Source organism: Eurytemora carolleeae, unplaced genomic scaffold, assembly GCF_000591075.1.
Source record: "Eurytemora carolleeae unplaced genomic scaffold, Eaff_2.0 scaffold1409, whole genome shotgun sequence".
In the NCBI taxonomy this organism is placed as follows: domain Eukaryota; kingdom Metazoa; phylum Arthropoda; class Copepoda; order Calanoida; family Temoridae; genus Eurytemora; species Eurytemora carolleeae.
In genome coordinates, this window is record NW_019397334.1 from 1 (window position 1) to 54,095 (window position 54,095).

Consider the following 54,095-nt stretch of genomic DNA (forward strand, 5'->3'; position numbering starts at 1 on the left):
AATGAGCAGGATACCATTGCTTGTTGTGGAAATTTGTATTATGAGAGCTAGCAGGGACATCATCATCAGAACTACTCTCATCTATCGCTTGAACCTTGTGGGTAGATCTGCTCTTGTTCTTGCTCTTTGGCGAAGAACCTCCTTTATCCGCTCTTGAAACTTCATTAGTGTTCCTCTCCTGTATACAGATCTGCTTAAAACAAAGGAAAGCATCATATCCGACGGGATTCTTGAAATCCAAATCTCTTTTGGTCATTTCTCGAACCCAAGCATTATGATCCTGATGAAGAAGGAGTCTGGACAGAGAGCTCACAGTACTGTTTGAGTACAGGCATGTATCTAACTCAAGCTCAAGAGCACTAGTGATAGCTGCATAATAATTGTATTTATCCCCTATACTCCCATATTCAGGTTTAGGTTTTGAAGATAAATTAGAAACAATATCATTGACAATTCTGGAAGCCCCCCCATAATGGAGAATAAGCCATTGCTTCATATCTTGATAAGAATCAGACTTATTTATTAGTTTACCCTTAATCTCTTCAGATAAATGTTTATTGTATAATCTGTTCGCCTTCTGTACTGAGTTACCCCATCCTAGATAAGCCAGTTCTGCTAACTCCAAGAACTCGTAAACAGTGACCTTTGAATTATCGGAGAAGATTCCTACCTCAGTAGCATCACCTCTAGATGAATTTATTGAATGTACTTCAGCCTCATTATATAACTCTTCTACCCTTCTACACCAGGTCTCGGCTCTATCCAATAAATCAGTGATGGTGTCGCAGTATATTTCATCCATACCTTGAAAATTGACGTATTTCTGTAGAGATTTCTGAATATGTCCTACTGCAGAATGGATTCCAGGAACATCTACTGTCTTACACTTCTTAATTAAGGCTATATCTATAATTTCAGACGATACATTGACCCGGATAAGTTGTTCTATCTGCTTTTCAAGTCTCTCTATTCCTTTTCTCACAATCTCCCTCTCTCTAGCTGCTCCTATAGAAGATCTATTCTGCGGACCTGGAGTAGGGGCAGGTTCAGGATGTGATACTACAGAAACTCTATCTATTTGCTCAGCCAATCCTACTACTAGGTTACGTAACCCTTCTGTTACATGTTTCTCTGCTCGGATCGTTTTCCTAAGTTCTCTAACCTCTCCTCTCATAGATTCGACAGCCAGACCAGGAGCGCTGTCATTGATTACCTCTTGTAAAGAATCCACTACTTCTCTAGGAACTGGAGCATTGGATTGGAGTCTGAAGTCATCAATCCATAATTGTACAGTAGAGAATTCATCATTTATATCCCTTCTTGCATTGCTTAATCCTATCTCTAGATAAGAGCATCTCTGATCTAAACTTTCCAAGGCAGACTTATTACTAGATACAGCATCCTTCACACCACTAAACTCTACGCTTAATTTGTGAAATTGTATCCTGGCACCCTCTAAAGATTCATTAACTGAAGAGACAGTACGATCTAGTCTACTTAAATGACTTGCATGGATACTATTCTCAGAAGTGATATTATTTACCCAGGAATCCATATAATTGGCTATGATTCGGAATGTGGGATCAATATTCCCATTAGTCCCCGAAAGATTATCAAGAATCCCCAGCAAAGTTTGACCATTTCTCACATAATCATTACTCATCGGATCAATATCGGGATTCAGAACCTCCCTGTGTCTGGGGGAATTGTGATCCAATATAATATTAGATCGCATATCCCTACCCACTACGGTGTTGGAACTACTAGTATTAGAGGGATCGGGTATATTTGACAAATTTACTCTCTGTTTACCCCCCCCCCCTTTATCTATTTCATCATTGGCATTGAAAACATCATCAAGATTAGAGGTCCTAGTGTTGCTGAAGCTGTTGATGGTGCTCGGACCCTGATTAATTGGTGTAGAAGAGGGAACCCTGGAAATGGATTCTCTAGCAGTCTGGATTGCTTCTCTCTTTGCGGCATCTAACTTATCTTTAAGATTACCAAATTCTCCCACTAAAGAAAAATCCCCCCTCCCCAATAGGATTTCAGATATCAAGTGATCTATTTCGGTACAAAACAAACTATGATCATTTTTAATGACATCTATTGATATAACCGAACTAGAAATTTTATGAACCCACTCATACACCCTTCCCTTCATGGTCGTGAACTCATCCCTATGCTGATTGGTTCGAACAGTTTGGTTATCGTTCTCCCTTCTGGTCTGTAGTCTAGTTACAGGACGGGTTTCGAGTCTAGTCCCAAAACTATTTCTATAGGAATCGTCTATAAACCCCGTATTGTTGACATTAGGAGTGGAAATACATTTACTCAGATTCGGCGAATCGTCATTAAAATCAGTAGGATTAGGGGCAGGGTTGGACGAAGCATTAAGATGATCCCCATCGCTCTCAGATGCAGACCTTCTCCTTCCCCCCTCCCTTGAATTACCCCTATTCACAGGCATTATAACCCCTGGTAACAAGGCTTTACTCTTGGCCCCTTTATCAGAAGTTGAGATTGAATGTTTCGCTACGCCTAGGCTTAGCTCATAACAAAGCAATATTCAAAACCTTTCTAATTTTTACCTAAGAATCCTCTTGCTAGGGGGATTGGAATCCCTGTATTTATCTCCCATATTCCTCTCTGGAAGTAAAACAGGTTGAAGGATTCAATCTGAACAAGAGAAACTATCTTACTACCAGAGAAAAAATACTGTATGACTAAAAGGAATATTTACAATTATATCAAACGTTCATATAAATAAAAGGAGCCCAGTTGGTAAAAAATCTTCATGTCGGGCTAAAAAATATTGAATGACTAAAAAAGGAACCGTATTTACAATGGTAACCCCTAGTTTAGTACTAACCTCAACGTGACTGGCAAGATCTCTAGTTAAAAATCAGAAAAAACTATACTCGTCAAAACCTTTTCAATTCTGAAACATTAAAGCCATTTAAGCTTATTCTCGTCGATAAAAATATGCATTTTACAACACTAAAACTACGTATATGCTTATTACTAGAGAACTGATCCAACACTGAGTAGTACTAAACCCGGCAGCTGCCTATACAGTACAAAAAACCAGTTTTCTGCTTCATCCATACTCCTTATACGCACACAACTTCCAGGGCCGTCACAACTCATATACCCACAGGGGCGTCAATCCACTCGCACAAATGCGTGCGAAACAGTAATTGTATATAAAAAGAATTACAGAATTATCAATTAACACTAAATGAACCCAGGCTGTAAACTCTAATAAACAATATATGTATTGAGTACAGTACACTAAATCAATCCTGTACACTATAAAAATATGATTAATATGTACAATACACTAAATGAGCCTTTACACTGTAAGACAACATTATTTACAAAGTACAGTTCATTAATTCAATCTTATACACAACACTGCAATAAAACTATATGTACAGACTACAGATTATAGCACACTAAATTTAGCCTGCAAGTGTACAGTGCTTGTACAACCCGAGTACAAAATACAAACTATTTAAACCTTGTAAACTATAAAAACGATATGAAATGAGAACCGTACACTATTAAACAATGTACTAAGTACTATACAGTTACAAAAGTCTTTACATTGCATGTGATAAAACGATATGTGCTGAGTACAATCCTAAAACTATATATACAAACTATAGAGTACCAGTACACTAAGTTGTTCCTGTGCAGTGCGTGTATTGGAACTGGAGGGCAAAATCAAGGAACATGTGCTCAGAACTTCGGAATCTGCTGCTTCTGTAAGTTTAACCCATAGCAAAACTATCCAGGTTACAGGGTTGACACGTACGGGGCGAATAAGTCGGTTTGAAGAAGCTCGAAAACACAACGTTCATTTAAAAATTCACAATTGGCTTTAAGAAAGAAAATTGGATTTTTGCTCCATAACAAACCAACTGGACCCGCTGGCCGCTGTGAAGAGCAGTGAATGCATAAAACTTAGTAAATCCCATTCAGTCTAGCTGGTCCGTGGTTTAACCAAAGCTGAAACTTTTAGTTTTTGATGTTAAAAATGTTGCAGTAATTTTTCAGAAGAAGAAAGTTTTAAAGAGGATGAACAGATTTAAAGGGACTGTAACATAATTTCAAGTGACATTCCACACAAAGATGGCATACGTCTAATTCACATCGGTACCCTTAAATCGAGGCTGTTTTCATTAATCTTTAAAAACTGCTGAACACTTTATTTGTTTTCAATTTTAGAAATATCAAAATTTACTTTCTACACAGCGTACACCGCGTTTTTACCGAAATTCAAGAGGTTTTCAATAGATTTGATTAAAGACAGAGCCTTCTTTACTCAATGAACAGTTAAAGGTTTTAAGGTTACCGTTGTAAATCATGGAGGGGCACTTGAAATTACGCAGACATTCCCTTTAAGATTTTAAATTTTGTAGTTAATCTTCAGAAGGAGAAATTTTTGTAGAGGATAAAGAGGATTAAATTAACTTTAAACGTAATTATGACCGTCCATGTAAATATGGCAATGTACGCAACGATATTCTAGATTCTGCAGTAGAAATACGCATTTATCTTTTGTAAAGAAACCACAATTTGAAATAATCAGTTTTCAAAATCATAACATTGATATCGAATTCATACTTGATCAAACAAAGCTATTATTAAGGGTACCGATGGGTTGGAATGTTTCGTAACAAAAAACTTTTGCATGAAAATTTTTTCTCCGATAGATTCCATTTCAACCTGTGGAGGTGAAATAACACGAAACCAGACTTATATTCAAAACCCAGGATACCCTTCTGCTTTCTCTGTTAGGTAACTATAACACTTTGCTCGAAATTCTTAACAACTTTTTCAACAGAGTTCACAGTATTAATATTAGAAATTCAATATCTATAGTTCAATCATTTAGATGGAAAAAAGAAAGAAAAAATATGAAATGGTAGAGTAAATGATTAACTTATTTTTAAGCTACTATTGTAACAACATCTAATAAACAAAAAGATTGTTTAAATATGGTTTTCCTATTCCACAGTTTTATGAGGATCAGATTATGGCTGTATAAGTAGTTGTTACGATCAAATCTTGGAATTTTTTCTGTTGCAAAGGTTTGGTGCTCTATGGGTTTTTATTGATTTACCAGGGGTTGTAATCTGGCAGCACATTCATCCATCCACGCTTCATTCATACTGAGAAGAGGGTTGACAAGAATCCAGATGCTCAAGAACTTCTTAGGCCTGAGAATAATAGAGTGCAGGAATTCTTCATACTGGAATGAGGCTCGGGTGCCTTATAGACAGGAAACATTACTCTCAATAATTTGTAAGCCCGGATTGGATACCTCCACATACATGGCAATCGTAGACTCTCCCTGCTTGTCCACCTTTCTTCTTTTCATCATCATTCACTTAGATCAATCCACTTAAAGATTCGTTCTTGTTGAGTAGTAAGCACACACCCTTTCGCTGCCAGAGATGTTGACAGTCGCCCCTCTGCCCTCCTACATCCATCAGGTGGTCATAACTGCTTAACCAGACGTAGGCATCAAATTTTTTCTGAAAGCATAGGGTTATAGGTGGAGTACGGGAATCGAACCTGTGAACACCAGACTGGACACCAATCCAGTTACTGGCAGTGGATAAGAGTGCTTAACTTCAGTGACATAACTAGAACTGGCGTCAAATAGATATTTACTCCACCCCAGAAAGCCAGAAATCACTGATGAGCAATCAGATGTTTTGACATTAAAAAAATGTTAAATATATTTTTTTTAAACTTCATCCATTTGTTATTCTAATTAGAAAACATTTTTTGAGTTTGTAAACTATTCTGTTCTATTTTTAGTTCGGATAGAATTTGCACCTTTAACATTTATAGAATTAACAGTGACGTATGCCAGGTAAAAAAGAAGAAAAAATTACACTTTTTAATAAGCTATTTATAACATTCAAAAAAATTTAGTAAAAAGTTTTACAAAAATTATAATTCACCATAATCAAAAAACCACTTTCTTATACTAGTTGTTTTTAGTTACGGTTTGATTTCCCTGTCTTTGATTTAGGAGGACCCTTCAAGGGCAGTGGTCAGTTGGTTAGTATTTGTATCTTTCTATATAATAAAACGAGACATTAAATTATATACCCCCTATAGCCGGTAAAACGGCTGCACCGAATGGGCTGACATTTTTTGTGGACACTCATAGGGTAGCCTGGGGGTAAAAGACTATAGAAAAATAAATAGATTTTAAAAAAATTTCAAAATTTGTTTTTTCCACGGGCAACGCCGGGCCCTTCTTATATCTATATGAGGAAATTCAAGTTACTATAACCTCGTTGGTTTCAATCCTCTTTAAAATAAAGTTTGAGTGAAATCACTGGAAAGTACTTAAGATTTAGACTCTTACAATTGGAGTTAGTTTTCTTAAAAATTAAACCCTACACGAAAATTCCATGTTAATAAATTAAATTTTTTTTTATTCTCTAGCAGATTTTTATGGAACGATAGATCAATGATTGGATTTATTTTTTTGTTCAGGAATGTAGCGCAGACACAGATTGGGTTACTTTTACCCCCGCAGGTAAAATATTCCCACTTTCTGAGTGACGTAGTTCTGACCTTGCATTGACGTTGTCTGGTAATGTGGGAAAGTGATTATTTTCTATGATGGTTTCCATCGGAATTTAGAAATCGTAGCAAGAAAACTGCGCATTTTACACAAGTTCAGCTTTCTGACCAAAATTACACAAACATTTTGGAATGCAATAATGACATAATTTACAATTTTTTTCAAAATTTAACATCTTTTTTACTGACCTTGTTGATAGACACAAAAGGAGACAATAAACTTACTTTAGAAAACACGTTTTTAATTTCCTAATTTTATAAGAAGAAGAAAAATCATGCAATCCCCTAGAATTTCTTGTTTGTAGGAGCAAAAACAAATGGAATAAACTTGTGTGGATACAATCCTGGCCAGCATGGTAGGTCACAACTATTATTATGTGTTTTACTTTTTAATTTCTCTCTTTCCTCTTTTATGTTTTTACGTCTTTTAAAGTTTTTTGTTTTTTTAATGTTTATTTCTGTCTTTTTACGTCTTTGTAACGTCTTTTCATAACTTTTGTATTTAAAAGTTTTTAGGTGTTTTTAAGTTTTTTTTACGTCTTTTCACTCTTTTTCCGTCTTTTACATTCTTTATAGTTTTTTTTAATGTCAGATACACTTATTTTAACTTTAAACTATTCTTACATAAAAGGGGCAAGACAGCAGGGGCGTACAGGGGGGGGGGCTGGCCCCAGACCCCCCTAAGCGTGGGATCGATAAAAAAATTACTTTAAAATCTCACTTTTGCCCTTAACTAAAAATCTTCATTAAATAGCTTTAATCAATACTGCCTTCAGTGTAAATATACATTTGATATATTTGTTCAGTATATATTGATATGGGAACCAGTTTGTTTAGTATATATTGATATGGGAACCAGTTTGTTCGGTATATATACTGATATGGGAGCTAGTTTTTTTTAGTATATATTGATATGGTTACCAGTTTGTTTAGTATATACTGATATGGGAGCCAGTTTTTTTAGTATATATTAATATGGGAACCAGTTTGTTTAGTGTATATTGATATGGGAACCAGTTTGTTTAGTATATATTGATATGGGAACCAGTTTGTTTAGTTTAAATTGATATGGGAACCAGTTTGTTTAGCATATATTAATATGGGAACCAGTTTGTTTAGTATATATTGATATGGTAACCAGTTTGTTTAGTATATATTGATATGGGAACCAGTTTGTTTAGTATAAATTGATGAGGGAACCAGTTTGTTTAGTATATCTTGATATAGGAACCTGTTTGTTTAGTATATATTGATATGGGAACCAGTTTGTTTAGTATATATTGATATCTGTTTGTTTTGTATATATTGATATGGGAACCTGTTTGTTTAGTATATATTGATATGGTAACCAGTTTGTTTAGTATATATTGATATGGGAACCAGTTTGTTTAGTATAAATTGATGAGGGAACCAGTTTGTTTAGTATATATTGATATAGGAACCTGTTTGTTTAGTATATATTGGTATGGGAACCTGTTTGTTTAGTATATATTGATATGGTAACCTGTTTGTTTTGTATATATTGATATGGGAACCTGTTTGTTTAGTATATATTGATATGGGAACCTGTTTGTTTAGTATATATTGATATGGGAACCAGCGCTGCCAGTCCAAGTTTTGCTAAAATGACAATGAGTTTTGATGCTAATAACCAAGCTAGTAAAGAAAGGTAAACTATCCTTATTTTCCAAATGGTTTAGTATAGATTATAAAAATTGCCAAGCTCTATAACTGTGGATCTCTCCAAACTTCAAGTACACCTCAATATGACATACAGGGTTGCTCATAAAGGATGAGACTTTGGAAACGACTATAAAGAATTTAATCAGTGTTTTTCTTATATTTATGGTTCTCTGCAACTGTAAACTTGTTTTTATATGCAAGACAGAATCTTTTTATTTTTGTAGTTTAAGGTCGTCATTACAGTATCATTCATTGTGGGTAATCCTGTATATAAAACCTTTTAACCCTATCCCTGCTGGGGTACTTTAAAACCAGGATACGCTGGGGGGAGGGGTCAATTTGACCCCCCCTCTAAATCCCATTTTTTATGTCCAAATATGGCAAATGATACGTCATTAGAAAGCTCTTGTGCTCTACTTTTAGAATCTGCAAAAAAAATTGCAAATTTGCGAAAATTGAATTTTTTATCGCAAAATCCAGTTTTATAGTAAAAATGTTTGCAATAAAATTTTTTTCCAAAAAATGAAAAATTATACATTTTTTAAAAGCCCTTGACCATGCCATTTCAAATATGCAAAAATTTTTGCAAAATTTGAAATAACCTGATTTTTAATCAAGAAAAAATAAAAATGTGCAAATTTCCTTTAACAGGTTGTTTGCAAAAAATTTGCAATTTTTTTTTGCAAAACTTGTGCAATCCGTTTTCTTTTGTCATAGGCTTTCCAAAAAGCTAAATTTTATCAAAATCTGACAAGTGAAAGTGGGTCAAAACAAAGATTTAGTTTGTTACAGGCAAAAGCAGTCATTCAGGCAGTGTGCCTGAGGACTCAGGCAGTTAGTATTAAAGCCCGGTTTTAGGCCTAAAGGGAGGGCTTTGGGTATGTAAGAAAAGTCAGAAAATTTCAACAGCCTCAGACCAATACTTTTTGAGTTATGTAAAAAAAACTACAGGGGGGGGGTCAAATTGACCCCCCCCCCCCAAGCAGGAATAGGCTTAATCACATGCCCGTAGCACTTGAGGGGATTTTGAGTGATCAACATTAACAATTCAGGTTTTACAACATTATGGTCAGTCAGATAGAATGCAGTAAAAACTACCATGCTCCAATTGTAAGTTGTTTTGACGTTTAGTTTTCAAATTTTAATTTTTAACAAAATGTATAAAGTATAAAAGATGTTTTCTTCACTACTCTTCTTGTTCTCCAATTTTCTTCCTTGTGAATGTGATGCATTTATCATCATATTCTTTGTTAAATTTTGAATGAAAAGTCTCCAATTGTAAGTAAACAATATTAAGTAAACAATATTGTTCAGTCATTAATGTTGCAATGATTTGTAAAAGTTAATTGAGTTTCTGTAAAAACTTTATTGCGATTTTTAAAGATAAACTGAGATAAACTTAGATATTCAGAAAAAAAGCTGCCTTTTTGTTATCTTTCTTACGGCTTTTTAAAATGTCCATATCTATGATGAGAAGTATTTAGACTTCAAAAGGAAAATTTTAGAGTATATTGATTATTGTGCTCTAATTTATCTTAGTTTTACTTTTTGGTCCTTGATTTTGGTCCTTGATTTTGGCCTTGATTTTGGTCCTTGATTTTGATCATAATTTGATATGTCACACAGAATTTTTCCTTCTTTTTCTCTTGTCCACTTTTATTTAAGAAAAAGTATAAGAGAAATCTGCAAGCTTAAATATCATTGAGCAATAGACCAAAAATCAGTTGAATTTGAATTGGTGAAACATGGGTGAAACCGAACACATTTTTCCCTGGTTCCATTTTTTTTATTTGGATATGGAGTAAATTACAGTTTCACTCTTCTCTGTAAGTGACGGTGCAAAAGAGGTGGCTTACCAAAAGATCCATAAACCATGGGAAAAGTAGAGGATTTCTTCTTGATCCCCTAAATACCTACAATTTCCTAACCTTTAATCTTATCCTGATAAAAGATTTTATGAAATTTGCGATCCTCAGCTGCTGAAGACTCGAGCCTTAAAGAGAGAAAAACCCAAGATGGTTGTTTTTTACTAAAAGGCCATCCAAACCCGGGTCTTGACTTGAGCTTTACTTGGGTCTAAGCAGGCGCAAAAACCGGGTTTTACTCGGGTTTAAGCTTTTAAAATCTCATCTCTGCCTAGCAAACAGATATAGTGGAAATCAGAAATCACTTTACTGTGGTCTAGGGGTGTGACCAGTATTATTTTGGGAACCGAGGAACAGGAGTTATTCAATCCTTCAACTATGATCAACCTACATCAAACCAAGTTTCAAGGCTTGCAGGTAGTTTTGCTCCGGAAGTTTTTAAAAAAATTTGCAAAATGAACCGTAATCTTATTTATAATCCTGATATCTTAATATTTATAATCGTATATTTATACTATTAATTCTGTTAAATCAAATAGTCAGAGTTTAAAATGTCAATAATAAATACTATTAGGTCGCAAAGATAAATAAATTAGAGTTTGAGACATGTGCTCAGTTTTTTTCTTTAAACTAGGAGAAACTACACAAAAATTTTAGCACAGAAAGGAAACAAATTCATTTAGATTCTTGATAGTATGATTGGATACTAAATTAAACTTTAATGACTACTTAAAAACTATATATATATTAACTTTTGCTTGTACAAATAACAAACAAAAAAACTTCTTAATCTTTGAAACCATGAAATTGCACTATTACATTTTTAGTTTAACATTTTTAATGCTAACTTCAAATAAAAATATTGAAAGCTATTTGTCTTTGTCAAGAATAAGTCAAACATCGGAATCTTTCTGGGCTTTAAACATACTCCCCTTAGAAATTTTTCATGTTATAATATCTCTATATCAGTTTTAAGGAGACATTTAAAAAAGATTTCACATTATCAAAAAATATAAAGAACATAAACCTTAGAAACAGAAACGATTTTTATTTTACTAGAGTAAAATCTATTAAAATCGGACTGCTTCCGTACCATAATTTCACAACAATATGATTGGAAAGTGAACAGTACTTTTCTAAACTTTCAACTATCATAAATAGGGATATTTTCTCCTGAAACATTTAATTTTGTATGTTTTTGTTATATTTCATAAATGAATAATTACTTTCTTAATTACTTACCTACTTACTTCAAGGAAGGGAACCCACACCTGTTTTGCAGAGTAGTGACAGACCTTTTATATTCAGATCTGAGAGGATCTGGCGCTACTCTACATAGTACTGCTGAGTAGTGACAGACCTTTTATATTCAGATATGAGATGATCTGGCGCTACTCTGCATAGCACTGCTGAGTAGTGACAGACCTTTTATATTCAGATCAGAGATGATCTGGCGCTACTCTGCATAGCACTGCTGAGTAGTGACGGACCTTTTATATTCAGATCTGAGAGGATCTGGCGCTACTCTGCATAGCGCTGCTGAGTAGTGACAGACCTTTTATATTCAGATCTGAGATGATCTGGCGATACTCTGCATAGCACTGCTGAGTAGTGACAGACCTTTTATATTCAGATATGAGAGGATCTGGCGCTACTCTGCATAGCACTGCTGAGTAGTGACAGACCTTTTATATTCAGATCTGAGATGATCTGGCGATACTCTGCATAGCACTGCTGAGTAGTGACAGACCTTTTATATTCAGATATGAGAGGATCTGGCGCTACTCTGCATAGCACTGCTGAGTAGTGACAGACCTTTTATATTCAGATCTGGATCTGGCGCTACTCTGCATAGCACTGCTGAGTAGTGACAGACCTTTTATATTCAGATCTGAGAGGATCTGGCGCTACTTTGCTTAGCACTGCTGAGAATGCTTAAAGTCTCATCTGAGCGAGCCTATGATGAGTAATTATATTCAAAACAGTGTGATATGTGGAAAACCTTCCTCTCCTCCTTTAACTTTGTACCTACTTCACGACCAAGTACCAGTTTTCATATCTAGATAAATAGTACAAGTACCAGTTTTTATATCTAAAATATAGTACAAGTACAAGTATACGTACCAGTTTCCATATCTAGAAAAATACTACAAGTAAAAGTATAAGTACCAGTTTTCATATCTAGATAAATAGTACAAGTACCAGTTTTCACATCTAGAAAATAGTGCAAGTACAAGTACATGTACCAGTTTTCAAATCTAGAAAAATAGTACAAGTACAAGTATAAGAAAGTACCAGTTTTCATATCTAGATAAATAGTACAAGTACCAGTTTTCACATCTAGAAAATAGTGCAAGTACAAGTACATGTACCAGTTTTCAAATCTAGAAAAATAGTACAAGTACAAGTATAAGAAACAGTTTTCATATCTAGAAAAATAGTACAAGTACAAGTACAAGTACCAGTTTTCATATCTAGATAAATAGTACAAGTACAAGTACAAGTACCAGTTTTCATATCTAGAAAAAAGTACAAGTACCAGTTTTCATATCTAGAAAATAGTACAAGTCCCAGTTTTCATATCTAGAAAATAGTACAAGTACCAGTTTTTATATCTAGAAAATAGTACAAGTACAAATACATGTAACAGTTTTCAAATCTAGAAAAATAGTACAAGTACAAGTATAAGAAACAGTTTTAATATCTAGAAAAAAGTACAAGTATCAGTTTTCATATCTAGAAAAATAGTACAAGTACAAGTACAAGTACCAGTTTTCATATCTAGATAAATAGTACAAGTACAAGTACAAGTACAAGTACCAGCTTTCATATCTAGAAAAATAATGTAAGTACAAGTACCGGTTTTCATAACTAAAAAATTAGTACAAGTACCAGTTTTCATATCTAGAAAATAGTACAAGTACCAGTTTTAAAACCTAGAAAATTAGTACAAGTGCAAGTATAAGTACAAGTTTTCATATCTAGAAAAATAAGACAAATACCAGTTTTCATATCTAGAATATAGTACAAGTACAAGTACAAATACCAGTTTTTATATCTAGAAAAATAGTACAAGCACAAGTACAAGTAAAAGTTTTCATATCTAGAAAAATAGTACAAGTACCAGATTTCATATCAAGACAAATAGTACAAGTACCAGTTTTCATATCTAGAAAAATAGTACAAGTACCAGTTTTCATATCTAGAAAAATAGTACAAGTAGAAGTACAAGTACAAGTTTTATTTATCAGGTTATATTTCGTTGCCAATCCCTTTAATTTAATACAATCAAATTTTCACAGGAAACCTTCGAACCTGTATCCGGCGTGAGAAGGAGATGTGTGTTATTGGATACACCCCCCCAGATGTTGATTCGGAAATAAACGGGTGAACAAAATTATCATGCAATTTTAATATCATATTTCTACAATAAATAGCATACAATTTATCTCAAATATTAATATCATATTTCTACAATAAATATCATACAATTTATCTCAAATATTAATATCATATTTCTACAATAAATATCATACAATTTATCTCAAATATTAAAATCATATTTCTACAATAAATATCATACAATTTATCTCAAAATACAACAAATATTATATTTTAGTTTCGCTGTAAACGTGAATCCAGCCGCTCCAGCAATTAGGTAATCCTTTGTTGGAATTTAAATGATTTTTCATATATTTGGATATTATATTATCTCTTGGCATGTATATGATTTTTATTTTTTGGGGTTTTTTGCAGCAGTAAAATATATTTTCAAGATCTATCCTAGAACCTAAGCAGTCTAGAATAAATATATTATATCATTGTTTTTGTTCCAACTATAAAAAACTTAAAATGGATTTATGAATTTAAAATTTTCTCTGGTTTTAAAATAAAAACAAGTCAAGAATTTTTTTCAATTAACCAGCACCTTGACCTTCCCCTTTTAATTCACAGATATTGAAATATACTTGAAATTTACCCCTTTAAAAATTTTCCAAAAAAAGATATCTTTTTAATTAACCTCATAGATTAAAGAATAAGTGTTAATTTCACATTTTCTTGAAAAAAATTGCGGTCTGTGTTGATCTTCTTTAGTTCATGATACTTGTTCCTGTCAAGAAGTTTCAAAATAAGAAAAAATTAGAAATAAGAAAATCTAGGGGATTATTTTGCAATAAACTAAAGAAACTTTTCAGATGTTACAATTCTCAACTTAAAATTTGTAGATAATTCCGTTAAAGGGACTGTAAGCGTAATTTCAAGTGACCCTCTAGGCAAAGAGAGTACTGGCTAATTTACAGTATTCTTCAACCCTTTGTACTATTCATCAAGTAGAGAGGGCTCTGTCTGTAAATGTGTTAAATAGCCCTTAAATCTTTCTGAAACCCTGTGTACGCTATGTACACTGTACAGTTTAATCACCGTCCAGCTGTTCTGTTATTATCGTACCTTAAACTTTAGTATTTTTTATGTTAAAAGCAGTATTCCAACATTCGAAATTAAATCTTTATATGCTGCCACATTTGAAACTATTTTTCTTTTAAACAAAGTTGTTACCTAATAAAAGTGTTTTAGTAGATTAATAAGGACATGTCTCACATCCTTGACCAGGTTTCACGGGTACTGTTGTGAATGGGGGATGTCTCTTTGAATGAAAGGTCACTTGAAATTACGTTAACAGTCCCTTCAAGTTTATTCCTTTTGATACAGAGGTAGAATGGGTTGTGGATATACAGCTACTGGTCCGAACAGCCCTGTAGCTACAGCAGGTCAAACAGTTTAATGTAATGAAAAGTTGTAATATTTAAAACATGGGTTACTCATACTACAGTCCCTTTCTCTCTTTTGGGGGTTGTCACTTTGGAAAATACCCTTGGGAAGTTGCCACTTTGGAAAATACCCTTGGGAAGTTGCCGCTTGGGAAAGTACCCTTGGGAAGTTGCCTCTTGGGAAAATATCCTTGGGAAGTTGCCGCTTGGGAAAATACCTTTGGGAAGTTGCCCCTTGGGAAAATACCCTTGGGAAGTTGCCGCTTGGGAAAATACCCTTGGGAAGTTGCCGCTTGGGAAAATACCCTTGGGAAGTTGCCACTTGGGAAAATACCCTTGGGAAGTTGCCGCTTGGGAAAATACCCTTGGGAAGTTGCCGCTTGGGAAAAGGCCTTTAGGAAAGTATTACCTAACATCTTCTATCACACGATGTGCGTTTGAATTGATTTATAACTATTAAACTGTTTATTATACATATGATATTTATGTCTGTGGTTGTTATAGATTGAGAGATTACTTGTTGATTGGTTTACTTTCAATTTAAATAATGCGTATTTCTGTCCAGGTTTCTGTACTGACAGCTGGGTCAGAATTCCTCAGGTTTTCATAATCTAAAATTAAAATTTTTTTTTTAAATTATTCTTTTAGGAACTGTGAAGTTTATTTCAAATAGTCCTCCTTCACATATGTTCGATTCACAATCACTATTGTACAATGTACACTGTACACAACCATACACCGTACACAACTGTACGCTGTACACAACTGTACACTCTACACAACTGTATACTGTGCACAACTGTATACTGTACACAACTGTGCACTTTGGACTTGGCAAAAATGATGTCAGGCCTTGTCATTTCTAAATATAGACAATATTACAGTTTCTTTAAAAAATTTACCAACATATGTCAAAATATGTCATAATATGTAATAATATGTTTCTAACCTCTTCAACGGATTTGGTCACTTACAACTTAAAGAATTTAAAAAAATATATCGTAAATCATTTACAATTTGTCTTGTATATTTAGGGAACCAACAATCTGGGGAATGCACCATACGTTTTGACAGCTCCACCTGCCTTCATTGCTTGTGATAGGTCGGATCAAATAGTTTGCGGCATTTTAAAAGTTCTGCGCTGCACAATTTTGAAAGATAATTTCATTCCAGTGTATTGTTTTGTTTATAATTTTTACGTAATTTCACCTGTTATTCTCTGAATATATTATAGACTACACGGTCTCTGTTATTCTCTGAATATATTATAGACTACATGGTCTCTATTATTCTCTGAATATATTACAGACTACACGGTATCTGTTATTCTCTGAATATATTACAGACTACACGGTCTCTGTTATTCTCTGAATGTATATGAAGATTACACGGTCTCTATTATTCTCTGAATATATTATAGACTACACGGTCTCTGTTATTTTCTGAATATATAATAGACTACACGGTCTCTATTATTCTCTGAATATATTATAAACTACACGGTTTCTGTTATTCTCTGAATATATTATAGACTACACGGTCTCTGTTATTTTCTGAATATATTATAGACTACACGGTCTCTGTTATTTTCTAAATATGTTATAGACTACACGGTCTCTGTTATTTTCTGAATATAGTATAGACTACACGGTCTCTGTTATTTTCTAAATATGTTATAGACTACACGGTCTCTATTATTCTCTGAATATATTATAGACTACACGGTCTCTGTTATTTTCTGAATATATTATTGACTACACGGTCTCTGTTATTTTCTAAATATAATATAGACTACAGGGTCTCTATTATTCTCTGAATTAATCAGAATTTTCTAAAAGAACTTGAACTCATGGGAATTTTTTCTTAAGATTTTGTGGTAAACGACTTTGTAATTTGGACGGAGGATGTAGCAGCTCGGACCATCTTACAATCTATAGTAAGTAATTCCAACAATGTTTTCCTTCAACCACTCTCTTTATAACGATTTTTAAGGCAAAATCAGACCTTTTGAACTTCAGACGGAATTCGCTCCAATAACTTCTGCCCAGCCAAACAGAGGTACAGCATGGTCAGCATTTATATCAACATAAAAACGACTTTTTTATTTAATTTTAATTTATTTTAATTTCTGACAAGCTTTCTTCAAATTAGAAGTTTACAAGTAAACAAAGAGAACTAGTAGATTTACAGTTTCTTTTGTTTCCATGTTTATGTGTATTCAATGCTGTTTCAAAGCTTGGTAAAAATTGAAAATCGTGCAATCAAAAGTTGTCTTTATTGTATTGATATATAAGACGACTTGCAGGCAGAATTAATAAGAAATAGCAGATATATCCGACGGTGCCCGTGGGTCCAAAAAATGTATGTGAATATTTTCTTTGATCTGTTAAAAGCTTATTTTTAAAAATACATTTACTTGTAAATTTTTGCCTAATTGGATTTAATCTTCTACATGTTTAACGAATCACCATTTGTGTTGTGTGGTGACAACAGAGCAGTTTGGAAATGTAAAATATTACAGTGAGAACTAAAAACTGTGGAGTGGGAAGATGACATCACACCAATTCATTTGTGAATTTGATGTTTTCTCAAAGTAAAATAAGTTAATAGTAACTTTCTCTTATCAAGTTAATGGGGACTGTTTACACCACCCTATTGCAATTGTGTTCATTGAATTTTTCAAGTCATAACTTGAGTCTACAAGTCGTCTTCCCATTCCAGAGCTTTCTGGTTTTCACTGTATAAAAATTATTTGTTACTAAAATCTTTTAGGTTATAAGCTTAATTACTTCCAACAGCCGTGTAATTAGAAGGCTTGACACAAGAAAAGAAGAATCTCAAGAAGTAGTGTTTATATATCAGATTGTTAATCTTAGTTATGTATTTTGAAATAAAATTGGTGATAGTATGTCATTTTTCGACCTAAATAACTTATTTAGAAAGCATAATCATGTCATTTAACCCTTTATACCTTCCCTCTATTTCCTGATTGTGATACTAATCTACTTAACATTTTGGTCTCTACTTTTATAATCTGCAAAGAGAATTTATGCATATAAAGTTGTAATCTCTGTATGTTTGTCCGATCTTACCTCAGGAATCCCAAAACCGATTTGCCTCAAATTTTGATTAGGGCACTCGGGAGACCCACGGGAATGTGCTTAGCTTGGTTTAGAGATTCTAAGTTGAGATTTAATAGCGAAAATTTATTTTCCCGGTAAAATCGTTCAAGTGCCAGTAAACGGCAGAGTAACAGCGCTGGGTTATTTAGCTAGTTACAAATATTCAAAAAAATATTTATTTATAATAAGCTTTTTTTAATTACAAGTTTACATAAAAAAAAGAGAAGCTGTTATTTACAACTTCTGTTTGATTCTATGATTATATCTTCAATTGTTCATGGTAGAAATCAAAATCGAAAGTTTTCTTCGAAGTAATGATAAATGATAAAAAAAGCTCAATTATAGTATTAAAGATGGAATTTAGCAAATTTTCCAATTTCGGCTGGACCGAATGAGCTGATTTTTTTTTGTGGACACTCATGGGTAGCCTGGGAGTGTCTTAGGCTATACATTTTTTTTCAACATTTTTTCCTCCACGGGCAACGCCGGGCCCTTCAGCTAGTATAATATAAAAAAAGAAATTCAGAATAAAAAACAAGGTTTGATGACATTCAATTTATTTTCTGGTTTATATTACATATACATATACAGTTAGGATTGAGAACTGCTTTTGAGCAAGAATATTAAGGTACAAGGTTTTGGACCAGGTGTCCAATGTTACAACAATCAGGTGCAATTAGCAGCTCTCTTCTTAAACTAAACTAAAACCAGAAAGTTTTGACAAAATCCACGAAACTCAGTTTTGAAAACAATTTGAAAGAATTATCGAAATCTTTAATAGAAAACTTTTCAATTAATATTCTTTTAAAGATTTCTTAAAATCATTTTTCAAAACCTGGCTTTGCTTCAATACATATTACAATAAATATAAAATATAAAGTTTACAAATATTAAATAATCTCTACAATAGTTATAAATGCGCTTTTCCCTGGTTGGTTTTGGAAATTTTTCTTTGTCTGCATATTTTCGTATTTAATTTATTTATACTCTCTTCCGAGGTTTTTCTCACCTTGTCTGTCAGCGCTCTCGTTCTGAAGCAAGAAATATTATTCATAATTAAATTGATTTTTATCAATAAAAAAGGAACAATAAGCGTAATTTTGTATATGGCATTTTCAGATTCACAGCGATACCCTTGAACCGTGGAAGATGCTGTAATTTTTTTAGGTTTAAAATTGTTTAGTTCTGATAATTTTCATTTATGTCTTACTGCAGTAGAAATACGCAAGACACTTTTGTAAAGAAACTTCAATTGAAAAAAGTCAGTTTTCAAAATTATGAACATTGATCTTTAGTTCATACTTGATAAGACAAAGACATGGAACTGGACTTAAAGTCCTTTTCAGAAAACATTTCTAATATCAGAGAGTACCATACATCTGAGAAATAGAAAGACGACATTTAAGAAATCTTAAATGTTATAAAGCAAAATCATAATTTGAGTCCAACAATTGACTTTCGATTCCACAGTCCTCCTGTATCGGATTCAAACAAGAAAAAACTGCCAAAGAATTTAAACTTTTGAAGGAATTTTTTAAAAACTCAATTTTCATATTTTGTGACAACATTTTGACAATTTATTCGGTTCTTAAAAAGTTTTATTTATTTATTTTTATTTAAAAATCTGTTACCTTGAGATTGAAACGAGCACAAGATCACAGACATCAATAGTGGTTCTCACTGCGGCAATTGCTACGTTGTGCATCTAAATACAAGCAGAATATTTTTTGAAATTACGAGTATATAGTCCCTTTAAATTTAAAATTTTAATAATAAGAGGAAGAACATATTTAAATAAAGCTTACAATTTTTAACAATTTTTAAAAATCCCCAAAACAGTAATTTTTTATAGAGATATTTCTCTACACATAGGGTTACCCAAAAAGTATGAAAGCTTTAAACTTACAGAATGATCTGAAGGTTGAGATTGGCTCTTTCTATCAAAAAAGATTGTTAATTGGCAAATTAAAGGGATTGGCAAAGAAAGGAATTAAGTCCACAAACTCTGATTTTCTAATCTCTAGCCTTTACAATCCAATGTCGTAGATCTTTAATTTCCAACTATCAATGCTGTTAGATCTAATAATTAAGTTTGAATTATCAAAGGTTCTCTCTCACTCTCAGGTAACAAAGATATAGAAATTAGAAGTTCTGAGTTTGTGGTAAATTCTCGATTCCTTTACAGTGTTAGTAAATCAAAACTTTTCGAATAAAGACTAAATACATTCCGTACAGTCGTCTCATTTTTTGTGGGTAACCCAGATTATGCTAGAAATGTTTTCTTTCACTTTATATTAACTGTTTTAAAGCCCACCTTGGATTATTTAAATGTCTAGATGTTTCTAGTCTGATAGATCGTTCTTAACTGAGAATTCTACTCCAGGAAGATAGTTTTATACAGGAGACTGACCGTCCAGTGAGTGAGGGGAGGAAGGTCAACCACAACAATTTATCGTCCGAGCCACATTTTCCTAATTTTCTCGTCCGAGCCAAAAAATATTCTTATCAGCAATGGTTGAACATTTAAAAAAAATATGTTGAGAAATTGAGGAGAATGTGGCTCGGACGAGATATTGTTGTGGTTGCCCTTCCTCCCCTAGTCTAGTATTCACGGCCAAATCTAGCAACGCGTGGAGTTTTCTTTAAAAAAATAACTTTTTGTAATAACAAAAAAAATTAGAAATTTAGAATGAGAGGGATTAAAATATTTGTTAGAAATTCCTAACATTTTGTTTAAGATTTCGAACAAAATATACGTAATTAAGAAATGCTTCCGAATCCGGTATTAGGTCGATTTTGCTATGTTAGTTCTTTTCTACTAACCATGGTCGAAAATATGTCAAATTTTGAAGAAACCCCAGTCAGTGTTAAATTAAGTGTTAAATAAAGTGTTAAATTAATCACAAGGGAATGTTCTATGTTTATTTTGCGTAATTAAATCGTTTTATATAATATCACATTCACGCATAATTATTTTAAATAACATTTCAGGGACAAGCTTTGTTCGGCTAAAATCTCTTCCAATAGCCGGCCAAACGGTTGGACCTAATGGGCTAAAAAATTAATTCCACCGGCAACGCCGGGCACTGTAGCTGTTAAAATCTTAAATGAATGTAAATCAAATTTATTTGACTTTTAATTTATTCTTAATTTAAAGAATTAAAAAGTTTTATAAGATTTTTCTTCTCGTTTTGCACAATGGAATTGTTCTTTAATATATTACATTTACGCATTTATTCTCAACAGAATTTGGAGCGAATAATTAAAAAAAAAAAAAATTTCTTAATGAGCATAAAACATAAATAAACTTTTTAAAATAAAAAAAATTATATTACATTTATTCATATGTTTTGCGTATTGGATACTATTAATGATATATCACATTTACGCTTCAAAAACATTTGTTCTTCTGTCAGGTTTTTAAAATAAACAAAAATAAAATTTTGATTTTAGGAGTTTTTGGAAGTTTTAAAAATCATAACAGAGCAAAAAGAACCTTTTCTCTCAATTTCACCATTTTCCATAAAAATTTCTCCTCGTTCTTAAAACCATATTCTTAATGATCATTGAACTGGCACAAAATTTTGGTCTTTTTGCAATTTTTCCCTGGGATAACAAAGGCTATAAAAGCTATTTGAATCTAAAATTTTTTTTTTGACCAACAAACAATTAAAATTTTGAAGAAAAATTGGATTTTTTAGCTTATGTTACCTCCGGGATACTCAACCTAACCTAAAAAATTCTGTCAATTTTATTTAGCCTTTTTTCTAGCCATAGATAAAATTTATTTATATGAACGAAGAGCTTTATTATATAGATAAAACTGGCACACAATTTGGGCCTTCATGCAATTTTTCTCATAAACATATGTAATTTTTATAAAATATTTATCCAATCAAATTATCAATTGTTCTTGTTTTCAAAACTTAAGATATTTAGTTTCCAGTTTCCCCATCCCCATATTCTTGACAACCCCCCTCTTGTCCCCCTCCATGCGGGGATGGGGGGGTGGGGGGTGCACGGCACAGTTAACTAGAAGTCTCCGACCCTTTGAATAAAAAACATACTCAAAGTTCTTCGATTTCCTCACCTTGATTCAAGGTTTGAAGACAGAAATGAAAAAGCTAAAACTCATATTTCAAGGACATAGAACACACTGATAAAAAGTATGTTCAGAGATGAAAACTGTAGAGTTGTGGATATCGAGATCAATGCTTGTTTTCTCTTTTTGTTAATCAGATCAGGTCTTTTGTATGATATATTGATTTTTGCAGGAAATAAATAATTACATTGTTTCGATTACAAAATCGCATTATTATATCTAACCAGCAATTTTTTTAGTTTTTTTTGGTTTCGAAATAAAAGTGAATTTTGAATTTTTGTCTCTTATCGAGTGTTATTCTGATATGTAGATTTTTTACCGAAAAAATCATTTTTCGATAACAAAATTGCAATAAAAAACTTGGCCAGTGAAATCTAAAAAAATTGAAAAATTAACCAAAATTTGAGATAGTTTTTCGCTAATAAGTTCCATTAAAATTAATTAAAGTAGTTAATCCTTCAACACACATTATTAAAATCTTATTTTTGATTTTCCTGATTTTCAAATGAAGCAAGGTCGACTTTACCTGAGCATGTTTTAAATATTTTACTTGAAATATATTTGTGTTGCCTAGAAGGCTTGAGTAGGCCTAGAAAGTCCTGTTTAAAGCAGTTTATTCCTGATTTCTAGGTCTTTCTCAGTTCTCCCTCACTGTGAGCTAAAATAAATTAATTCAGATGCAAAAATAAATTAGAACTTGTCCAGATACGCATTCAAAAATAAGGTTAGAAACAGTCCTTCACAACTCAATAATCTTAATATGCAGGGCTGTATAAAAGCATAAGTGGATTGGTCTAAACCAAGGACAAAGGCCTGGTCCCTGTTGACACTTCAAAATTGGCCCAGACTAAATATAGACAAGATGATAATTGATTTTAAAAGTTTTACAGATCACTGGTGCATGCTTTTAAATCTCCGCCGTTTTCTAAATTTCGGTCATTTCCGGTCATGCATTGATAATAAGGACATGTTCGATCCTGAACGGAGAAAAGGACATCTTAACTATGACGTCAAAACGCACCCCCCCCCCCCCAACCCCATCCCACTTCCGAAAAATTGATAAATAAACCTTTAATAAGCTTGAATGTGCGTAAAAGATACATGGTAAATAAAAAATTTAAATTTCTCAATCCTAATGTGTTCCTTTTAGGCATAAATAAACAGGGTGGGATGAAACTTTCAAGACTATTACGGGAATTATTTAGCTTGGTTTCCATAATTCAATGCCCCCCCCCCCACACTTTTTTAGATGTTTCTTTTAATTTTCAAGTTCTCATGAAAGTCAAGTTCTTTGTTGATGGCGAAACCCATGATATTTTCATACTACCTGGAGTAAACCCCTGATATTATTTTAGCTATAATAAAACTCTTATATTCTCCTACCGTACCTGGGGTAAACCCTGATATTCTTCTACCTGAAGTAAACCCCTGATATTCCCCTACCTGGAGTAAACCCTGATATTCCCCTACCTAGAGTAAACCCTGATATTTCTTTACCTGGAGTAAACCCTGATATTCCACTACTTGGAGGAAACCTCTGAAATTCACCAAACCGGAATAAACTCCTGATATTCCCCTACCTGGAGTAAACCCCTGATATTTCTTTACCGGGAGTAAACCCCTGATATTCCACTACCTGGAATTCCCCTAACTGGAATAAACCCATGATATTCTATAACGGGAGTAAACCCATGATATTCCCCTACCTGGAGGAAACCCCTGATATTTACCTAACCGGAATAAACCCATGATATTCCCGTAACGGGAGTAAACCCATGATATTCCCCTACCTGGAGGAAACCCCTGATATTTACCAAACCGGAATAAACCCATGATATTCTCTACCGGGAGTAAAATTGAGTCAAGTAAAAAATATTAATATTAAAAGAAAAAAGCATTAAAACAAAATATAAATACAAAAAAGTCATGATTTGTATAAGAAGACAATTTAATGAGACTGTTATTGCAGTAATTTCATGTGAATCTCCAAAAATAGAGCGGCATGTCTGATTCATAAAGGTCCCTTTAAAAGCTTCGTTTGATCAAGAATGAATAGGAAATTTTCAAGATTTAACACTTTTCAATATAGAAAAACGACGATATCATCCACTGATCAGATAACGTTCTTAAGGGTAAGGTTGTGAATAGTGAATGTCTGACCCTCTTAAAATAGAAAATCCCTTAAAAATAGAACGACATGTCCCGTAATATAGATATTCTTTATCCTAAAGGTATTACGAAAAATCTAAAAGAACAGAATTAAAGAAAACAATGCGTATTTTTCTACGCAATATTTTCCTGAACTGCGAACAAAAGTTTATCTATAAATGCGTATAATTTGCAATTACGAACGCAAAAGAATTTTTCAATGTGTAGGAAATACATTATTTGTTAATTTTTTGCAAAAGTGTCTAGAAAATGTGATGGTTTTTATATTGTAAATATAAATATTCAACGTTTTTTTTTATAAAATGTTTTATATAAAACAATTTTCTTTACTCGACCAATCGGGTCTGCCAATTGTTTGTCTGTCTGTTTGTTTGTCCGATCATAACTTAGGAACCTTTGGACTGATTTGTCTCAAATTTTGATTTGGGGAAATCGTGAATGTTCTTTGTTTGGTTTTAAGATTCTAAGTTGTGTGTATCGACTTTGATTGCGAAAATTTAGTTTCCCGGTAAAATCGTCCAAGTGCGGGTAAACGGCTGGAGTAACTATAAGTACCCTAGGCAACGCTGGGTTCCCAGGCTAGTATTATATGCAGTTGTAAAGAACATTATTTTACCGGAACTTGAAAATCCACTTTCAGAGTGAACTGTCTGTGTACAGTTACACTGCACAATTCCTGTGTTTCTTTCATATCATTGGATTTTCTAAACATAATAAATTGTGTTTAACTGTCATCTTAGTATTCCACAGTTTCATGGGTCTCTCCGTAATATTGTGTATTTAATAGATTCGCAGAATTCTATACGTACAAAAGACATGAAGTTATGTTGAAAATCTGCCAAAAATCTTGGTCTATAAATCGCAAAAGTTACGTAACATCTGTACTCTTTCAGGGGCGTACATAGAGGGGGGGGGGGGGTTCTCATCACCCATTGGGACCAAGTAAACACTGGAAACAATATATTTCAATGATCATGGGGTGAGCCCTCCCCCCCCCCACCCCCGATGTACGCCTCAGTACTCTTTACAGAAATCTCATTGCATTTTTTGTAATTTGTGACCTGGCACCTAACTGACCGGAACTAGTCGTGAAGGAAAGTGAAGAGTCCGGAAAACTATTGAGAACCCCGTGAAGGTTTTAGAATATTCTAGACTATGTTTTGCATAGACGGAGCAGACTCAGCAGACAGAATGTCGCCTAGTTTAAGAAATTCACAGATACTGGTATTGATGTATTGACGGGCAACATTTTTTGGACTTTTAAATACTATTCCATAAAAAAAGGTTCCAACATTTAAAAATTATACGTTATGTAGAGTTAACTTTTATTAAACAAGACAAAATTATTAATTATTTACAAATACTTTACAGGGAAGTTAAGGGAATTTTACTTTACCAAGGGTTCCTGAGATCTAAAATTTTAATTTCCAGAAAAAGTAGTTGTACACAATTTTATTGTTTTTGAGATGAAAATGCGCAAATTTTTTCACGCAAACTTTACAGAGCCTGGGTGGTAATTTTATTTAATTGTCCCAAGGGACGTTAAGTAGCTTAACCTCCCTCTGTTAAGGGAATGATAGGTTGGCAATATTATTAAAAAGGAACAAAACAAATTAACCGAACAACAATTGTTTTTTTTTTAATGCATTTCAGGGTTAAAATTTGGTAAAGTGAAAAGAAAGAAAAGTTAAATGGAATATTAACAGTTTTTGATTTTTTAACACTGCTTAGATATTTTTGGAACCTGAAAGTTTTCAAAAACCGACCTAAGTTCATCGAGGGGAGGAAGGACAGCCACAATTTCTCGTCCGAGCCATGTTCTCCTCTATTTCTCGTCCGAGCCACCTCAAAATCCTCGTCCTTCGATTATTATGTGTTTTAAAGTTTCATATTCTTGAAAAAAACAATGAAGGTTGACGTTCTTTAAACTTGGGAATTCTATACCAAAAATATCTTAAAATTAAGATGTTTTAGGACTTTAAACTCGAAAAGTTTCATTCAAATGAAATTATATTTTTCGATTTACAAAAATTCAACTTTTCATTTTTGCCCTAACGTGGCCCGATTCTTTAAAAATAGATTTATTTTAGAGGATTAGACACTTAAAAAAAATAATATTGTAAGAACAAGGATTTCGAGGTGGCTCGGACGAGAAAATAAGAATGTGGCTCTAACGAGAAATTTTTGTGGCTGACCTTCCTCCCCTCGTTCATCCCAATTACTATGGATACAGGCAGAGAATTGGGCAAAGTTTTTGGTTCGTTTTAAACCATGCAAGGTTAAGTTTTTCTTAGATGCCCCACAGTCCACACATATCGAAGAATTTTAGAAGATATTTCAGAATTGGTTTGTGATTTTCCTTGTGTACATCCTGGTAGGGTTTTCATCATTGAGTTTAGAAAATCTTTGATTTACAGAGAAACGGCGTGGGATACCGGGTTACCCATAAAAGACGAGACTTCAAAGACGATTGTACGGAATTTATTTATTTAGTTTGCATTCAGGGTCCCTTGTTCCCCTTGTAGGTCAAAACTGGCTCATTTTTGTGCTTTATCAATTAGTTAACCATCAAAATATCTACGTGAATGCAGAGATTAAAAATAAAGCTTCAAATCGTCATCATTTCAGAGTTTTGTTCGTCTTTACAATCTCATTCTTTGTAAGTAACCCTGTATGTTAATATGATTTAAAGAATCCTCTTTCAAATCAGGGCGTTTAAAAATATTAATCTGGATATTGTGGTTAGAATACCTAACACAATTTTAAAGAAAAAGGTTTCTGTTAAGCTTATAAGTTTTATCATATTAAAAAATATTACGGAAATGTTCTTAATCATTTTTAACTCAGGAACTACTGGACTGATTTCACTCAAATTTGATTGAGACACTCAGTAGAACCACGGGAAATTTTCTTAACCATTTTTAACTCAGGAACTACTGGACTGATTTCACTCAACTTTGATTGAGAAACTCAGTAGAACTACGGGAAATTTTCTTAATCATTTTTAACTCAGGAACTACTGGACTGATTTCACTCAAATTTTGATTGAGAAACTCAGTAGAACCACGGGAAATGTTCTTAATCATTTTTAACTCAGGAACTACTGGACTGATTTCACTCAATTTTGATTGAGAAACTCAGTAGAACCACGGGAAATGTTCTTAATCATTTTTAACTCAGGAACTGCTGGACTGATTTCACTCAACTTTGATTGAGAAACTCAGTAGAACTACGGGAAATTTTCTTAGCTTTTTTTATAGAGAAAGTTAAGCTTCCATTAAAAGCAAAGTATATTATACTTTTTATTAATCTATTTATTTAGAGTAAGTTATACAAATTACAATTAAATAATGAAAAACGTATTCTTTTTTAGTTCATTTACAGCAAATCTAATAAATGCAAGAAAATAATTCTTTTTTCATCATTTCACGGGGGTGGTACAGCTAACAGGGATTTTAAAGTTGTAAAGTTAAAATACAAATCTACAAAACTGTCTCTGTCTTAGATTTTGTACAATTGATTAATACAGACTAGATAAAATCACATTACTTACTATAATACCAGGATAAGAAATTCAGTACAGTACAGTACAGTACGGTACAGTACAGTACAGTACAGGAATGTATGCTGTATTAAAAATAATGATGACTGGACCTTAATAGCCACAAAAATTCCCTCAATAGGTTACAGTACAGTACAGTGCAGGAATGTATGCTATTCGATTAATGTTTACAAGCCGCCAAAAAATCTTGCTTGGCCTTTTAAAAATGTCTTAAAAATCAGTAAAATTCTATGAGAATGATAAGTTTCTGTCAGATTTTATTTGTAAATAACTCCTGTGGCCACATGGAATTTCTAAACTATGAAAGCATTATTAAAAACATTAAAGCATTTGTTTCAACGCGCTATACAGCTGAAGTTACATACAATATAAACTTAAAGGGACTGTAAGCATACTTTCAAGTCAACCTCCATGCACATTTGCCATTGCCCGATTCAGAGCGGTACCCTTGAAACCTTTATCTGATCAATAATGTGGAAGATCTTGTCGTTTTTCTAGGTTTGTAAGTGATTAGTTCTAAATACTCCTATTTTTGAAGCAGAAATGCGCAAGTCACTTTTGTTGAGAACCCACAATTGAAAATCATCAGTTTTCAAATTATAAACATTGACATATTATTCATAATTGATCAGAGAAAGCTTATCAGGGTACCATTGGGAATCGGTCATTGCATGGAGGGTCACTTGAAATTACGCTTTCAGTCCCTTTAACTAAGAAAAAGTGAAAATTTTTCATGTATTTTTCATTTTGCCTGATTTGAATCCCACACAAGAATATTGATATAAACTATGAGATCTTTCTTTGATTTTAAATTAAAACGTTTTCATTTATTCAGCGTTTTGGAACAGGGGGGGGAGGTCGACCAGCCGGCGGTCTACCAGGTAAAGGGGGCGGAGGACCGGAGGGTGGGGCAGCAGGGGGTGGTCCTTGAGGCGGGGCCCCTGGTGGGAGACTAGGAGGGGCACCTAAAGGGTTCCGAGAAGGTATGGCGGGGGGCTTTTGTGGAGACCCAGGGACCTAAATATATAAAATTATTAAATATTTTTAACTGCGGTCATTCAGTTCTAACGTTTAGTCAAAAAGATTAAACATTTTAAAAACATTTTTATATTTTCTTATCGAATCAAGGATTATGTGAAACATTTAAACATAAAGTTAAACACTAAATAAACAGTTCTAACATTTTGGTAAACATTTTTAACATTATGTTAAACGATTTCCATCTCATTTAACATTTTTAACAATTTGTAAAATAAGTCTAACATTTTGTTTAACAGGTCTATCAGTTTAAGAGACGATATCCAACATATATCAGTGAATGATCATAAATGTGTTTCACCTCTGAATCTTTGAGTGACGTAGTGTCGTTGTTGGTTGGAGTAGATCTCTCACTGTCTATCTGAACATGAACCAGATTTTAATGATAATAATGATAATAATGATAATAATGATAATAATGATAATAATGAAAAGAAAAAAATAAGTTACTAGGCTTCTATTTCATTTGTGAACATTTTCTCTTACATTCTCTTGCATACATTGTAAAACAAGAAAAAAATAAGTTAGCGGATTTTATAAAATTTTTTGTGGATTTTATGAAAATCGAATTTTGATCATCTTTAAACCTTTCCTAGGGTCATATGAGGTCCCACAAAAAAGAGAGGCTTATCGGTCAGCCGTATTGACGTTTATTGGATTCAAACAAACGAGAGACAGCCAAGGAAAGTAAATAGATAGATTAAACCTGTGTGAGTGTACCTGGAGGAGGGCCTGGTGGTCCTGTAGGGCGGGGTGGAGGAGGTTTAGGTGGTAGAATAGTGGGACTTAAAACTATTCCTTCCAACTCCTCAAAACTCAGCTGGGAGATTTGGGACATCAGTTTAGCACTCTGCCTCCTGATCAATCAAACAATCAATCAAACAATGATCAAATCAAATGTGAGTAAAATTATCAATTCTTAGGGTTTTAAGGAAGAAAGAGATAATTTAATTTAATTTAATTTAATAGCCAAACGGATAATTTTTTAATGAATAATAAACAATATAATATAAAATTATGAAGTAAATGAAAGGATGAATGCATGAATGCATGAATAAATGAATAAATGAACAAATGAACAAATGAACAAATGAACAAATGAACAAATGAACCAATGAACCAATGAACCAATGAATCAATGAATCAATGAATCAATGAATCAATGAATCAATGAATCAATGAATCAATGAATCAATGAATATGAATAAGTGAATAAATGAATAAATGAGTACTTGAACTGTGTACTAGGTGAGGATACAAGTGGAAGAGTGGGGGAATCTACTAGTTCTAATTCTAGTTCCAACATTTCCCGCCAGGAAGAGCAGGCAGCAGACACCTGCACAAAATAAATATATCAATAATTCTGTACAACAATGCAAACAATTTGTGATTTTTCCAAATTTTAATATCTACTTTTTTGTCCCACAAAAACAAAAAAGCAATTAAACAAAACTAACAGAATACACTTAAACAATAAACATCTTTAAACCATTATGATCAGGTAATGAACAAACCTGCCATTCTGCTCCTGCTGCTATTACAAGACCAGCATTTATAGCTTTCTGAGCTGCTCCACCCTCCCTGAACAACAAAAATACAATAAAATAAGAGGGAGGGAAGACGATATGTTAGGCCCCCCCCAAGATTTTATCTTCTCCACTCTTGGCATTTCGTAAAATGCGCTGAAAATTAAAAATTGATTTAAAACAACAGAAAATAATTTGACAGAGTACGAAAGAGAAATTATTAATTGCAATGTTGTATTGTCATTTACAGTGCTAAAGAGTTATTAGAAATTTTCAATGCCGAGAGGTTGATTTTGTGACGTTTTTTGCGCTGCCATGATATTAGAACTCATGCGCTTTCCATCCAGCATCCAGGGGGGGGGACGTCCCCCCAGTTTTCCAGGGAGAAAGACGACCCCCTCCCGCCCATAAGCCGCCTCCCCCCGCATCATTGTAAAAGTAGCCTACTGTGCAGTGGCCAACATACAATACAATTGGCCCCTTGCACATTGAATTAACCTCTAAAACATTTAATTTAGCTCTCAACCATTTGATTGACCTACCTGAATTGGGTCCACACAGTACCTCTGACCTCTCTGCTGTACCTAACATCTCCAAACTCTGACATACATTCTAAATAAAGGTTACAATGAATTTAAGAGGTAGACATAAAAAATATTTGTTCAAAGATAGATTCCAATTCCTTGGCTATATATCATATCACGTCATACTTAAGTGAATTGCACGTAATATTAAAATCTGTAATGTATTCAATCATAACTTCTCTCATTGAAGAACTATTGAAAGGAACCAACATGTTTTGAATTTCTAATATGTAACCAGATGTATTTGCAATTCTCATGCTAGAATGTAAACTCAAAATTGTAGGAGCTACGAGGTCACAAAGTCGTACCCGTAATGTGGCATGATTTTTACTTGAACCTATTCTTGAAGGCAGAAAATATAAAAAATCAGCGCAATTTAATCTGAGCTATGTGAAAAACACCAAAAACACCCAATTACAGTGGAAAGCAGAAATCTGGTCAGGGAAAAGTTTTGAATCTTAATTTGAATGATTTCTGAATGATAGCTCCAATAAAGAAATACTTTGATAGCTGCAACTATAGGTTACTAAAGTGTTAAAGCTCCAATTATAAATAACTAAGGTGTGATAGCTCCAGTTATAAAAAGTGTGATAGCACCAATTATATTAAGGGTTTTAGCTCCAGAATTAATAATTACTAACGTGTGAAATCTCCAATTATAAGTTACTTACGTGTGATAGCTCCAATTATAAGTTACTTACGTGTGATAAGCTCCAATCATAAATTACTAATGTGTGATAGCTCCAATTATAAATTACTAACGTGTGATAGCTCCAATTATAAATTACTAACGTGTGATAGCTCCAATGATATCCTCTGATATCTTAATTGTTCCCTCTCCAGTTAGAGGACTCGACACTACAGTACCATCACTAGGACCCAGATCTCTTAATACATCCTGAATACATTAGTTTTTCATTTATGCCAAGTAATCTAAGAAAACCTGTAAAAAAATCTCTTAAACATATTTTTTCAATTCCAAAAATATAGTTTCTAAAAATGGTGGAAAAAATATTTTGCGATAACTTTATATTTTACCTCTATGGAAACATTATCATGGTTTTGACAGTACAAATCTCAAAAAAGGAAAACAGATTTTTTTGTTTAAAATCCTTTTAATTTTGAGTAATCCTCCATTTAATAAGGGGCATGCACTATTCTCAACATTACCCTTTTAACTTTTAACTGAGTAAAATGACAAGTATATTCTTGTTTCTTTGTCTGAAAAATAAAAATGTCACAAAATTAGCTGACAGAGTTAAACATATTGTTTCTCAGATAGAGATATAAAAGGTTGTAAATCAATCATACGAGTTTTAAACTGGAAGCCCTGGAAGTCGCTTGAAATTAAGTTTACTGTTTATCAAATGCTTTTAATAAGTTTAATTCTGAATAAAATCCAGAGAACTATAAAAAAGAGAATCAGAACTATCATATATGTATTTCATCAAATCTACTAGCTGAAGGGCCCGTCGTTGCCCGTGGAAAAAAAATGTTGAAAAAAAATTTGAATTTTTTCTCTCTATTTTTTAGCCTTTAACACCCCCGGCCATCCATGAGTGTCCACAAAAAAATTCAGTTCAATCGGTCCAGCCGTTTGGCCGGCTATAGGTAACATATACATACGAATGTCTTGTTTTATTATATAAATGAAATTAAGTTTACTATTTATCAAATGCTTTTAATAAGTTTAATTCTGAATAAAATGCAGAGAAATAAAAAACAGGAGAATGAGAATTATCATATTTTTTGTTATCAAATTTATTAACCATTAAACATTTAAAGCGTTAAATTAATGACACATTAAGATAATTTTGCTCATCTATTCTGTAAATTGAATAAAATCCTATGTTGTATATCAGAAAACCTCGGTGGTTAAAACTGGTGTAAACTGCCCCAAAATTAAGATAGGATTTAGGTCAAGTTTCAACACTGTTTCTCTGCAACATTTGTAATTTTCAAGAGTAGCAAGTATTAACCGACTAGGAGAAAGGGGACTATGTGATTTCTCATACTTTAAAAATGCTTGAAATGGTTCATTTTTCTATTTGTTTCTTGCCACTTTTAAAAATTACGAATGAAATACTTTGATACTTGAAATACTTTGAAATACTTTGATTTTGGGTCAGTTTACATTTTCATCTGTGATACAGATCCATGGATTTTCACTTGGACTTCTTTGTTAAACATTTATGGCACTTCACAGATATTTAATCTGTTTTAAATGGCTAATTACCTTAATAACCTCCTCTCTTTTCTCTGAGTCAACATTACGAATCTAAAATTTATTTCTATTAATCTTCAGTTCTAATCAGAAAGACTCGGAATTTATTCACAATTCATCAGACGACTTTACAATCGTCTTTGATATTTGAAACAGTTTACGGCGTTCATTTTGTCCATCTCATTATGCAAATATAAAAGTAAGGCTCATGAAACGATATTTACAAAAAGTTTCTAGTCCTGATATTTCCAAAATGTGGTCTGCCTTTTTTGTGCTTTCAAGATCACAGGAGATTACGATTTCATAAAAAATTAGAAAATTCTCGTTTTATTAAAACAATAAAAATCTAACCAAAATTCTTTATATCTTGGGTAATTTTGAACGCACAAAAAAAGGCAGACAGCATTTTTGGAAATAACAGGACTAGAGCTATTTTGTGATTATAGTTTCGTCAATCATATTTGTGTATTTGTATGTGCATGAAGGCTGTAAACTATTTTAACTAACATGAATATAGTATTATATATCTACCATTACCTGTATATCAACTACTGCAAGAACAGGTCTATGATCTGATTGTTTAAGCTCAGCTCTACCATAGTAATGAAAGTTTCCAGGAACCCATTCATCTCCAACTCCTGCACAATGGGTAGAACTTTAAACTCTTAAGTTCAACTATAGTCGAGCAGACCCGGAACTGAACCAGGCAGGATTATGAGTTCAAGTATATATAGACCAGAAACTGAACCAGGCAGGATTATCTGAGTTCAAGTATATATAGACCAGAAACTGAACCAGGCAGGATTATCTGAGTTCAAGTATATATAGACCAGAAACTGAACCAGGCAGGATTATCTGAGTTCAAGTATATATAGACCAGAAACTGAACCAGGCAGGATTATCTGAGTTCAAGTATATATAGACCAGAAACTGAACCAGGCAGGATTATCTGAGTTCAAGTATATATAGACCAGAAACTGAACCAGGCAGGATTATCTGAGTTCAAGTATATATAGACCAGAAACTGAACCAGGCAGGATTATCTGNAATATCATTTATTATTTTTAAATGTTTTAATTTAACTTTATATGTCGAAGGGATGAACTGATGCAAGACACCGGTTCCACATGTACAAACAATAATAAAACACTTATATAAAGTAGGATGTACAATGTACATACCTGGCAACCTTCTAGCCCTGTACAGTACTCTGTCTGTCCAAGCTGGTACTCTACACTTGTCTGAGGTATCATAATCATCGCTGAACAGATCGTACTTGTAGGTTGGAGGAAACGTAATATCTCCTTCATGAAAACCCTAAAATATTAACAGAAAAACACATTAAATATATAAAAAAACTAATTATTATATTTAAACTTCCAATTTTATTTAGATTCTAAGAAAATTATCTATAATAAATTTTATAAGTAGTTTCGACATCTTCTTTTTTGAATGGCATTCACAAATGATGTCGCCGTCCTTAAAAACCGTTTTGGACAAAACATTGGACAAAGTCATAGAAATGGTTATAACTTCTTGTTTTCCTTCTTGTAAAACTGTTGATATCAGTGCACGGAATCAAATCAAATGATGAGGTGTAGGGATTGCTAATGCTAATTGCCAATGAAAGGTCTCTTTTTCTTACAACATTCATGTCGATGGCGCCGACCTGAAAGTTGTCGTGGAAACAAAATCAAAGGAATACTTATAACATTTTGTTTCCCTTTCAGGAACATTGAATGAGTTTCTGGCAGAAAGTTTTAACAAATTTGAAATTTGTAACTGAAAAAATAGGTTTCTTTTCGGTCCTTCACTTTGGGATTTTTTACCTGGAAAACATTCCCCGCCTGCTGTTCAATCTTGAGCTGGTCAGCAGCTAGTAGCTCAGATAAATCATTGTTCTTGATACAGTTTACAGCTTCCTCTCGGTTCACATTAATCCTACACCAAATTATCACAACTATGGTATTCGCAGACTTTGGAGATTTTTGACTAAAAGGGACTGTTAACGAAATCTCAAGTGACCCTCCATGCAAAGATGGCAATGTCCGATTTACAACAGTACCCTTGAAACCTTTAATTGTACAATATGGTAAATATTGTCGTTGTCAAATGTTCAAACGGTTTGATTCGGATAATTATACATTTACCTGGAGTAGAAATACGCTAGCCATTTTTGTAGAGAAACAATAGTGGAAAACAATGAGGTTTCAAAAATTATAAATAATTCAAATTATAAAATTTATTTATAATTCATACTGAATAATACTGTTGTGAATCGGGCATTGCCATCTTTGCATTAAAGGTCACTAGAAATTAATGTTACAGGATCCCTTTTCTTAATAATTAATATATTTTTTCTTTTTCTGTCCTGTTTGAATTCAAAAAAAGAAAAAGGCCGACCCGATAAGGCCCAATTACTTTTTAGAACTCAATGACACCCCAGAAAAATTTTATGACTGAAATTAAAAATTCATGCTTTCCTCTCCCAATTTTTTCTATTTTGGAAGTTGACCAAATTAAATAGGATGACAGACGAACAGTTTTTTCATGCCAAGAATAATGGTTCCATTTAAAAACGGTAATCATTACAAGAAAGAGAACTAGTTAGTGCTTCAATGTTTCGTGAATGATATTTCCCAATAAATTATTAACTGGTGCGACAGACTTCACACTCACAGTGAATTTACGACTCTGATGTTGTAAAAAGTCCTATTTACAAAGTCTGTTTATACTCGAAACTGAAAAAGAAAGTCAATTCTTGATCATGATTACAAATATGAACTATTTCCCCCGACAATAGTAATCAGCTGATTAACCTGTAGTTGAAATCTCCACACCAGAATACAAAATCATGATTGAGCACAGTTCGACCGTTAGGGAACGTTACCTAAAGAAAATTCTGAATACAGATAAGACACATAAATAGCCCCTTAAAGTCCCCGTACATGATTTGGCAAAGAAAGCTTGAAAGAATATTAATGTCAGAAGAATGAATGAATAAAATGCAGTACTTTGGTCTCTGTAGTCTCATCCTTTGTGAGGAATCGTTTATAATTTGCAAAATATACACGAATAAAGTTAGTGCTGTTAAAACCCAAAGGTAAATAATTTTGTGACAAGCTGACACTGACAATGTATATTGAATATTCATCCCACATTCGTACTAGTTCCGGTTGACAATGTATACTATATATCTTCCCTCCCCCTTTTTTCAGAAGTTTATTTTAGCGTCGAGTGCAAAAGAGTTTCTTTTTGGACTTTATTGGCCTAATTGGGGAATATGAATGATTCCTAGGAGAGAATGATTAATTTTTTTTGTAAACCTATCAAAAGGGATGACAAATCTTTCCTTTTGAGATTTTTTCCGCCCAGATCATCTAAGATCATTTAAAATTATATATTCTGCAATACCTTCTTTATTGCTTCTGAGTAATCATTATTTCTCTCCGATATTTGTGACTGTCCGGCGGCAAAATGTGAGCAGAGAAAGCACAGAGAAGACGACCTGTAGGTCAGGGAGATAGCCACAGCACCCTTGTTTCCTGAACATAACAGAATTTAACATAATAGAGCTTTGGTTGAAAATATCATGGAAAATAAGGACATTGAAAACAAAAAACTTTTTTAGAAGAAACAATAAATGTTTTTTTTTGCATTTTAAAGGGAAAGATTCCAAAAATTGATTAAAATTTGTAAACTTACCTGTTGCTCCTCCCATTCCTGTTTTAACATCATCCACGTACACGTCCCTGATATATTTGGCCAGGTGGGGCCTAAATATAAAATAAATTAATTAAATAAATTAATTTACATTTTCAAATATTAAGTACAGTCGAAATGAATGAATGAATGATATGACAATAAATGTAATATTTATAATATTAATAATACAATAAGGATGAATAGGTGAATGAGTGAATGAATGAATAAATGAACAGATGAACAAATGAGCAAATGAACAAATAAATGATCAAAAACTTTAAGACATACATGAAAAAAAATTAATAAAAAACATGTGGCAATCATGTTTCAAAGCATTAGTTCAATTTTCTTCGTTTGGGACTACCTAATTAAGTTCGACTAACCATAAAAATAAAAAAGATAAGTCAATGACTACCTGACAAACACATAAAGGCAAACCCCAACCAACTGCTGGAATGTAACAAGACAATATTTCTCGTCTCTACACAGTGTTTTGCCTAACTCAACAGCCCATTCTATACAAATACACAACTTGTGTCTTAATATTAGAAAAAGTGAAAATTTAATATTTGCAGAATTTTCTTCTTTATAAATTGAACAATAAAATTCAACTTCAAGATGTCAATGAAGGCCAAATTAAATTGAATCAAATCAAATCATAACAAACCAAATCGAATCCTATTAAATCAGATTGATCTATTCAAAACAAATCAAATCAAATTAGACCTAAAAAAACCATTAAAAAACGGTTTCCATTTTTGTGTTGAACTTTTTAACAGAAAAATCGTTCTTCTAAGTAAAAACTTTGAGCTGTAAGATAGACTTAATTGGTTTAATTCCTAAATTCCAAAAATTTGATCATTTAAAGTCCTTCAACATCTGACAATTGTGTAAATTGAGATTACTTTTGATTTTGTTTATTTGAATTTTTGTGTAATTCCCTTTTCCATTCTCTTTGCTCGCGTTGACAATATTTTTAGCGTCTAGGTCCACCATCTCCTCAAACCCTATTGCGTAGATGTCCACAGGAACCTAGATAAACATTATATTAAAATTATAAATATTTTTAGCGTCTAAGTCCACCATCTCCTCAAACCCTATTGCGTAGATGTCCACAGGAACCTAGATAAACATTATATTAAAATCATAAATATTTTTAGCGTCTAAGTCCACCATCTCCTCAAATCCTATTGCGTATATGTCCACAGGAACCTAGATAAACATTATATTAAAATTATAAATTTATTTTAGCGTCTAAGTCCACCATCTCCTCAAATCCTATTGCGTAGATGTACACAGAAACCTAGATAAACATTATATTAAAATAATAGATATTTTTAGCGTCTAAGTCCACCATCTCCTCAAATCCTATTGCCCCTCCAAGTGACCCTCCAATTATGGAGTGCCATGTCAGATTCACAATGATACCCAATCAACATAAATCGAATCTAAAATGTTTTAGCTGAAGTGTTAAATTCTCATGTTTCTTTAGCCTAAATCTGCACCTCAATTTCAAAGAGAAACTACTTAAGAAAATAATCAATTTTCAATAACTCAATCATTCATTCTGAAACAGGCAAAGCTTTTAAGGGTGCTGCTGTAAATCTAACATACCACTCTATGAATGTTATTGCATTGACACTGGAAATTACGTCTTCTCTACAGTCCCTTTAGTCTGAACTTTTATTTACATCGTACTCCTCTGTATCAATAGATTGCTAATTTACCTCGTTCTCTCCTGTATCAATAGATTGCTAATTTACCTCGTTCTCTCCTGTATCAATAGATTGATAATTTACCTAGTTCTCTCCTGTATTAATAAAATTGCTAATTTACATCGTTCTCTCCTGTATCAATAGATTGCTAATTTACCTCGTTCTCTCCTGTATCAATAGATTGATAATTTACCTCGTTCTCTCCTGTATCAATAAGATTGCTAATTTACCTCGTTCTCTCCTGTATCAATAAGATTGCTAGTCTTGTGTGCGTCCAGCAGCCAACTCTCCAAGGAAACATCCTAAATTAAAATTCTTAAAATTCTAGAGTACACTGTTAATCCTTTGAANTTCCCGAAAAATAAAAATATGATTATTTATTCAAAGCAGACTTTGCAATACATGCACTTAAACGTACAGTTTGCAGTACACTGAATTATCCTACCTTGTATACAACTGATCTAAAATGTTTGCCCCCGTTGATATTGTAGGTTCCTGCAATTCAAAAAATTACAATTAATCACAGAAAAAGTTGGATCTATAAAAAGAATTTGGCTCGTCTATAAATATTCAGTTTTACACATTATCTTAAGATAAGCCAACAATATCAGAGAAAGAGAAAGTGTATTTTCCAGCACAATCCCGAAAGGATCAGAAATAAAACTTTATTGACCAATGGAGACACCATGGAAGAATTCAATTATTTCTCCAGAAAAAGAATTTTCTTTTTAAAAAAGTAAAAAACCTACCTACAGCTACACGTAGCGGTACAAAATCCACAAATTCGGACCAGCGCTTGACAACCGAGGTTAAAAGAGGCACAGGAGCTAAAATTTCATCATGATCATCATTATCATCATTATCATCATTATCATCCTTATCATTATCATCATTATCATCATTATCATTATCATCATTATTATCATCATCATCATTATCATCATTATCATTATTATCATTATCATCATTATCATCATTATCATCATTATCATCATTATCATCATTACTATCATTTTTATCATCACCATCATCATTATCCTTATCATCATTATCATCATTATCATCATTATCATTATCATCATTATCATCATTATCATCATTATCATCATTATCATCATTATCATCATTATCATCATTATCATCATTATCATCATTACTATCATCATTATCATCATTATCATCATCATTATTATCCTTACCAACATATTCAATATCATCATTATTATTATTAATATTACCATGAAAGTATCGTTGAGGTAGTAAAAGTTTTGCCCTATCTGCAAAATCTGTATTCCTTCCTGTTCCATGAATCAGTAAATCAAATGCTTCCTGTTTATCCTGAAACATGATAAGTATGAATTCTCACAAAATACTCAACAACTAGTTTTTCTCCACTTTCTACAACAATTACAATTTACGTTTGTTTGTTTAAGCAAGAAATTTATGTCAATAAAAACATGGTAATAACCCCCCCCCCCACTCATTATTCCTTTGAGCTGCAATCATCTAGATTAATAAAAATCGCTTTTTGTTTTATGTATGTATAAACAAAAAAGTCTGGAAATTATGTGAATATTTCGAATCTTTCGTGAAAATAAATTTTGTTTAAGAAAGCGAAAACTTCACATTTTTTTTCACAACAGATTTATTCAAAATTTTCTATTTATTTGGAAACCCTAGATGCGAAGCGCCATCAATTCTTTGAGACACATATTTCTCACCTTATCCAGAAGATTGTTTTGAATAGTCCTAGCAGCAGATCTGGCCCCATCTAATAATTTGGAACCACCCTAACAATAAAAACATATTCTTTTTTACCGTCATTTTTTTTTTGATAAACTTTTTTTTTGGAATTGAGGGGAAATATTCCCACAACCTCTAACTTTGGAGGTTTTTAAATATTTTCTCATGAAAACTTAATTTAAAAAAAATATTTCATAAATAAAAAATTCCTTTCTTACCAACAGATTGTAACAATTAAAAGGAATACCATTCTAGAAATTAATTTTAGCCTTTTCTCGTGAATTTTTTTGCATCTAATTCTAACTTCTATTTTATGAAAGTTATTTCTCCGAGTGAGGGAAAATATAGTTTAAAAGCAACGGATAATAATGGAACACCGTATTGTTCTTTAAATATTGATATTGCACAATTATTTGATCACCATATGTTGTAAATTTAAGAGAGTGAAAGGAGTAAATTGATTTAACAAAAAAGAAGAGAAAATAATGAAATCCAAAACTATTGATCTCTGCAGAATATAAAGTGAGCTAATCTTAAGCTTTAAAAAACTCAGTTTCAAACAAAAGAAACTAAAAAATAAGAAACTGTTCAATAAAAAGACTAAATAAAAAGAAACAAAGCTTCCAAAATCAAAAGAAACTAAGCTCGAATAAAAAAGAAACTAAGCTCAAATAAAAAAGAAAACTAAGCTTTAAGAAAACAGAAAATTAAGGTCCAATAAAAAGAAAGTATACTAATATATACTTAATTGGTCGTTTAGCAGTAGGAAGTCGCATTACCCTTTTTGAGAGGGGACAGGGAAGGGGAGGAGGAAGGTGGAGAAGGGTGGGGTAGGAGGTAGAAGAGAAGGAAGGGGTGGGGGGTGTTATTGTGAATACATGTGAATAGGGTGTAAAAATTAGACCTGATTCAATGCTCCAGTTCCAGCGTATATTTTACTCAAAGAATTCCCGTTGTTAACCCACATCTGCTTATAGCCATCCTCAAACCTAAAAAACAAAAATGATAATTGATTTTAATAGAGACCATAAAATATGAATAACAAGACAGGGATATACTTGTTATTGAAAAACCTTCTAGCAAAAAAGGAATGAAGCCACTTTTGTAGAGCAACCGCATTTGAAAATAATCATTTTTTAAAACTATAAACATTAATATCATTTGGGCACCGTTGTTAATCAGGCATTGCCATTTTTGCATGGGGGGTTACTTGAAATTACGCTTACAGTCCCTTTAATGAATTTATCAATAAGTTGGGTTAGGTTAAGACAGCCATATATAATCACAGAGGTCTAAAAAAATGAGGTGGGTGGGGTGGGGGGGGGGGCAGGCAGTGCGTGCTAGAAAATTGCCAGTTTTAATAAGGAAATATAAAGGGTGACAAAGACGCTAGAGGGAAAAAGATAAAAAAGAAGTGACTGGAAATTTATTCTACTAGGATTTCAGGGCGCATCTTCTAGTTCTATTGTAAACATTTTCTCTTTGTGTACATTTGAAAACAAAAACAAAAAAAAAGTTCGCGGATTTAATAAAAAATTCCTGTTTTTTTATTTAATGAAAATCGAATTTTGTTGGAGGCTAATTTTTGTTTTGATCATTTTCAATTTTAATCCTTCCCCCGGGTCATATGAGCTCCCACACATGGGCCCAATCGGTTCAGCCGTTTTGACGTTAATTGGATACAAACAAAAGAGACAGACAGGCTAGCAAGGTATAAATATATAGATACCTAGATACAATGTTTTCTTTATCATTAAGCTTCAAACTTTGCAGTTGAGAATTCAAAACTCTTAAACCTGAAATAAACAAATTCAATCTTTAAAAAAAATCAAAAAAATCAAAAAAATCTAAGAAAATTATTTAGAAAATTATTAAGAAATTATTTTGAAAATTATTAAGAAATTCTTTTGAAAATTATTAAGAAATTATTTTGAAAATTATTCAGAAAATCATTTTGAAAATTATTAAGAAAATTATCTTGAAAATTATTACAATTTGCTCTTTTTTGAATACTTTATAATGTGATTCGCTTTTATGAAATTAGTTAAAGAAACTAAGCTGTCATAAACAGAAACTAAACTTTGATAAAACAGACGTGGAAATAACAAATTAAAAATATTTTGCGCTTTTTAAAAATGAACTTTTCAAATCAAATCAAATCAACAATGATAATACGGAAATCTTAACGCTAAACATTTATTTTCAAAATGTGAAATAAGCTAAAAACTAAACAAAGAACATCTAACAAAGGCAAACTTTATATTTTTTTATTTTTAAGTTTACCAATGAATAACTGCACTGCATTAGTTCGATCCAGACAGTCAGCACAATTCGATCTAGACAAATTAATTAGTCAGTTGTAGTGCTGAGGATCCAATTAATTTTGATGCAGATCCGGATCCTGGATCCGCATTGGAATAAAATGGATGATAGTCCGGATCCAGGTCATTTCTTTAAGATTTACCGATTTTTTTAACAAAAAATAATTTTCAAATTTTTTGTTTTATTTTTTAGGAGTAAAAAAGTTTTTTTTTGCAGTTTTTGATTGATATTTTATCCCTTGGATCTGAATCCGTGGATCCGCATATCCGCGGATCCAGGAAGCCACAATCTTTAGCACTGATCAGTTGTAATTGATAATTTATATATTTCTACAGCGTTAACCAGAAAACTGAAGAATAAATGGCGTTGATCTTCGTTCTTACTTTCACTAAAGAAATGCCGCAAGAGATGTTGTCATTTGCAATGGTAGAAAATGATATATCTAAAATATATTGAAGGCAATTATTTAAAAAATCTCAAGCGACATTCTATGATTGAAAGATAAACGAAGTCAACAAGAACTACATAATTTTCACAATTTTCTAGTTTCAAGTTACCACAGTACCTGATAACACCGTCCTGCTGTTTAATCCGTTTACCCCCAGAACAGTAGAAATATCCCAGCTTCTCCACATACTCACCAATCTAGAACATCAATCAATAAATCAATCAATCAAAATCAATCAATAAAGCAGCCAACCAACCAAGGAGCCAACCAATTAGTCAATTAATCAAGCCAACCTTCCAACCAGTGTCCTACCTTTGCTTCGAGTTTCTCGGGTTTCTTTGAACCCCCCTCTACATGATAATCATAGAGTACATGAGGAACATCAGCATGATCGTGGGATGCTGAAAAAAAATCAAAATGACAAATATTTGATTTGGTTTCGATCCATAATTAATTAGAATACAAAGAGGAAGCAGTATTTTGGACTCTCAGTCTAAAGTGAGAGTTTATACTATTTAAAAAAAATAATTACTAGAATTTTTGTAAGGCTAAATTCGGGCCTTGAAGAAGAAAAAATCAGTTTTATGTTTATGGAAGACTTAAAAAAATGCTTTAACAAAGAATTTCTTCTAGAATTTGTGGCGACTGTGGAACTTGTGCGGATAAATTTCAAATATATCAAATTTCTGTGTAATTTTTCCTCCTAAAAGTTGAAAGAATCCTTTAAATTTGGAAAAAAATATTCATTGTAAACTTAAGCTAAATAGCATTAAATTTACATTTAAAAAATGTATATTGTATATCCCAATTATTAACCAAAGCAGTTTTATAAAGTTGCCCGTGGAATTAAAAAAATATATTTGAAAAAAATTTCTATTTTATAAAAATACACATTTTAGAATTTGTTTTGCCTATGTTACACCCAGGCTAACCATGTGTGTCCACAACAAATTTCAGCCCATTCTGCTACGAATGTCTTCTTTAATATATAGAATATAGATAGAAGAAAGCAAAATATTTACTGCACCACGTTGTAAACTTTGCATCCCTAATATACAAACATTTACCACTGTTTACCAATGTTAGATAATCTTTGATTTTAACACAGCGGATTAACAAAGGCATCTTAATTGACGGCATGCTTCGTGCCTGATGCGTTACCTTTATGATGAGTTTGAAAAGCTGTTGATAATGTTGCCTCTCCCTCCTTACTGCCTACAAGGCTTGAACCCAGCAGGTTCATAAATACCTGACAAAAGATTAACTAAATATACAGAGAAAATACTAGTTAGCTGGCAGAGTCATACACGTTATCGTAAAAATCTATGGTTTCAATTTTCAAATAAAATGAAATAAAATCCAACCCAACCCAACACCACCACAGGAGGTAGAAGAGAAGGAAGGGGTGGGGGGTGTTATTGTGAATACATGTGAATAGGGTGTAAAAATTAGACCTGATTCAATGCTCCAGTTCCAGATGAAAACTTTTTTTTGTCTTCCGGCGGCCTTTACCCACAACAGTTCATTTATCCATGCCACAACATTTGAGGCATTGAAGGGGAAAATGTTGTGGCTTATGGCAAGCCTGCCTTCCCTCTTTCCTTAGAAACTATTGCTTTTCATTAAAAAAAGAAAGTTTGGGGTTTGAATGAAAAGAGATAAAAACCCCTTACATTTACTCCGGGTTGTTCCCAGAACAGAGGAACCGAACCACGAATCTGTACATGGCTTGTTATCTCCTGAACACTTAATCAATCAAACAAAATGCAAGATTAAAATTTAAAACGAGAAAAACAATTTTTAGTTATTTAGCAGCTTGGGTTTTGATTATATTGAAGGATGTTAGTAGCTGTAAATGAGAAACAGGGCTAAATATTTTCTCGAAAAGTCATTCCGCCTTATGCAAATCATTTTTGGCGAAGCGCAATTCTTTTCTATGTTTTTATTCCCTGAATTGGAGAAAATAAATCAGTTTTAGTTAACTACATAAAATATGAAAAACTTGCCTTTTGATGTCACTCCAACGTTCCCCTACCCAAAAAATCACATGGGAGAATGAACACTTTTGGGAGATCAAAAATAGGTTTGAAAATTTGTATCTTGGATTAATTGTAAAATTGACTGTTCCTGATCAAGTTGAATAAGCTGCTCAGTTTCAACAAAATTTGCCACATGCCCATCATCATTCACACCTCGTACTACAAACCTGTACAAATAAACAACAGCATCAGCATCAATCAACATCAACATGAGCAACATCATCAACGTCATCAATAACAAGAAAATCATCAATACCATTAATATCAACATCAACACCGACACCGACACCGACACCGACACCGACACCGACACCGACACCACAACATCAACATCAACATCAACATCAACATCAACATCAACATCAACATCAACATCAAAATCAAAATCAACAACGGCATTAGCATCAGCTTTAAGATCAACAACAGCACTAGCAACCTACCTAGTTCCAGGGCGCTCATTGCTTAATCTTGAAATAATTGCAGCTTTAGCTTGTTTAGCGCCAACATACACAGTTCTAAATATATCATTATTATCATAATAACCATCATTTCATTATTATCGTTATTCTCATTATTATCATTATTATCATTATTATCAATATTATAATTTTTATCATTATTATCATTATTATCATTATTATCATTATTATCATTATTATTTCTATCATTATTATCATTATTATCATTATTATCATTATTATCATTACTATCATTATTTTCATGATCATAAAATGTAAGGAAAAAAGAGGGGCAGTTCTGAACAAGAAAAATAAATAATCATTAATGATACTTCACAAACTTCAAAGTCAATTGTAATTGTAAAAAAAAAACGAATAGGAGTTAAGAAAGATTTAGGAGAATACTGTAATTCTATAGAATTTAGCTATATAATAAAACAAGACATTTATATATATATATATATGTTGCATATACCCGGCCAAACGGCAAGACCGAATGAGCTGAATTGTTTGTGGACACTTCGAAATTCTATTTTTTTTTAATATGTTTTAAAAATGTTTTTTCAATTTTTTTTTCACGGGCTACGCATTCATTCATAAACTGGCATCAATATTACTTCAAAAACACGTTTTAACACCAAAGGAAATAATCTAAAATGGAAGAAAGGGCCAAAAATGACGGACCAAATTATTCTGAAGTGTGTCGCACATCAAATAATTTTTTCAACGAAACACTATTGGACCAGAGGGGGTGGGCAGCTATATTTGATTAAACTATACCTGATTTCAATACTACCAAACATAATCTTGGTCAGCCACTGCTTAGTATCAACTCCAGCCCGGATATACGGCAGGAACAACATCCGGTTCCTAGTATCATTATTATCATTGCAATAATCATTTTATTATTATTCATTTTAAAAGTGGGGCATCTATTCACAACACTTTAATCAAGGATGGTCTTATTCTCTTGATAAAATTATCATATTTAATTGGGTTTTCTTTATAAAAGTGACTTGCGAATTTATTTCTCATAACAATTAAGGAAAATGTTAGTTAAACACTTTGCAAGAAGGACAATTGATAAGAAATAGATTAAAACGGAAAAATTGTGAATCTGTAAATGAAGGAAAATTACAATGGTTGTCCTTTCAGAATTTAAAAAAACCCACCTTTCTCCCTCATTCAATGGACTATAGAAACAAATTCAAGTGACCCTCTATTTAAAAAGTTAAATTTTAAACACGTGTATTTTCACATTGTAGTGCACCCGTTAAGTGCCTTTGGGTATATTCTTTAAAAAAAATGAAGAAATAGTTCTAAATGTACTCGAGTGATAGTTTCCAAAGGATACTGTAGTGAATCGAAAATGAAATTCTTTTTTAAATGGAGGGTCGCTTTACAGAATGAAAATCGCTCTCTATCTCTCTATGAAGAGAGAGAGGGGGGGGGTTAAACTGACCAGAGATGAGATTTTAAACACTTAAACCCGAGTAAAACCCAAACTCGGGCTAAGATAGAACCCAAGTCAGGATTGGTTCTTATTCGACCAATGAGAGACTGTTTAGCAAGCTTTCTCTCTGAAGCAAACAGAATGCCGTAAGATCAGCTGTGACAAGGAGATGTAAATTTCGAAAATTCAAACTTTATGTAGATACATTATTTTCATAGTATGTCGATCTTATATATTTAATAAAATTTGACACCACAAATAATTCCCGAGATTTAAATCTAAAAATATAAAAGATTTTACTAAATTTACGATCATCAGCTACTGAAGACTCGAGTGTTAAAGAGAGAAAAATCCAAGATGGTTGGTTTTTACTAAACTCAAGGCCATCCAAAACCCGGGTCTTTACTTGAGCTTTACTTGGGTCTTACCGTGTTTTACTTTCAAAATCTCATAGGGGGGGGGGTTTAAGAACTTTAAATACACAATTGTATATTTTTTTTGATAAGAGTATCAGAATTTTAGGGAGGTATACATACACTTTAGGAATATATTATTAACTTCTGTAACCCTCTTTACTTTACCTGTATTAAGCCTGATATTCCCAAGCAGAGCATATCCATCCGAATGCTTCACAAACTGTTCAACTCTTTGGGGAGACTGACCAGAAGAATCTAGAATCTGACTGGTTAAACTGGAGCTGGCGTTGAGCAGCCAGGGTGAGGTCAACAGGTTGACCAGAGTTTGACCAGCTGAAGTAAGCTGACCCACTCTGCAGCAACTTCTTCACCTGAACAAGAAAAAAATAAATATATAAGTATTATTTTTTTTTTCAAGTATGCTCAATTAATAAATTGTTTATATGCTAGCTTAAAGAGGTGTATAGGCTGAAACCTAAGCATTTTAATAGTTGATCAAGACCCAAGAGAGTTCTTTATGATGTTCCTGTCTCGATAAAATGATATAAAACGGTGTCCAATTTATACGAAAATCTATGTATATTGTATATAATATGCTGTATAAAAAAGTAGGCTTTAACGGATCATATTCAGCAAATACATAACCAATCTGAAAACGACGATATCCCAGAGGAGCCTAAGAAACTTAGGTTTTCTTTTATTTTTATTTAAATTTCATTTTTCCTTTACAGTCCCTTTAAAAAACCCAGTATTTCTTTAAAACTAAGTTATCAATGCAAAGGTCAAAACGCACAACTTTTAAACCAATCCAAGAAGACTCACCTCACGTAGTTCTACAGATTTACTCAAATAAAATTTGAGGCTTTTTGGTCAAGGGGTTCATGAGTTATAATGAGACATACAAACTTTATAAATATAGATATATAGAAAAACCAATGCAAAAATAATTCCAAATTTGTCCATTCTAAAAGGTTTTTATGTATATATTACTTAATGGAATTATCTTTAAAAAATAAAAAATAAAAACTTCCTCATAATTTAAACAGGAATTTTTAAATTAAATAGTAAAAACATCAAATGCATTGTTAGAATGTTTAATATAATTGAAGGAATAAAGTATTAAAGAATTAAAGAAATGTGGTCAAAAAGGTTGTATCACTGTGATTTATATGATGGGAAAAAGAACACGATCTGAATGAAAAGCAGAACATAGATTTTAGAAAACAAAAGTTTTTCTTCATTAATTTAGTAATAAGGAAGGTTTGGGTTGAAATAGATAGGATCCATGATGACGGAAACTTTAAAGACAGGGGTTAATCTAAGTAGCTTGACTGTTAATTGATTTGTTTGGATCCAATTAAAACAATTTAAAAGATCGGGACAAAATATTTAGTATTTCAAATGATCTCACAGAGAATTTTAATAACATAAGGTTTTAGTACCGAGCCCACCTATAATCAAAAATCTTAAAACCTTAGTAATATAAGTTTCAGCGTAATTTTAAATGTCAAGGGACAGTCTTTTTAATTTTTAGTCCAATTCACTACAAATCATAATCTGATCTATAATGTGGAAGAGATTTTCGTTTTTCTAGCTTTAAAAGTGTTTAATTCTGTTAATTTCTCCATTGTTTAAAAAACAAGAAATGCGCGGTTTTTTAAACAGAAAAAATATAAATAATTCATAATTGATCAGACAAAGCCTTTAAGCACACCGTTGTGAATCGGACTTGCCACCATCAATGGATTCATTTAAGATTAAGCTTACAGTCCTTTGTATTACCTCTGAGACTCTTTCTTCGTCTGGAGTATATCCCCGTAGACTAATCAGCTTTACATCAGTTACACGGTAGATCTACAGTAAATAAATTAATCAATTAATAGATTAGTCAGTAGATTAACCAATAAATCAATCAAACGATACAGGCAAAATTCCTACTTTTCTACTAATGTGTACATTAGTGCCAATAGTGAAGGACAACTTAGATGACATTGCTACCAATGACAATCACAGGGCAATTGCCATTGGGAGCTTGATTCTTTTTAATGTGCCTAGAGATACGCATAGGTATTTGATTGAAAGTATCTCACAATGTTTACATGTAAAAACTATGTTAACAAGTAGATGTGTGTCTTTCCATGAGACTATTAAAGCAAGTTCTAAGCTTTGCATTAGATTTCTTGCGATTAGATTAGATTAGATAGATTAGATTATGCGAATATAACCTTAACACAGTTCTTGGCAGAACTTTATTTTCCATAATGTTTGGTAAATCTTTCTGATCTTGCATGGAACATGCATGAAAAATCATTAATCAATCGACCATTTATGCAATCACTAAACCAATCAATCAAGATATCAATTTTTCTTCTTCAACAAATTGCACAAAGTCAACTGGCAAGAAACTGGTTGCGTTCAAAATTGACAATAAAAAAATTAAGTCAGGTCGTTCTTATCTGCCGATTAATACATATGGTACTTAAGTAATAATCAAATCACTTTTAAATGATAAAACTTTAGGATCTGTAGATTGTAGTTTCAAGTGACCTAAACTTCCAAGAGGGGTATGCTATTGCAATATTTATCAGTCAAAGCAAGTAAAAGTACCTTTACATAGGACATACCTATCGACAAATGAAATCACTTAAGAAATACGCCAACAGTCCCTTTCAGAAATGAATGAATAACGTAAACAATCCCTTTAGGAAATGGATGAATTACGCTAACAGTCCCTTTAAGAAATAAATGAATAATGTAAACAATCCCTTTAAGAAATTAATGAATTACGTCAAAAGTCATTTTAAGAAATGAATGAATAATGTAAACAATCCCTTTAGAAAATGAATTAATTACGTCAACAATCCCTTTATGAAATGAATGAATAACGTAAACAATCCCTTTAAGAAATGAATGAATAACGTAAACAGTCCCTTTAAGAAATGGATTACCTCGGATTGCGCCAGTTTCCCAACGCTGACACAACCAGACACCAAGGCCAGATAATGCAGTACACCATCTCCTACAAGTAAATAATGCAGAAAACCAATTTTTTAAAAGAAAACGGAAATATACCATTTAAAAAAAGTGTAATATAGTACAGTAGAACCAGAAAAATCTGGAATTGGAAGACAACATTTATGCTCAATCTTTGGCTTTGGATATTCCGATAAGCATGAGACACAGTAATACAGACCCATTTCACTAATAATTGATTTAATACGTTTTAAGTGAAACTATTCTCTTTGTAACAACATCAAATACACTTAGTTATTGCTTTAATGTCGTCCTCTTTTTCCTCAATTGTCTGAATACTCAGCAGTAAACGAATAATGTACATTAGAGTGAAGTCATGTTTTCTTAAATTTGAAATATTTCTCCCAGGAAAGCAAAAAACTTGCAATTTAACAATTTTAATATATTACTTAATTGTCCGGGACTTACTCAAAGCTTTAATCTTGTACACAATATACATCTAGTTTTGGTTTTATTTTAATATATTACTTAATTGTCCGGGACTTACTCAAAGCTTTAATCTTGTACACAATAAACATCTAGTTTTGGTTTTTATTTTTAACCATTTGCTGGAATTCTAAGAGAATGCTCAAAAGTCGGAATATTTTTATATAATAAAATGTTCAGAAGGCTATGAAAAAATTTTCATATTTTTCAAGTTTTTTTTTTGCCTTTTAAAGTTCCATTGACCCATTTTAAAAGTTTCTTTCTTTTTTTTTGGGGGGGGGGGGGGTTTAAGAACTTTAAATACACAATTGTATATTTTTTTTGATAAGAGTATCAGAATTTTAGGGAGGTATACATACACTTTAGGAATATATTATTAACTTCTGTAACCCTCTTTACTTTACCTGTATTAAGCCTGATATTCCCAAGCAGAGCATATCCATCCGAATGCTTCACAAACTGTTCAACTCTTTTCATCTTGTCCGCAGCATCAGGACCTGACAGTTCAGTTTATATACCATTTAAATGCAGATATTAATTTACTACTTGACTAAATCAGTCCGGATCCGTCTTCCTGGATTCGCAATAGAAATAAAGGAATTGGATTCGGATCCAGGTCATGAACATTTCTTTGAGATTTACTGATTTCTTTTAACAAAGCAGAATTGTCAAAGTATTTCTCATATTTTTTGCTAAAATTTAAGAAAACATTTTTCTCTCCCTTTCCAACAGTTTATATTTGGGTTTTTAAGAGTAAAAAAGCTTTTTTTCTTCAGTTTTTTTTGATTCCTTGGATCCGAGAAGCCAAAACTTTGCGGATCCGACGAATCCGGATCCGGAGCACTGATTTTAATCAAATAAATAAATCTGCATTTGGACGATGATTTTTAACACTCAATCCTTGTTTAGATGTCATTATAGTTGGTTTTTTTATGTTTTTTTTCAATCTATTAATAGGTGGGAACACTCTATACACTCTACTGCTGCGCTTATTGCATTATTAAAAGGCGCGCAATGAAAGTGCAACACATAGATGGTTAGTTTTATGTCTGAATTAATAGAAACAAACTTACAATTTATATTCAAAAATTTAGGAAATTGTCAATTTTTTTTATACGTCTTTGTAATGATATACAAAAATGATATACTAAAACTCAGCTCATAAATGATAACATTTAGAACATTTTTTTTTTCGGTGGAAAGAAAAAACGTCAGAAAAACGCATTATTTTTGTCCTTTTTAAGATTTAAAATTGGTATGTGGATTATGTAGTGCTAAACCTATATTTAATCTTTACTTGTCTGGGTGTCTGTTTGTTTGTATCCGAGAACAAAAGTTTACTGACCATCAAATTAGAATAATTTTGCCCGGTAAAAATGTCTAAATTTATCCTTTTTGAAAATGTAACCATCAAAACGGAAAAATCCGCAAACTTCTAAATTTTTTTAATCAAGAAAAACTGGAGACTTGAAAGGCAACAGTGGAAAGCTTAAGTTGTTTGGTGTTAAATGGACACGCAGCACCCTAAAAGCCTAGTTTATATGTACTTACTGAGACTTAAAATAGCTTGTGACTCTAAAAGCAGTGAGTTCCCAACCCCACGTTGATCAATCAGAACACAATAGGGACTCACTCCTGAATCAACATAAATTAAATTAACGAGATACATTTCTTACATAAATATAAATCAAAATTTACCAAAAGAATTATTTATTTTAGTTCAAAACATATTTTGATTTAAGAGAAGAAAAATAAGGATTAAATATTATTGCAATTACATAAAAAAAGTAACTCTTGGTAGAAAAAACTGATTTTATGAAAAGATTGCCTGTTTATCGATTTTATAATAAAATTTAGAATAAAAAATACCAATTTTCTTTTCCCTTGACCTTTAATTGAAAATGGAAAAAGCCAAATTTACTCAGAAAATTAAAAACTGAACAATTTTGTAAAATTGAATTTTTTTTAAACCTGGAGTATGGAAGACTCGAACACCCCTTCCCATTGCCATTTTTAAGGCTTTATGTCATCTGAAATAAATTATTTTCATTATTTTCATTTTTTCTCATTTAGGATCACAGACGGAGTTTTGAACCCACTGTAAAACAAGAACTCAACAATTTTAAAATCCGAAACTAAAATTATCTATGTACAAGAGTCATTTTATTTCAATCATGACACAAGGTAAGTAAAAAGTGAACACACATCAGAGGATCTCTATAGATTGACTTAAGGAACTATGAGCGTAATTCAAAGTTACCCTCAAAGCAAAGATGACGATGCCCGAAACAACGCTACCCTTAAAAGATTTGGCTAATCAAGTATGAATTAAATATCAAATGTTTTTGTTCTTTAAAACTGTTCATTTCGATTTGCGGTTTCATTGCAAAAGTGACTTGCAAAATTGTTGCAATTAAGAGATTTTTGAGAAGTTATCAAAAATAAACGCTTTTTAAGTCAGTAAAATGACGGTATCTTCCACAGTTTTGTTCAGTTTAAGGTGTCAAGGTTGCCGTTGTTAATCGGTCATTGCCAGTTGCATCTTTGTTATGCAAATTGCCACTTACGCTTAAAGTACCTTTAAGAAAATTGTTTTTTCCTTTATCTGGAAATAATCTCTTAATACATTGTATACAGGGTGGCCAAAACTTTTTTGAACAAATCCGTACAAAAATCCGTACATTTTCAGAAGAAATCCGTACAATCCGTACAATTTTCGAAAAAAAAATCCGTACAATCCGTAATTTTTTTTTTTAAATCCGTACAATCCGTACATTTTTTTAAACCAATCCGTACATTTTTTTAAAAATCCGTACATTTAATTAAAAAATCTGTACATTCAGTACAGTTTTCGAAAAAAATCCCATTTTTGAAAAAAACCTTAAAATTCAATTTTTCATTCATTGTCCTTTGTGTTCAGTTCATGTAAGAGGGTTTAAACTTCTTCAGCAAGAATCAATCTGTAAAAAATTGGCTTCATACATATATACAAACTAAATACTGGGTACATGATACTAGGTGCATGATACTGGATACTGGATACATGATACAGGGTACATGATACAGGATACAGGATAC

At 32.5% G+C, this 54,095-nt stretch overlaps 3 protein-coding genes and 2 long non-coding RNA genes across 5 annotated transcripts; 1 reads left to right on the forward strand and 4 right to left on the reverse strand.

Moving 5' to 3' along the window:
• Nucleotides 1-14: 14 nt before the first annotated feature.
• On the reverse strand, nt 15-3,191 carry LOC111713577 (uncharacterized; the record flags this gene model as incomplete). The annotated part of the gene is made up of 2 exons (XM_023488455.1): nt 2,873-3,191; nt 15-2,679 (listed from the first exon to the last, which is right to left on the reverse strand). A coding segment is annotated over exon 2 (2,456 nt), but the record flags the coding sequence as incomplete, so codon positions are not given.
• Nucleotides 3,192-3,541: 350 nt separating this feature from the next.
• LOC111713576 (uncharacterized) lies at nt 3,542-17,840 on the forward strand. Its single transcript, XM_023488454.1, has 17 exons — nt 3,542-3,770; nt 4,722-4,806; nt 5,836-5,890; nt 6,022-6,081; nt 6,526-6,568; nt 6,921-6,971; nt 8,194-8,284; nt 9,351-9,408; nt 10,484-10,580; nt 13,466-13,550; nt 13,783-13,821; nt 14,874-14,932; nt 15,498-15,532; nt 15,967-16,034; nt 16,801-16,868; nt 16,925-16,990; nt 17,705-17,840. The coding sequence occupies exons 7-17, from the start codon at nt 8,205-8,207 to the stop codon at nt 17,740-17,742; spliced, it is 693 nt and encodes a 230-aa protein (XP_023344222.1). The 5' UTR covers nt 3,542-3,770; nt 4,722-4,806; nt 5,836-5,890; nt 6,022-6,081; nt 6,526-6,568; nt 6,921-6,971; nt 8,194-8,204; the 3' UTR covers nt 17,743-17,840.
• Nucleotides 17,841-18,594: 754 nt separating this feature from the next.
• Nucleotides 18,595-20,470, reverse strand: LOC111713580 (uncharacterized). Its single transcript, XR_002767745.1, has 3 exons — nt 20,369-20,470; nt 19,686-19,759; nt 18,595-19,085 (listed from the first exon to the last, which is right to left on the reverse strand). It is a non-coding gene; the product is annotated as an uncharacterized LOC111713580 (long non-coding RNA).
• A 7,144-nt stretch (nt 20,471-27,614) lies between these two features.
• LOC111713582 (uncharacterized) lies at nt 27,615-29,316 on the reverse strand. The gene is made up of 2 exons (XR_002767749.1): nt 29,227-29,316; nt 27,615-28,904 (listed from the first exon to the last, which is right to left on the reverse strand). It is a non-coding gene; the product is annotated as an uncharacterized LOC111713582 (long non-coding RNA).
• A 309-nt stretch (nt 29,317-29,625) lies between these two features.
• On the reverse strand, nt 29,626-53,095 carry LOC111713578 (synaptojanin-1). Its single transcript, XM_023488456.1, has 35 exons — nt 52,989-53,095; nt 52,569-52,652; nt 51,422-51,514; nt 50,507-50,577; nt 49,341-49,412; nt 47,805-47,929; nt 46,470-46,559; nt 45,672-45,746; nt 45,320-45,398; nt 44,830-44,931; nt 44,354-44,441; nt 43,505-43,593; nt 43,310-43,389; nt 42,706-42,758; nt 42,152-42,218; nt 41,327-41,411; nt 40,401-40,469; nt 39,918-40,017; nt 39,429-39,506; nt 39,125-39,174; nt 38,910-38,981; nt 37,906-37,996; nt 37,380-37,479; nt 36,965-37,035; nt 36,674-36,804; nt 36,079-36,149; nt 35,089-35,200; nt 34,441-34,576; nt 33,797-33,897; nt 33,272-33,313; nt 31,828-31,933; nt 30,994-31,063; nt 30,440-30,506; nt 30,158-30,261; nt 29,626-29,782 (listed from the first exon to the last, which is right to left on the reverse strand). The coding sequence occupies exons 1-35, from the start codon at nt 53,026-53,028 to the stop codon at nt 29,626-29,628; spliced, it is 3,021 nt and encodes a 1,006-aa protein (XP_023344224.1). The 5' UTR covers nt 53,029-53,095.
• Between the last annotated feature and the right edge of the window lie 1,000 nt (nt 53,096-54,095).

Excerpts from the sequence above, each read along its gene's own strand:
- LOC111713576 (XM_023488454.1), top strand. The coding sequence starts at position 8,205 with ATGGGAACCAGCGCTGCCAGTCCAAGTTTTGCTAAAATGACAATGAGT. Across the intron at positions 9,409-10,483 it reads AAAACTACCATGCTCCAATT|GGGTGTGACCAGTATTATTT; the intron begins GTAAGTTGTTTT and ends ACTGTGGTCTAG. Across the intron at positions 16,035-16,800 it reads GCCTTCATTGCTTGTGATAG|ATTTTGTGGTAAACGACTTT; the intron begins GTCGGATCAAAT and ends TTTTTTCTTAAG.
- LOC111713578 (XM_023488456.1), bottom strand. The coding sequence starts at position 53,028 with ATGGCAATGGGAAGGGGTGTTCGAGTCTTCCATACTCCAG. Across the intron at positions 49,413-50,506 it reads GGAAACTGGCGCAATCCGAG|ATCTACCGTGTAACTGATGT; the intron begins GTAATCCATTTC and ends TATTTACTGTAG. Across the intron at positions 30,507-30,993 it reads ACTGTGTGGACCCAATTCAG|GGAGGGTGGAGCAGCTCAGA; the intron begins GTAGGTCAATCA and ends TTTGTTGTTCAG.